This window comes from Nothobranchius furzeri, chromosome 6, assembly GCF_043380555.1.
Source record: "Nothobranchius furzeri strain GRZ-AD chromosome 6, NfurGRZ-RIMD1, whole genome shotgun sequence".
Classification (NCBI taxonomy): Eukaryota; Metazoa; Chordata; class Actinopteri; order Cyprinodontiformes; family Nothobranchiidae; genus Nothobranchius; species Nothobranchius furzeri.
Genome location: NC_091746.1, coordinates 26782072 through 26852285, shown reverse-complemented (window position 1 = coordinate 26852285; position 70214 = coordinate 26782072). Strand labels below are relative to the sequence as shown.

The 70214-nt window shown below is 43.3% G+C and overlaps 5 protein-coding genes across 9 annotated transcripts in view; 1 reads left to right on the top strand and 4 right to left on the bottom strand.

The window, feature by feature from the left end:
- Positions 1-2842: 2842 nt before the first annotated feature.
- LOC139070277 (cell division protein ZipA-like) lies at positions 2843-18522 on the bottom strand. The gene is made up of 4 exons (XM_070552079.1): positions 17250-18522; positions 3305-8039; positions 3024-3216; positions 2843-2937 (listed from the first exon to the last, which is right to left on the bottom strand). Exon 2 carries the CDS (start codon positions 6900-6902, stop codon positions 6432-6434), a length of 471 nt encoding a protein of 156 aa, XP_070408180.1. The 5' UTR covers positions 6903-8039; positions 17250-18522; the 3' UTR covers positions 2843-2937; positions 3024-3216; positions 3305-6431.
- On the bottom strand, positions 9070-28951 carry LOC107393648 (uncharacterized). Of its 4 annotated transcripts, none has more exons than XR_011520820.1 (5): positions 27637-28951; positions 27430-27551; positions 21780-21885; positions 20333-21570; positions 9070-11303 (listed from the first exon to the last, which is right to left on the bottom strand). XR_011520820.1 is itself a non-coding variant. In XM_015972175.3 (4 exons), exons 1-4 carry the CDS (start codon positions 27929-27931, stop codon positions 20414-20416), a joined length of 1680 nt encoding a protein of 559 aa, XP_015827661.3. In that variant the 5' UTR covers positions 27932-28951; the 3' UTR covers positions 18919-20413. The 4 variants fall into 4 exon arrangements, 1 of the variants encoding a protein (XP_015827661.3); XR_008563911.2 differs by having other exon boundaries at positions 11294-11429; XR_011520819.1 differs by lacking the exon at positions 9070-11303 and adding an exon at positions 16674-17325.
- Positions 28952-33532: 4581 nt separating this feature from the next.
- On the bottom strand, positions 33533-43349 carry si:ch73-109d9.2 (zinc finger protein 37 homolog). Its single transcript, XM_015972160.3, has 4 exons — positions 42669-43349; positions 42304-42434; positions 37758-37863; positions 33533-36071 (listed from the first exon to the last, which is right to left on the bottom strand). Exons 1-4 carry the CDS (start codon positions 42907-42909, stop codon positions 34930-34932), a joined length of 1620 nt encoding a protein of 539 aa, XP_015827646.1. The 5' UTR covers positions 42910-43349; the 3' UTR covers positions 33533-34929.
- An 867-nt stretch (positions 43350-44216) lies between these two features.
- LOC107393627 (uncharacterized) lies at positions 44217-64933 on the top strand. Of its 2 annotated transcripts, none has more exons than XM_015972139.3 (5): positions 44217-44839; positions 58960-59111; positions 59206-59296; positions 59382-62545; positions 62648-64933. In XM_015972139.3, the coding sequence occupies exons 1-5, from the start codon at positions 44569-44571 to the stop codon at positions 63563-63565; spliced, it is 4596 nt and encodes a 1531-aa protein (XP_015827625.3). In that variant the 5' UTR covers positions 44217-44568; the 3' UTR covers positions 63566-64933. The 2 variants fall into 2 exon arrangements, with proteins under 2 accessions (XP_015827625.3, XP_015827618.3); XM_015972132.3 differs by having other exon boundaries at positions 44218-44839; positions 58939-59111.
- A 4851-nt stretch (positions 64934-69784) lies between these two features.
- Positions 69785-70214, bottom strand: part of vwa11 (von Willebrand factor A domain containing 11) — a 14954-nt gene continuing 14524 nt past the window's right edge. Inside the window, exon 18 of the mRNA XM_015972121.3 lies at positions 69785-70214. This exon is cut by the window's right edge and continues 13 nt beyond it. Within this exon, the coding sequence (XP_015827607.3) occupies positions 69847-70214 (368 nt within the window). The 3' untranslated portion in view covers positions 69785-69846.

Here is a 70214-nt window from a genome sequence, read left to right as displayed (position 1 = left end):
GAAGGATTGGACTTCATCCCATTTAATAGAACAGTCTCCCAATTTGGAATAGTAGGAATAGCTTTTTAGAATATCACCTAATTAAATCTGTAGTCAAACAAAAATTTAAGCTCAATAAAATAGAATTACAAACACCACCAAGGGTATTAGACTTCTTTAATCACAAACCCCCCAAACTACTGTCTAAAGCATATAAGACACTGTCCAAAATAGACGATAGAATAGCAATCCCTATTGAAAAATGGGAGTTGGATCTATCAGTCAGCTTTGACCAGAACTTCTGGTCCCAAACTTGTTTAAAAACTTTTTAAATGATCAGACACTCCAATTTACAATTAATTCAGTACAAAATTCTACACAGAGTACACTATACAGGTCATCGGATGTTCAAGATGGGCTTTGTGTCGTCTGACACCTGTACACACTGCACACACAACATTCCTGACAATTTCATTCACGCACTGTGGTCCTGTCTACCTGTCCAGGAATTTTGGGGTAGAGTATGAGAAGACCTGTCAAAGTGTCTGAAATGTCATATCCCAACCGCCCCCTTTCTTTGTTTAATGGGAAACCCGGACGATGTCCCGATTGAAACATCTTTGGCTCATGTGGTTCTGACTGCCATATGCATCACTATGAAAACTATCCTCTTGAATTCAGCTGTGAAGTCCCTGGCGGTAAGGCGTTTCCTGTTTCTTGTTTTCAGTGTTGCACTACGTGTAGCTGTTTGGTGTTTGTGGCTTGCTAAAACTGATTTAATTTCTCTGTACTAGGATATCTGAGTTATTGTAGCACATAAGCACGCTAAAACACACATTTTCTGTTGTTCCACCTAGCTTTTAGGGAACCATTTGAGTTCGCACGCAGTTTATTTGGTGTTGAACAGTTTGCTCGTCCAGTTAGCTAAGCCTCAGCACGGCTATGGCTACTTCTTTCTCTGCTTCTCCGTCTCCTATCTCTTGCTCTCTGTGTCAAATGTTAAGTTACTCCTCTGCCTCCTTTAGTGATAATGGTACGTGTAATAAATGTAGCATTTTTGTAGATTTGGAGGCAAGGGTGTCAGAATTGGAGGCCCGGCTCCGCGCTGTTGAAAAGCCTGTAAACAGCCGTAGCTACTTAGCTAGTGCTGGGCTAACTAGCTCAGAACCACCCCGTAGCGATCCTCCAGCAGAACCCGAGTCCTGAAAACAACGTAGGCCACATTGATAATTGGAAAACCTTTTGGGGAAAACCTAGTCTGATGCGAAGAGACAGCATCCATCTCTTTTTGGATGGAGCAGCTCTTCTTTCTAGGAACATGGTCAGTTTTATTAGTCCTCCATGACAACCCAGGGTCCAGACCAGGAAGCAGAGTCGTAGTTTAACCCACCCCTCTGCAGCTTCTGTACTGTTACCCACCCACTACCCCATAGAGACAGTGTCCTGCCCACGGCCAAAATCACACAGATTAAATATCAGGCTTAATAAAGCAAACCATGGAAATCTCATAAATATTAGAACAAATTCAACTGAGCAGAAAACTATAAAAGTTAAATGTGGGTTGTTGAACATCAGATCTATTTTTTCTAAGACTTTGTTAGTTAATGACTTGATTTGTGATAATCAGATCTCTTTGCTCTCTCTCACAGAATCCTGGCTGCAGCAAGAGGACTATGTTAGTTTAAACGAGTCGACTCCTTCTAATTATTTAAATCATCATATTGCTCGAAGTACAGGGCGAGGAGGAGGAGTAGCAACCATTTTTCATTCTGACTTATTAATCAATCCCTTGCCAATTAATAGCTACAGTTCGTTCGAACATCTTATTCTTAGTTTTCCTAATCCAGATTGCAAAACTGTAAAACCACTCCTGTTTGTAGCTATATATCATCCACCAGGCCCTTACTCTGAGTTTTTGGATCAGATCTCTAATTTTTTATCTGATTTGGTGCTAAATACCGATAAGGTCATTGTAGTGGGGGATTTTAACATTCATGTGGACATTGAAAATGATAGCCTCAATGTAGTCTTTAGTAATATCTTACTCAATTGGTTTTACTCAAAGAATACATAGCTCCACCCACTCCTGCCATCATACATTTTACCTTGTGCTGACTTATGGCATAGAGTGTGTAAAAATAAGCTTCGACAAACTAGAACTGCTTATTTCTCAGCGTTAATTGAAGAGAAAAATAACCCTAAATTTCTTTTCAGTACAGTTGCCAAACTTACACAGAATCATAGCTCTGAGCCATCTATTCCCTTAGCCCTCAGCAGTAATGACTTTATGGGATTTTTCACAAGTAAAATTAATTCTACTAGAAACAAAATCTTTAGCATCCTCCCTAATGCAATTTCTTCTTCCTCAGTAAGTGAGGCAGCATCAGAGGTGACTGTAGAACCTCATCTGTGTTTGAATTGTTTTGATCCAGTTGAGCTTTCAGATTTATCAAAAATATTAGCTTCATCTAAACCTTCAATTTGTATTTTAGATCCAATCCCAACCAAATTATTTAAAGATGCATTTCCTTTGGTCACTGCCCCCAGTCTAGATATAATCAATCTATCCTTAGTAAATGGATATGTACCACAGGATTTTATGGTTGCTGTAATCAAACCTTCACTTAAGAAGCCTTCTCTGGATCCAGATGACCCAATGAATTATAGACCAATATCTAACCTTCCATTTTTATCCAAAGTCCTGGAGAAAATAGTGGCCATCCAAGTATGTGAGCATGTAAACACTGATGCTCTGTTTGAGGAATTTCAGTCTGGTTTTAGAGAGTATCACAGTACTGAAACTGTCATGTTGGGTGGCAGTTTCTTGACCCACGACATGCAGAATCACTTCACAGAAAACAGGTAAGTGTGTAAAAGGTTTTATTATTATTGAGGAGCTAAGGGAGAGACGGGAACCGAAGAAGTGCAGAACTGGCAGCAGGATTCCAGGAGGAGATTCTGAAGAGGGAGACAGAGTATAGGGTGGAAATAATGGACTTATCTGGAGACTAGGCTTACTGTTTCCTGGTAGTGGAGAAACGTACAGGGAGGGTTTGGTCTCCGGGTGAGCTTGAGGAGATCCAGAAGGTGAGGGAATTGATTTATCCAGAGGCGTATGAGCAGGAATGGATGATGGCAGGTGAGCGGCTGAGGGTGGGTGGCCAGGGGAGGAACCAGTGTGGTCTGGAATGCTGAGATCCGGGTTTGTTCTGGAGATGAGGAAAAATGAAGAGGAACCTGGAGGAGAACAGGGAAGGGCATTCAGGTATTTCAGGTGGCAGGTTAACTAGAATGAGATACAAATACAAAATCAGGCTAGAGCTACCCAAACAGAGTAATCATCCGGCGTGGTGAAGTGTCACACTGGTCCTTAAATCCCCTGGGCCCTGATGATGGAATCAGCTGCATCTGGAAGCTCTCAGACACGTCCACCTGTGAAACAATGCTCAGAGGGAAAAAGCAGGGTTACAGGTAGGCAGCTCACCACGGACCATGACAGAAACTGCATTAGTGAGTTACAAATGATATTCTCATGGCCTCAGATAAGAATCTTGTGTCTGTTCTTGTTAGATCTCAGTGCTGCTTTTGACACAGTAGATCACAATTGTCTTATAGAAAGACTTGAGCATGCTGTAGGGATCAAAGGAACAGAGCTAGGCTGGTTTAAATCCTACTTGTCTGATAGATTTCATTTTGTAAATGTACATGACAAATCGTCTTCATACTCCAGGGTTACTTGTGGAGTACCACAGGGTTCAGTGCTTGGACCAATTCTTTTTACTATATATATGATCCCAATTTGTAAAATCATTAGACAGCATGGGATAAACGTTCACTGTTATCTTGACGATATTCAGTTATATTTATCCATTAACCTGATGTTGTTGTCGCCAACATGCCCACAATGTTAGCCTAGATCTGGACAAGTGGGGGAGTAAAGGGAGGTGGAGTGTACAGTCGGTAAAGACGGCTCTCCCTTGCCCTGCCTCCAACATGCGTCCATCTAAAAAGGCTAGGTTATCCTGAGTTATCTCTGTAGTTATGCTGCTATAGGCTTAGACTGCTGGAGGATACACTGGCCACTTTTCACACTCTACTACCTTCTTCTACAATCTGCTCTTTAACTGTATTATTTCCTGCTATTTCAGCTGTTAACTTTATTTTTTCTCTAAGTGTGTTTCTACCCAGAACAAGCTACAATGATGTTCTGCTGAGCTGTGGTGGCCTCATGGAGGGGACCATCGACTAGCACACTGCTGCTAACCACTTAAACATTCTCCCTCTCCTGATAATAACTTTTTGCTTTCCTTGACGTTGGATGTGCTACTACTAGTTTACCCGTTTAATTATAGATTCACTAGGATAAATACACTAAAGTTTATCTCTCACCAAATAGAATATTTACTAAGAAATCACAATGTAACCATAGACACATTGCTTGTTGTGTGTTTGTGTGTGCGTGCGTGCGTGTGCGTGTGTGTGTGTGTGTGTGTGTGTGTGTGTGTGTGTGTGTGTGTGTGTGTGTGTGTGTGTGTGTGTGTGTGTGTGTGTGCGTGTGTGTGTGTGTGTGTGTGTGTGTGTGTGTGTGTGTGTGTGTGTGTGTGTGTGTGTGTGTGTGTGTGTGTGTGTGTCTGCTCTGTCTTCTCGATCCCCAGTGAGTCGTGGTGGATGACTGCTTATACTGAGCCAGGATCCTCTGGAGGTTTCTTCCTGTTAAAAGGGAGTTTTCCTCTCCACTGTCGCTATATGCTTGCTTAGTATGAGGATTGCTGATGAAATTTGCTGGGTTCCTTATATAGGAAACATTATTTCTGATTGGCTTAATGAACTGACCTGAATTGGAATGTTTATTGTGTGAAGTGCCTTGAGATGACTCTTGTCGTGATTTGGCACTACATAAATAAAATTGAATTGAACTGAATTGAAAAATAGAGATACTCTTTGCATCAACCAGTATAGAATATTTTGTTAGATCATATTACACTTGATATAGCCTCTGCTTCCACTTCAAATCAATCTCTCTGGGCTCCTTTGATCGGTTCCATCACATAGCGATGACGGGGGACCATTGATATTGTCCTGCGGGATGATGTGGTTGAGGGGGTGGAGGGTCTAAGTTTGGAGTATCTGGTAGTTCCCTGGAGGTGGGTTCACTGGGGGTGGTCATGAGTCACTGCCCGGCAGCTGCATTGCCCCTGGGCGGGTCTGGGTGGGGGCCTGGGGGCTCAGGGTGTGGGAGTGGCCGGCCCCATAGGGGGATCCGGGTGGGGCCTTGGGGTCGGGTCCTGACATGTATGCTGCCGGGGAGAAGGCAGGAACATGCAGCAGTGCCTGGCTCGGATTCATGGGCCTCAGGTAGACCTTGGCTCCTCTGCTGTCCCTTCACAGGGGAGGGGGAAGTCCAGGAGGGGGAGGACCCAACCTTACCTGGATGTCCTATGTCTTATATAATCTGGAAGTTGTGCAAATGCAGGGATGGGCGTAGATATTCTGCTGGGGTGGGGCTGGGTTGGTGCCCTCGGACTCCGTGAGGCTCTGTGATGCTGCCGCTTTGGGCCCAGGCAGGATGGGCTGGGGTCTCCATGCCCTGTGTGGCATTTTGACAACAGAGGTGCCTATTGGGGCCAGTGGGGGAGCTGGCTCCCTGGAGGGCTAAGCCCAACCAGCCATTCCTCCCCATCACCACACATGTCTCTCTTCCTGCTTCCTCACATCATCACACAAACATGCACATAGGACCTTGGGGGGTGGACAAGTAAGGGAGTGCGGGCATGGACCCCATTTCCACATTCCTGTGGCAACCTGCCCCCCAATTTTATTTGCACCTTAAACACTTCCACCAACGACATTCTGTGCAAACACACACTTAGGGCCTTGGGAGTGAGCACATTCAACAGCAGTTGGCAGGGGGATTTCTCAGCCTCATCCCAAGTGCCGGTGCCCACTTCCAATTTTAAACTGCACTTCGACACTGAGGGCTGTGGGTGCAAGTGGGACGGTGCGGTGGCATCCGCTGGCATAGGCCAGACGATGCCTGCACTGCTCGCTCACCACAGCCATAGAATACACCTCATCAACACTCACTAACACCATAGTGGAGCAGGCGGAGGGAGACTAGGGGTCTTAGCACACCTCTGTCGTCGCTTGGCTTCCTGGGGCTGGAGGCTAGGAGGGAGATCTGGCCGTCCGGTTAGGGTCTGGGGTGGTGGGTTGCTGTGCTCAGCATTGGGTGGGGGAGCCTGCTCATCAGCACCCCAGCAGAAAGGGTCGAACTCTGGGAACCGGTAATGCTTGTACCCCATGTGCAGCAGTACCGGGACCAGAGTGAATAGGGTGTGTATGGGGAGCATGAGTGGGTGTCCGGCATGCATTTTTGAAAGTCTTTGGTTGTATGTGTATGTGTAAGCATGAGGGAGGGAGTGTGTGACTGTGTTTGTGTATGACTGTATATGTCAGGTGGGGCCTTTGACTCCTCCCTTCTCCTGGGACTTCTTTTGATGATATAGATCTTCGTCTCCCCTCTCCCTGCCACACCTGGTGTGGAGTGCGGTGCCTTGGTCTGCCTGGGTCATTTCTCCCGGGTCAGGGGGTTTAAGATTTTTGGCATCTGCCTGACCAATCCCAGTAGCTGTCTGGTGGGGTCTGGGACCCTGGGCTCTGCTGGGTCCCCGGCGGGGTTGGTCGCCCCGGGGTCCCGGGTCGCTTGGTCCTGGGCTCGGCCGGCTAGGGGTTGGGAGGCTGCGGGTGGGCCTGTGGGCTTGCCGCCGATGTCTCCCGGGACTCTGCCGGCTGCTGGTTGTGGCCCCCCGGGGCGATCCTCTGCGCCTCTCGAGAGGGGCGGGGGCTTTTCTGGTCGCAGTCTCCCTGGGATTCCTGTGCTCTGGGGCAGCTCCTGGATCTCTGGGACTTGGAGCTCCCTCCATCTCCTGCACATCTTTAGGGGGCAGATCTGTGGCCCCTCACATTGTCTATTGGGTTTGCTTCACAAGAGCAAACAGAATTCTGTTTGCTTGGCAAGAGAGAGAATGGGTTAATGACTGGTTGTGTTGTGAAGCGCCTTGGGGGGTTGTAGAACCCTAAGAAGGCACTATACAAATACAGGCCTTTTACCACATATTTTCATCACAGTTTGGGACTTCAGAGCTAATAAGTGTCATAAATAGAATAAATATTTTCATTTCCTTAACATGGACACGGAGAGGTCGTATCGCAGTTAACAGCACAGTGAGAACCAAAGCAGTGGGCAACAGCCTACACCTAAACTGACTAATCAAAATGATCCTTTTAAATGTCCAGCTGTTGTTGGCAGTCATCTTTTGGCTGTAGGTGGATTAACATCAGAGGAGGTTCAAGAGGTGAGAGAAACGAGGACAGTGGGAGGTTCCATAAATCATATGCTGTGTATGAAGGATGGTCGCGGGGTAGCATCTCAAGCAGTTCATCCCAGACAGCCCTCGTCCCGGCCACTTCCACCAACTCCTCCAGCAGGACCCCAAGGCGATCCCAGGCCAGATTGGAGATCTACTTGCTCCTACGTGTCCTGGGTCGACCTGGGGGCTTCCTGCTGGCAGGAAATGCCCAAAACTCCACCCCAGGAAGGCGTCCAGGAGGCATCCTGACCAGATGCTCAAACCACCCCAGCTGGCTCCTGTCGATGCAGAGGAGCAGTGGCTCTACTCCGAGTTCCTCCGGAATGTCCGCGCTCCTCACTCTATCTCTACGGCTGAGCCCAGCCAGCCTCCAGAGGAAACTAATTTTGGCCACTTGTGTCCACAATCTTTTGGCCATTACCCAAAGCTTATGACCGTTAAGTGAGAGTCGGGACATAGATTGACCAGTAAAGCATGTCTATGTCAACAACAAAAAAAGAAAAGGAAAGACTTAAAGATCTAGTCACCCCATACCAATCTTACTCCATCCACACTTCCTTTTCATAAACAGGTAGAAAAATGACCCCGAAGAAGACTTTTCCTGGCAGACCGAGAGGACACCACTGCGGCAGTGACTGACAGCATCACCCACTCCCTCCTACCTGCCAGGATTTTTCTCCACGTCCATCACTAAAAGAAAGGAAGGAGAAAGACTTGGTGACTACCATGTCACATGGTACTGGCAATGTTACGTTGGCCCAATCCCAATTCTCGCACTTCCACACTTGTGCCCTTCAGTTGTGCGATCCCAGCCAAGGATGTGAGTGCACAGGGTGTCCAAGTTCTCAAGTGCGGAAGCTGATCCGACACTTGAACCACGCCACCCAAATGTGAATCGATGCGGACTTGGGCGAAGTGTATTATCCACAATCCATTGCTGCGGGAGAAAAACTTCAAGTGCCTTTTCTAATTGTTTGTATGAAAGTTGTTAATAAAGGCTTTTTGTTATTTTTTAGTTTTTTGAGCATAGCATCCAGCATCCCGGCAAGTGTTGCGGTCACTGACGCAATGCTCCCTGTCCTAATTCTGCATTTACACACTTGTTTACCACGCACTCGAAGCCTTACTACATACTTCCTCCAAGTGTGCTTCACAGAAGATCGAAGGGTGCAGTGCGAGTATTGGGATTGGGCCCTTGTCAAGCTCAGCCAACAGCATGGCTGACTGGAGTTCACCTGTAGTGCACACTTTTAACCTGAAGAGGGCGCTACACTGGAAATTTTAAGCTGAGTTATTACATTTTAAATATTAAAATAATGATAACATTATTACACTTTATTGGTAAATTGAAAAAAAAAGCTGATTTGGGGGTGACTTAATCTTTAAGTTTTATTGAATTTACAATCAGGCTATAAACTTGGTAAGAGATGCGATAGTTGAATCGACAAAAAGACGATTGATATTTGAACAAAGAATGTTTTAAAAATGAGAAAAATAAAGAAATAAACAGAAGTTTGACTTGATTTGTAGAATTTCATAATAATTTGATATGATGACTGAGATAGATGAGCAAACAGTGTTGTCTTTTCAAAAATGAGAAACCTTGTACAGAATCTAGTTACGAAACCTCAAAAGGAGCAAAACATTTAAAAATAAAACCTTTATTCATAATAATTTAAATAAAATATGTAATCATTGATTTTCAATCGTGAAAAGACATCTGAATGTATAACAGAGACGTTTAACCAAGAAAACATTCATCACAATTTCATAAAAACTGGAACAAATGACGAAGTTATAAATACGGTAAGCTAGCGCAGCAACAGGGACCTTTCTCTTCCTATTTTGAGTCAGTGCACACAAAAAAGAAATGTCAATTAAACTGTTAAAGTAGAGAAACAGCATCTGTCAATTGTTTTTATGTTTTTTTTTAGTAAATATGAGAACTTTATTTGAAGAAGATCCTCTAAATGAGTTCATGGTGTAAACTATCGTGCACGTGTCATTGCACACGTGGCACTTGGAACGTGGAGTGGATGAAGCCCAGCAACCATGGCAAAAAATCAAAAGAAAAGGTTCACTGCGTACCTTCATGCTCTCATCCTCCTACTCGGCTCATCTGTCAGTCTAGTGTGTGTGTGTGTGTGTGTGTGTGTGTGTGTGTGTGTGTGTGTGTGTGTGTGTGTGTGTGTGTGTGTGTGTGTGTGTGTGTGTGTGTGTGTGTGTGTGTGTTGCTCTTAGGCATTTTGCATGAGTCATAGAGCAAAACCCTCATCAGTGTTTTTGGGAATCATTGGCAAATATGTTGAATGCAGTCTTTTCACCGCCCTCACAACCAGCCCACCTCCACCTCCGACCAGCACTCCCAGTTGATGGGATTCTCATCACCAGTAGTGGATGTAACAGGTTTTTTTCAGGTGAGTGGAGGTTTTAGAGGGTTAGCAGAGCTCGAGGAGGGCTCATCTAAAATGTTCTGAAAGCCACGTTTAAAATCTCTAGGTTAGTTTCACTTTTACTCTTTTAAAAAACTTAATTAAGAAGTCAAAATGAGAATAATATGAAACAGTATGAGCTCTTTTTTGCTGAAGTTGTGTCGATTCGTTTGTTTTGATTTGGCTTTCTGCTCAGCTTTGGGTCACACCTGCTCCCAAACAGCATTCAGCTCACCTGTTCCTTGTCTGTAATCACCCACCTCAGTTTATTTAAGCCTTCCGTGGTCGTCACCACATGTCAAGTACCTGTTGAGGGTCAGGGGTATGGGTGATGCTTCTCCTGCTTCGGGCCTGTTGGGCCAGCAGTGGGAGTTTGGAGGGCGGGGTCGGTTTGGTGAGGGTGGATTTTCTGCCCGGTTGCGGGCAGAGCGGATGCCTTGGGCTTCCTAGGTTGGCCTGTCTGTTCGCGCCTGGTCTGGTCTGATGTTCCGCCCTGGCTTCTGCCTGTACCGGAGGTGGATTTTACCTTTTTGGGGCGATGCCGTAATGGTGGGGTGGCTGGTGCTTTTCAGGATTTAATGGGGTTGGAGTGGGGCTCTCGTTTGCAGCTGTAGACGGACGGCTCTAAGGATCCTGATAGTGGTCGGGTGGCGTTGGGTTTGGTGGTCCCGCACCTGTGCTTCAGCTTTGGTTATCGGCTCCGGGACCATTGTTCCATGTTCACGGCTGAGTTGGTGGCTATCTTATGTGCCTTGCGTTGGGTCAAGGAGCGTCGTGGAGCGTGCTGTTATCTGCTCTGTCTCAGCTGCTGTGTTGGAGGCTCTGTCAGGCTCTGGCTCTAGGCCAGACCTGGTGATTTCTGTCAGGGTGATGCTGCATGATCTGCGGGCTTGTGGCTGTGAAGTTTGTTTTGATTGGGTTCCTGCCCATGTGGGGATGGTGGGCAATGAGAGGGTGGACTCTGTGGCCAAGGCGGTGCTGAGGAGTACTGTTGTGGACCTGGAGGTTGCCATGGGCTCTCCTGAGTATTGTTCAGCGATAGGCAGGGAGGCCATGAGATTGTGGCAGGCATCGTGGGATGGTGGGGTTTTGGGTAGGGGCTTTTATGGGTTACATCGTTTGGTGGGTGGCTGTGGGTCGGTCCTTGATCTTCGGAGGAGAGACGCGGTGGTCCTCACTTGGTTGAGGTTGGGTCATTGTGGTCTTCGAAGCGGACTGTTTTTGGTGGGGAAACATGGACGGGAGGTGATTGTGGGGAGCCCGAGTCTGTGTGCCACGTTCTTCTGCAGTGTGGGCGATATGGTCGCGAGAGGGAGGCCTTTTTTCGGAGGTTGAGGGCTACGGGTCTGTCAGTGCTTTCTCTGCGGACCTTGCTGGGTGCGGAGGACCGGCGTAGGGTGTGGGCCCTTATGTGGTTTCTGCATGTGACGGGGGTTTATGAGAGGCTGTGACGCTCTTTGGCAGTGTGTTTGGGCGGCTGTGGCAGCAATACGCCTCATGGGCATCTAGCCTGCCTCCCTCACTGAAGAAGAAGAAGAAGAAGAAAACACCACATGTCAAAGTCTCCTGTTGTGTTTCACTCTTGCTCCTTCTGCCATCTCCAGTTCATGCCAGCCCACCTCTGTAGCATTTACCTGCACCTTGGGTCCTGCAACAACCAAATCATGACTGGGTCGGTCTTTGTGTCATTTCCTTTCGCGTTAATTAAAGCATTTCAGAGAAAACACAGAGCTGGCTTCAGTTTCATTTTTTACAAATGAATAAATGTGTTTGAGTCACCAGTTACAGATGTTCACAACCTTTTGTAATCTCACCATGAATCCAGTGCAACTGGTGTTCACGCTTACTCCCCTGATTGAATTAAGCTAAAAATCTAATTTACTCGAGTCTATATAATTGCCCGCACTGCACCGACCGGTTTGGTCAGACAGCACACACAAACATATTTATAAACTCCGTATCGCCACACGCTCAGCTGTGAGCAGACAGACTAGTTTCACAGCCGGCCTCCCACACCAAGAACCTTCTCGGACTGCAGCTTCAGCAGAGTCGGCATTTCCCTTTTCTTCATCACAGATAACTTCCTTTGTTATTGAGTTCAAACTTGAAAAAGACGAGATAACAGAAGCACGGCTTTAGTTCCATTTTCTTTTCTTTTTCAAACACACCTGCACACAGAGAGTTTTGCCTCCGCCTGCTGTTTCCTCTTTTTGAAAATAAGATTAAAATGTTATCGCTTGTACCACCTGCACAGAGCTGCTCTGACTCCTGCCACAGATAAACCAGTTTAATCCGGAGCATGAGCACCACACACCGGATTGTGCACGTAGATTGTCTAAAACAGCACACAGAGATGTTTGTTACCCTTTTGGGTTGTTGTTTTTAGAAGAGTTTCTCCGTTTTATTAATACACTAGAAGCTGAACTAGAAGATAAGCTATCAACTGGAAATCTCTGCTAAGCTCTGAACGTCTGAAACAAGCTGAAACGCTGACGTCAAGTGTTTGAACCCAGTGGTGGGTAAATAATAACTACCGGAGTAATTATGTGGGACAGCTGTGTCATGTGTTTCAGAACTTTATTTAAAACAGCTGGCGGTCCAATCTCAGTCGAGTTTAAATCAAATTAAGAATGTTATTACGTCTCCAGCACGTTCTACGTAGGAATGGAGGAGAAGTAATAAATAAAGAAGTGTTATATGATAAAACACAAGTCTTGTGAACCTTTTTAAAGGTATTTTATTTAGTCAGCCTTCAGAATACCATGTCTCCACGTGTCCCGACCGTGTATGTACAGTCTATGGTCCTGACGAAGACCAGGAGGCGGGAGCACATTTCGCTGGTTTTAGTGTCATTGCATTGGCTCCCTGTATGTTTCAGGATCAATTTCAAGGTTCTTCTAATGGTTTTTGTCTTAATGGTCTTGGGCCTTCTTATCTCTCAGAACTGCTTTTACCATATGAACCCTCATGGCCTCTGCGCTCCTCTGGCAGGCGTCTCCGGGTCATCCCTAAAGTCTATGGTGCGGTACGGGGGCTGAAATTAAGACTACTGCCCAGCAGCAGGAGGCTATATAGCAAACTACTGACCTGATTAATGATAAGCTGGCACCGGTAACTGAGAGGCTGGCGCTGCTTACTGAGGAATAGCACCTTTACCGGCGTTACTACTAGATACGCTTGGGACTAGCAGTCCTCTGCTGGTCATTGACTGGTTCACACACTCCCTCTGCTGTCTATTAGCATGGATAGGTTAGTGTTAGCCTGGACGGGCTGGTGTTAGCATTGGAGAGGCTAGCCATTAGCGTGCCTAGGCCGGCCATTAGCTGGATTTCCTACCCCTTGACGGACCATTAGCATGGATAGGCTGGCGTTAGCATTGGAGAGGCTAGCCATTAGCGTGCCTTGGCTGGCCACTAGCTGACTAGTGACTCTCCGAGACATGCTAATGGCTAGCCTCTCCGATGCTAATGCCAGCCTATCCATGCTAATGGTCCGTCAAGGGGGTAGGAAGTCAGGTCGGTAGTTTGCTTCGGGGCAGTAGTCTTAATTTTGGCCCGCATACCGCTCCATAAAAGTCAGGACACACATTCACGGCGAGGCGTCCTTACAGTATTACAGCCCTCGCCTCTGGAACGAGCTGCCAGGGGACCTCAGGGCCGCAGGACGTTCATGTTTTTAAGTCCAGGCTCAAGACCCACCTATTTAAGTTAGCTTTTATTTAATTATTTACTAGTGTTATTTCTCGTTTTACATGATTATATTTTATTACTGGCTTTGCATGTTTTCTATGATTATATTTTAGCATAGTTTCATTATTTAATATTATTATTTTACTGTCTATATGATTTTATTTATTTAGTTTGTTACTTTAGTCATTTACATTAGCTCTTTTATTTTCATATTCTTACTCATTTTAATCCAGTGTTTTATCTGTAGGGGCCCTCTGCCCCGGGGGCGGTGGTCGACTGTTGCTTCCTGGGCGCTCTACAGGTGGTTTAAGTGGCGGTGGGGATCTCAGTGTCAATGTCAAGTTTATTTATATAGCACATTTCCAACAATCAGAGACTGCACAAAATGCTGTACACAGACAAGCAGTAAAAAATTAAATGATAAAACACTGAGAAACATCCAGTAGACCCTAAAATTAATTAACAATAAAATCAGTTAAAAGCAAGGGTAAAAAGGTAGGTTTTTAAAAGAGACTTAAAAGCAGAAAGGCTGTTAGCAAACCTAATCTGTAGGCTGTTCCAGAGCTTGGGAGCGACCACAGAAAAAGCTCTGTCGCCTCTGGACTTCAGCCTAGACTTGGGAACAGATAATAGATGTAGAGAGGATTATCTGAGGCATGGATGTAATTTTCACTTTAGAAGTGTGTGTGTGTGTGTGGGGGGGGGGGGGGGGGGGGGCTGTATCTTTACAGTATGTTCTAATGGGAAACGGGCTTCAACATAAACGGTCGTTTTCCACTTGGTCCTAGAGCTCAACCAGTGTCAATTTAATATAGCGTAATATTGTTTGTGGATGGTAAAAGTGCAGGGATCAAAACTTGACTTTGGAACACACACACACAAAATTACGTCCATGATCTGAGGTTTCGTTTGGGGACGTGAGTGTTTAAAAATTCCAACAGATAAGGAGGGGCCAAATTGTGTAGTGCCTTAAAACAGATCAGTAGCATTTTAAATTGAATCCTGTAAGTGATCGGGAGCCAGTGACTGATGTTATGTGATCCCTGCGCCTCCTACCTGTCAGCAAGCGAGCTGCCCGCATTCTGAGCCACCTGCAAGCGGTGAATTGACGACTGCTCCAGTCCATGATATAGAGTTGCAGTAGTCGAGTCTCCTGTATGACCTTTTCAAAGTCTTTAAGTGGTAAATAGGGCTTGACTTTACTAAGAACACGCAAATGAAAGAACACACTCTGGACCACAGAACTTGTCTGTTTGTAGAGTTTAAAATGGCCATCAATGTAAAAACCCAGATTTCTTGCCTGAGACACGCAGGATTCTAAAGGGCCAAACACACTGTTTACCCCGTGCAACAGCCTATGGTGCCCAGAAACGACAATTTCAGTCTTTTTTTCATTTAAAGTGAGAAGGTTCCATTGTAGCGGGGCTCGAACCTGCAACCTTCCGATCACGGGGCGAGCGCTTAAATCCTGTGTCACCGTTGCTATACAAATAAAGCTGCCTTGCCATTAATAAACTATTAAAGTATTAACAACTGCTTAATATTGTTAATATTAAGTAATGCATTGCTAAGTAGACACCCTGCCACAGTTTGTCCTAATTTTAAGGACACTTAACAATTAATATCGGGAGGGTTAATAGCAGGATCCTTTGTTTTCTAATGCTTAATAAATAATTATTAATAAAGGGACCCTTGTTGTAAAGTGTTACCAATATATGAATAAAGTTGACCTTTAGAGAATTTCCAAAAGCAAAAGAACCAAGGACATCTAAAGTTCTGCAGGCCTCACCTGGTTCAGGTTAAGGTCAGAGGTCGTGATTCATCAGTCGAGGGCAGGTGAGGGACCTTCAGAACTAAAACCTTTGCAAACTAAGTGTGAGGGATTTATCTCCTCACTAATAGTTATGTCTCTTGTTTCTGTTTACTCCTGTATTTGAGTGTTTTAGGTCAAATAAGCTTGGTAATCTATAAATTACTTTAAGTTAAGTTGATCTATTGGTGTTCATCACTCCCTTCTTTCTGAGGTCATTTGTTTAAGTGTTGCCATGGAAGCGCGCCCATAGGCAGCCATGATCAGTTCCTGGTGTGCTTAATCAGCTCTACTGAGGGAGAAACTAACTGACTGAAGAGAAGGGGGGGAGAGGAGGTTATCTTGTGTTTGTTTAAGTGTAGTTGTTCTTGTTTTTGTTCTTTTGAGTTAAGGTAGAAAGTAAATATGTAAATAGATTGTTTGACATATTTTGTTGAGATGTACTTTATTGATTGCAGGATTTCAAGCTAATTGTTTTCCCTGCCCATGTCATAATGGCTGGTCCCAAGTTAGCTTTAAAAAGGGTGGATTCGGTACTGTTGTTGATTGTTAAGGGGAATCCATGCCCCAATGTCATGGATTGTTTGCAGTCAAAGAAAAGGGATAAAAAGTCAGAGCTCTGCAACATCCTGGACTCTTGCTTTTTCTTCTGTTGACAAACAGCTGGTAACATCCTGAGTGAGTGACAAGGCAGAGGCTCTGTCTGGGCCAAAACCTTACACTAAGAACCTCAGGGACTTCTGTGTAAATATTCGGTTGACTGACAAGAGCAGAACATTTTGTGCGTCCCATTCCATCAGGAGTCAAACTGAAACACCATCAGTCAAACATGGTGGTGGTAGTGTGATGGTCTGAAGCTGCTCTGCTGCTTTAAGACATGGACCACTATGAATTCTGCTCTTTCAGAAATTTGTGAATGTCAACATCTGACCTTTGACCCTAAAGATGTGGATCACTTGTTTAATTGACACATTTGCAGTGGTCTCTAGTAGAAATGCACTGGTACAGGTTGTACTCTAGGGAAGAAAAAACACTGGTGCACCTAGAGTTTCATCATCTATTTTCCATCAGAATCTAATGCAGGAGACCATTTTCATGTTCAGCCTGCATGAAACACTCGGGAGTGAGTGATTGTGAGAAATTAAAAAAAAAATGATAAGCAGGCCATGCATGCTGGAAACCCCTCCAACATGGACGCTTCTGGAAAGAAGAGTGGGACAAACTTCTCCAGTGAGACTCTTTACCAGTTCTCTGAAATAACGGATCCGGTCGCTGACTCTGAGGATGTTGCAACCCGTTATTGGGTTTTGGGAATTGATTACTTTTTCACACAGGACCAGGATGGTATAGATGGCTTTGTGTTCTTAATAAATAAAAATAAATGACGTCATCATCTGATAACCACATTTAATTTTTACTCTCGGGTACTTTTGTCTGACAATGACATTTATTTGATCTGAAAATAATTAAAAGACAAAAACAAAAAAACTAGAACTGCAAGCAGTTATCAACGGGTTCCAAGCCAACCAGCGCCAGTCCCCCACCCGCCCCCGCCTTCGCCATTCCTCACGTGGCCCCGCCCCAACAACAGTTCTCCTGCCGGCATCCCGTCAGCACCAGTCTATGGTCAGCACACATCAACCTGCGCAGTCAAACGAATACTCGGGGTAACTCACTGAACCTTTTGCGCAGCCTCTACCAATCTTTCACAGGCATGGCTGACTTCTCAATCCATAACAATCCAGTTCCATCATGAAAGTTTTAAAGATTGTGGAGATTTCGTCGCTTAAGTAATGTGTTGCATGGGACAGCAGTAGCTCGGGAGGTGGAGCAGGTTTTCCAGTAATCGAAAGGTTGCAGGTTTGATCCCGACTCTGACCAACGAATGCTGCCCAAGAGCAGCTGTGGCTACTTTGTATCTCATTCCCACCAGTGTGTGTTTGTGTGTATGAATGGGTGAAAGACTGACCACGTGCCCGCCCTCTCCATTCGTTGCAAAGCCCCAGAGACACGTTCTCCTGCCGGCGTCCTGTCAGCTCTCTAAACTGGCAGAATTAAATGAACACTCAGGAAATCGCCTTGAACCTTTTGCACAGCCTGTAGGAAAATCTTTCATAGGCATTGATAACATCTCAATTCCTATTTACAATCCAGTTCCATCGTTTAATTTTTAAAGGTCTTGGAGATTTAGTCAATTAAGTCATTTGCTGCACGAGACAACAGTAACTCATGAGTTGGAGCAGGTTTTCCAGTAATCGGAAGGTTGAAGGTTTGATCCAATCTCTGTCCAGAGAATACTGCCTTGCCTCTCAATGTGCCCCAGGGCAGCTGTGGCTACGTTGTAGCTCATTCCCACTAGTGTGTGACTGTGTGTGTGAATGGCAGAAAGACTGATTGTGTTAAGCTCCTTGGAGGGTTGTTGAACTCTACTACGGCGCTATACAAATACAGGCCATTTACCATTTCAATATTACTGACAATGTATAATAAATTAACAAAAAATGTTTTCTTTATAAAGAAATTTCCTGAATATTCTTGGATCATCATAAGGTCATGAGAAATCAGGTTTTGTCATTTTTTTGTTTCTAAATATATTGAGATTCATAAATAAAATAACCTAAACAAAAACTTTATTCTTAAATCCATATTTGATTTAAAAATTACCAAACAATTATCTATACATCAACAGTCTATTAGGCATAACATAAATACTTGATAATGTCCCTAGATTTAATAGATTTTCAACAAAAATTTTGAGTTTAATTTCGAGACTTACTGATCAAATGATTTTAAAAAATCCAAAAATCATCACAAAATTACCAAAATATTCTCAGATGGCAATGCTAACCTGTGGAATACAATGCTGTTGTTTTTAAATCAGTAGATTCAAAATTTTAAAAAAAAATTGGTAAATATAATTTTAAGGGCCCAAAATTCAAATTTTCATAAAAAATATTGCTACTTTATAAAATTAGTAGAAAAATGTCAGATCACCACAGGTACATGTAGAATGTTATAAATGGTTTATATTTACTGTATACCTAAAAAACTTTCTATCAAAATTATTTACTTTTTAATCCAACTATACAGAAAAAACTGGAGAGAGAGAGAGAGAGAGAGAGAGAGAGAGAGAGAGAGAGAGAGAGAGAGAGAGAGAGAGAGAGAGAGAGAGAGAGAGAGAGAGAGAGAGAGAGAGAGAGAGAGAGAGAGAGAGAGAGAGAGAGAGAGAGAGAGAGAGAGAGAGAGAGAGAGAGAGAGAGAGAGAGAGAGAGAGAGAGAGAGAGAGAGAGAGAGAGAGAGAGAGAGAGAGAGAGAGAGAGAGAGAGAGAGAGAGAGAGAGAGAGAGAGAGAGAGAGAGAGAGAGAGAGAGAGAGAGAGAGAGAGAGAGAGAGAGAGAGAGAGAGAGAGAGAGAGAGAGAGAGAGAGAGAGAGAGAGAGAGAGAGAGAGCTCAGGGGTCGGCAACCTTTTCCAATCAAGGAGCCATTACCTGTTTCCCACAGTAAACACTGGGAGCAACAGCAGCCGCGGCGTTGTGGGTGGGGCCTACAGGGCCTGAGCAGGTGATACTTTTTCACACGTCACACACGTCTCCTTTTAAAACATGTTTAAACAGTTCAGAATAATAATCCAGGCTGTGTCTGTTGGATTGTTGTAATTAAACTTTGTACAGAACAAAAGCTTTCATTAAACAATGTGTAAAAGGTAAGAAAAGGTTCCAATCGTTTTTTTTCCTCGTCTACAGTGATGGAGATGACGCAGTACACATGGGTCTGGTGTTAAACAAGTTTGTTTCTCTCTGCAACACTCTTCACAACAAGGCAAAACAGTTAAATGACAGGGTTCGCAGATATTTCCAGCATTTGACCGTTTATTTTGACGGAGAAACCTAAATCCTGCAGATGCGCTGACATTTTAATCATGGCACACATCGTGGAGGTTGCTAAATCAATCAAGAAAACATCTGAGCATTTTACTGGACGCTGTGTTCAGCACAGCTCGCTGTCAGCGCACAAGGTGGACAGTGAGCTGAAGATGTGGAGAGGGGCTTGGAGAGCGCCGGTCACCGGCGGCAGCAGAACCAGAGCGCATGCGGGAGGATTCCTCCCACTGAAGCAAGTGTTTTCCAAGCCGTCTCTCAGAGAGACTTGTCACTTAGAAAATGTTCCCTGGTTGTGAAACTTTGGCTGAATAGCGCTTGTTCCTTTCTCCAATTCAATTCGATTCAATTCAAAAATACTTTATTAATCCCAGAGGGAAATTCTATTTCAATGTGGCGATGCATCCATGAGCCTGTCTGAGGCTAAAGCTCAGAAGCACCTATAGTGACATTTGATTAGCCAACAAATGATAAATGACCCGCACTTGTATAGCGCCTCTAGTAAGGACTCCAAAGCGCTCTACGCTACAGTGTATCATTCATCCATTCATACACACATTCACACACTGGTGGTGATGAGCTACGATGTAGCCACAGCTGTCCTGGGGCGCACTGACAGAGGTGAGGCTGCCGGGCACAGGCGCCACCGGTCCCTCCGACCACCACCAGCAGGCGAGAAGGGTTAAGTGTCTTGCCCAAGGACACAACAGCAGACTTCTCTGTCCGGAGCCGGGATCGAACCTGCAACCTTCCGATTACTGGACATCCCGCTCGACCTGTTCAGCTACTGCTGTCCATGAGCAGGTGATCTGTCATTTCAGGTCTTCATCATTTTCGTTTGGATTTTAAAAGATGACAAGCTTTAGAACTGACATACAGAGAAAAAATGAATGCAGCAAAATAAAAATACATTTTAAATAAATATTCATTCATAATTTTACAAGCACAGAGAGCCGCATCAGAGGGATGAAAAAGCCGCGAGTCGCCGACCCCTGAACTAGGTCATTAGACACTGGTTTCAAATTAAAACAAGAATGTTGTAAATTATTAAATTTATTACAGCCCCTCCCCCCCATATGTGGATATGTCTGCAATGCACCTGGTATAAATAAATCTGAACATCGCAATAAAACATTAAACTTCACCTACAGCTGCTGCGACTTCAGAGTCTTACCGTAGAACACAAAGTGCTTGGATCTGCAGCGTAATGTCTGAAGCACCTTGACCCAGCGTACACACGTTAAACTACTGTTGATCATACGTCCAGATGGATCCTCTGGTGGCGTTTCAGATTACACTTCTGGGTGAAGCGTTTTCCGCAGGCCAAGCAGCAGTACGGTCTCTCCCCCGTGTGGACGCGGCGGTGGGCCTTCAGGTTGCTGAGCTTGGTGAAGCTGCGCCCGCAGAGCGGACAGCAGAACGGCCGCTCACCCGTGTGCGTCTGGAGGTGGGCCTTTAGGTTGCTGGGGTGGGGGAAACTCTTTCCACACTGGCTGCAGCACAGGAGGTGTCTGGCGCCGCTGTAAAGGTGAGAGTCCAGACGGGGGCAGGGGTTGGTATCGTGGCGGCTTGCTTGGTACTGATGGGGTTTGATGCTGACCCACGCGGCCCCGGTTTGGTTCAAAGTCTGTTTGTCTCCCAGGTGAGAGCGCTGCACCGATGGAGGGGGAGGAGCTACGGTTTTGGATGAGGAGGATGTTCTGTTGGAGTTATTTAGGTTTACCGCCTGAGAGTGAGCCACAGACAGTGCTGCAGCAGAGCTACTGGACAGTGGGTGGGGGGGCTTTTTCAGTGGTCTGTGCAGATGTTGCACAGCTGTCTGTAATCGGAATCCCATACCCTTGTGTGAGTGTTGCTTCAAAACATCCTGCACTGCGGCTTTGTGGTAAACGTGGTTGGGTTTATGTCCTGAACTCCCTCTGGGCTGCGGCGCTGAGCGGGAGAACGATCGTCTTCCAGAGGTTTTCAGCTTCGTTTCCGCGTGCCCAGTTTCCCTAAAACCATCGGAATCGAGCATTTCCTCCTTGACCGTTACACCCAACGAGCTGCTGGGCTGTCGTCTGGATCTTGAGGATTCTGAGGAGGAAACCTGATCCCCGCTCGAGGTAAACCGAACTTCCATTCTGATGGCGTCAGAACGCTCGTGGTCTCCGTGCTCGGCAGAACCTGCAGCCATGACTGGATCACACTCATGTTCCAGTCCAGCTGCCGCGGTGGGCAGCCCGGTCCAACCGGAGTCGAGTTCAAAAGCTGGACAGTTAGGCTGGTCTGCCGCCACGTGCGTTTCCTCCTGAAATGTGAATATCTGTGGGTCGTTTTTAATCACGTTCTTCAACAGCTCGTCGCTGTTTTCCTGAGTTGGTTGTGTATCGACCGTCTCACTTACGTCGCCCATCTCACAGCCAGATTCACCTGAAACAGGTAAAACAGGACTTAGTTATAGAGTCTGAATGCTCCGTGCTCTGAGACACCACAGACTCCAGCCAGATGTTCCCACGACTTCCTGGTGTTGGTCTGGCCTCCTTCTCAGCCACCAGGTGGTGATCACCGGTTCAATGTAAGCAAGGACAGAACGTTATCAATCCAACCTCCTCCTCTTTTAACTACAAACAGATACCAACCCTCTAGAGCGTTGCTCCAGCTGCTCAAGTGAAGAGAAGAACAGGACGGTTTCTGTCCTTCCTCCTCCTTCATGACCACGGCTGGCATCAGATCTTCTTCTGCGACCTGAACATGAAAAACAGCACACTGCCCAAGTTAGAAAGCACAGAGGACACACACTACAAATTCAGCAAAACTGGATCAGTTACGATGGTTTCACTGATTTCTTTCAAACGTGGATACTGGAAAACACCCTTGGCTGAATTAAATGTTGTCGTCTTCCTCCGCTTATCCGGGTCCGGGTTGCGGGGGCAGCATCCCAACTAGGGAGCTCCAGACCGTCCTCTCCCCGGCCTTCTCCACCAGCTCCTCCGGCAGGACCCCGAGGCGTTCCCGGACCAGATTGGAGATGTAACCTCTCCAACGTGTCCTGGGTCGACCCGGGGGCCTTCTGCCGGCAGGACATGCCCGAAACACCTCCCCAGGGAGGCGTCCAGGAGGCATCCTGACCAGATGCCCAAACCACCTCAACTGACTGATTTCGATCCGGAGGAGCAGCGGTTCTACTCCTAGTCCCTCCCGAATGTCCGAGCTCCTCACCCTATCTCTAAGGCTGAGCCCGGCCACCCTACGGAGGAAACTCATTTCGGCCGCTTGTATCCGCGATCTCGTTCTTTCGGTCATTACCCAAAGCTCATGACCATAGGTGAGGATTGGGACGTAGATCGACCGGTAAATCGAGAGCCTGGCTTTCTGGCTCAGCTCCCTCTTCACCACGACAGATCGGCTCAGCGTCCGCATCACTGCAGACGCCGAACCGATCCGCCTGTCGATCTCCCGATCCCTCCTACCTTCACTCGTGAACAAGACCCCGAGATACTTAAACTCCTCCACTTGAGGTTGGACCTCTCTCCCGACCCGGAGTTGGCAAGCCACCCTTTTCCGGTCGAGAACCATGGTCTCAGATTTGGAGGTGCTGATCCTCATCCCAGCCGCTTCACACTCGGCCGCGAACCTACCCAGCAAGAGCTGAAGGTCAGAGCTGGATGAAGCTAGGAGGACCACATCATCCGCAAAAAGCAGTGACGAGATTCTCCTGCCACCAAACTCGACACACTCCACACCACGGCTGCGTCTAGAAATTCTGTCCATAAAGGTAATGAACAGAACCGGTGACAAAGGGCAGCCCTGGCGGAGTCCAACCCTCACCGGGAACAGGTCCGACTTACTACCGGCTATGCGGACCAAACTCATGCTCCTCTGGTAAAGGGACTGAATGGCCCTTAACAGAAAGCCACCCACCCCATACTCCTGGAGCGTCCCCCATAGGCTGAATTAAATGATTGTTTTTAATTAATTAATGCTGAAGACCAGATAATCAGCGTTCTAAACTGGTATTTTCCAGATGCTATTTATGAAAGTTTTAGTATGTAGTGAGTAAAGTTGATTTATTTAGCACTTATCTGCAGTGATGGGAATAACACTGTTTAAAATAACGGCGTTACTCAAAAAAATTGTTTTTTCAGTAACGAGTAATCTAATTACCGTCTTCTTTTATCATAACGCCGTTTCCGTTACTGATAAGAAAATGCGTGTGTTACTAATTCAGCAGCGCGGTGTGTTGAAGCAGTCATCAGCTGATTGAGAACTAAAGAGGCAGATGTTTTCAGACAAGCTCATCGCAACCCGTGAAGAACGAGGAAGACAGGATGAAGTTACGGCTGCAGACCCGCAGACTCGCTGCTGCAGGCGTGAATCTGCAGCCGTGCCCTTCTTGGCGTGACAGCGGGACGTCCTGAAGGTCCGCTCACCTGTTCACCGCTCAGACGTCACGATCTTCTAGCTTCCTAGATCATCCAACTGTAACCTGTTTCTGATCATGTGTTTAGTCCCGCCGTAACACTGATGCATCAGCCTCAGACGTCATGGAGCTCAGTTGTGTGTTTACCACCCAGCTTCTGTGTTTGGGTCTGACCCAAGTTAGTACATTTAGGTCCCCCATCAGATTTGTGCCTCTTCTTCTGTCATTTTAAAGGATTTTATTTATTTATTTAACCGTTACTAGATTAGCAGCAACAGAAATGCTACTAAAAACACACAATTATGTGAAGCTGGAAAAATTAAACTACTGTACAAAACTACATTTATTTCAGTAATTTAACTAGTAGTGATGGGAATTTCGGTTCTTTTTAGAGACCTGGTTCTTTCGGCTCCCAAGTGGCTCCTCAGATTTTCTGTTGTGTAGAGTACATTTATAAACAAAATAATGCTAAACTATAAGTAAAATGATTTTATAATGTAAAAAATGCAATATATCAAATATTTATCATTTCTATGGATTTAATAACTGAACACTTTACGAAATCTCAACTTTCCGACTGCTGGCGCTCATTTTCTCACCGTCTTCGTCGCACTCTCCTCTCTCTCTGGCCTCTTTCCTCCTCCTCATTCCGTCTGGTCTCCCTCCACCTCTGCTGTGTGTCTGAGTCTGATCCTCCCTCCTCCCCGCCCCTACTGCTCTGTGTGTGGACAGTCTGGACACGCAGTTACACATGTTGACCAATCGCCTGTAGCTTTCACCAAAACAAGTAGGGTGGGGGGAGGGGAGGGGACAGCTCCCAATGACGAGCCGGCTCCCGTCGTTCACTTCAAAGAGCCGGCTCTTAAAGCCGGTTCGTTCGCGACCGACACATCACTATTAACTAGACTGAGAGACAATTTAAAGGCTCAGGAACCTTTACAGGTGTTTCTATTTGCAATTATAAATTTGAGCTGATTGGTGTCTTGTTAAATATCACACAGTGACATTTTAATAGTTCACATTAGTGTAATGTTCCTGTATGTAGTTCCTCCTGTTAAGTGCCCATTTATTTCAATTATTCAGTTTTATAGAAAAAATTGGGACATACATTTTATTATGTTCCACTAATTAGTCATTTATATTTCAGTTTTGTAGTAATTTATAGTAAATTAAGTAAGTTTAATTAAGAGAGGAACCAATTTTTCTTGAATCCTTTAATGAAAAAAGTAACAAAGTGGTTATTTTTGTTGGTAATTAGTTACTTTTATAATCTTCTAACTTGGTAAGCAACAAAGTTACTTTGTTGACAAAGTAATCAGTAACTATAACTAATTACTTTTTTAAAGTAACCTTCCCAACACTGCTTATCTGAAAGAAAAATCACAAAAATGACTTAAAAAAAGTTTCATATGACAAATGAGTCATCCAGACTGTCGATCCGACATAAAGATAAAGGAAGTTTATTTGAAAGTCAGCGTGCAACAGCCTGGAAGGAGCAATCCCCTCGATTGGTCTCTGGAACTTCTAGAAGGTTCTGGTTCTGTAATATATGGAGGGGCTTGACCATGTGGAGCCCTGAAAGTTATAGTACGGGTTCTAAATTGAACTCTAAACGGGTAACCAGTGAAGAGAGATCAGAGCAGGATTGATGTGTGCTCTTCTGGTTGCTCCAGTTAGGAGCCTCGCTGCTCATTCTGGACAAACTGAAGGCGGTCAAGGGCTTTTTTAGTAAAACATGTGGAGTGTGTTACAGTATTCTAGACGGGAGGAGATAAAAGCGTGGATGACCGGTTACAGTTCATGTTTGGACACCAACCTTTGAAGTTTGGAGATATTTCTTACGTGATAAAAATTGTTTCAGACCAGCGTTTTGGACTTGCCTTCAGAAGAAATAGGGAGCCTAAGTCTCGCCCATCTACTTCCGGATCACGGCCCCCTACTGCCCAAAATATGGAATTGGACTCTGCGGACCGATAAGATATTTTCTGATCCCATGGATTTAAAGCTGTTACCTGAGGGGAGGGGTCAGTGTTTTGAGGCCATGTTTGCGTTCAAAACTAGCATGATTGCAGATTTGCTGCATCTCCCCTGGATCCTTGTCCACCAGAACCAGAAATCTACATTGGCAGAGGAAACGAGAAACTGCTAAACACCAGTCGCTGGAGGGTTTTAGACAAATGCGAGAGAACTACTTTTCTCTGATTTCAGCTTGTTAGGGACCGGCTCAGATCAATATTAGATTGGACATCGAAGAAAATGCAGCTGTGGTCACTCACATGAACCTCTTCAAAACGTAAATGTTTGATGTAGGGCTGCAGCTATAGAATATTTTTGTAATCGAGTACTCTATCAAATCTTTTATCAATTAATCAAGTACTGTTATAAATTACTCTTTTGCGATTGTAAACCATTATATCAAATAGCATGTTATAAAATATGAAAGACCTCTTGAAATGAGCAAGCAATTGCCAGTTATTCTTCAAGTTTTATTCAAAATTAGTTTTCAAAACTTCAGCACTTCAACTTTACTTCACAGTAAACAAATGCGAGCGGCTGCGGCCCAAACAGAACCAGAACCGCTCACGGCGCATGCGCAAACATGTTTCGCCAGCTGTTTCCCAATTAACACACGTCCGTTTTAATTCCTACACTTTTTTTTTCTCACACTAACAAGGATTGTCGAGAAAGCATCTTTGCCGTGATTATGTCAAATTATACTGATCACAAAACATTTATTTACTTTCTTTCGTTTTCCTCCGCCACTCATAAATACCTGTGTCCTCCTGTAGCAATCCCAAGGGACAACAGACATCAATAACAACAAAATAAAAAATCTGACGTGTTGTAAAAACTGCTATTTTTAGCACATTTTAAGACCGACGTGTTGCTACCACACGTACGGTGTGAGCTGAAACTGAGTGCTACAAATGTAAAAGTCGCACAGTGTCCGCAGAATATATAGAAATACAGGCTAAAATATCTTGTAGAGGCTCCGAGTCCGCTTGCAGAAGTGACATTTACATGTGGATGTTTCCTGGTCAGGTGCTGCAGCATGGAGGATCGTGTGGTGTTGTGGTAGGCTAAATCCATTTTACAGTATTTACACTGGACTACGTTTACCGCCTTACGAGGTGAAAATTGGTCCCATACCTTTGACATTTTCTGTCTTTTTCGCACTCCACTGGGGTCCACGTCGTCCGCCATGGCTTAGAATAAGTTAAGAACTTACATTCGCTACTCGCGTGTGCTTTCAGTGTAGTGTGTATGCGCGTCACTTATTTCGGTCCGGGTGAAACATGACCCCGGGCGATTGCAAAACCATGAATTAATTAAACATGAATTAAACAAAGCCTCGAGGCAGAGAATTTGACTCGCGGATTTTTTTGTACTCGAATTATTCGAGGTACTCGAGGAATCGTTTCAGGCCTAGTTTGATGTTTAGTCCCTAAGAAAAAACAAGATCCAAGGTATGGTCCATTTGATTTGCGGGGCTTGGAATGTGCTGTCCAGTCACGAGACTCAGTAGTAGTAACAAACTCTATTACAGGGTAATGAGCACGTCAACGTGTAAGTTAGTCACCAAGAATTAAAGTGTTCCTAATTTGATTATTGATGATAGAAGTTATGCAAATTCAGAGAGGAAATACTCGCGTTTTTTTCCAATGAAAGCATTAAAATCTGAATCATCCTTTAAATTGCCACTTCTGCATTTAAGTAGAGCTATCATCACATGATTACACTGTGTTATCTTTGACAATGTTCGTTTGAGGTGGTATTTACCACAATTTGAGATGGAATCAGGCTTGATCAGCTCTAATAATCCCAAGTCATACTTGAGGGAGACGAGTTGTGTTCCGAGTCTGACTAACCTCAGGGCTCTGGGTAACTGCTGGGTGATCTGGTGATGGTGTTTTGCTTTCTTGGTCGCAGCTTGATAACCAGCATTCAACAGAATCACCCGGATTTTGCAAATCGCAGCTTCTCAACATGTCTAAAAAGAGAAGAGAAAAATTAACGCACTCCTTTTGAGTTGATGACATTTCAAGGCCTAGATTGAACCTCATATGTTTTATTACCATCCTGGAGGTCTTTGAGCTTTTCTTCCACACTTCCAGTGTTCTGATCCGAATCCGTCCTCACATCAGCAGCATTCCGTTTAGTTTTACCTCCATCGCCACAGAGTTTTCCTTCAGTCATTTGCACCACCTGCAGCCTCAGGGACTCCACCTCCTGCTTACTGCGCTTCACCTCCACCAGGACGACATCCTCCACCAGCCTGGTGACCTCAAACATCGCGGTCTTCACCACAGCCTCCATTACATCGGAGAGCTGGGTCTGAAACGTCACTATTAGGGTGTCCAGATTGGACATGTCTCCGCTTGAGTCCGTGTTCGCCGTTAGCTGCTCCGTTTGTTTGCGTCCGCTTTAAGAACTCACTTGTGGGAAAGCCGTGAACAACCTGATAGGAATTAGAAAACAGCATCTTTTCAGAAACTCGTTCATTTCGTCGGCCTCGTTTTTCCAGGTAGTTAGCGAGAAGCGTTTTAGTAAACAGTAAATATTCCGATTGATGCTTCTTGACATCAGAAGTCGGCTAAGCTAGCCGGCTAACGCGCAGCTTCTGCTAACTTTCATTTGCTAAAGAAACAACAAACAGCGTATCGAGTTGCGGATGTGCAGAAAGCTGGTCCAACGCGTTATTCTGTCCAACTCCGGGTTTGTAAATAAGCTAAAAAGTGTAACAAAACATGTCGTTAAACCAAGTCGGGAGACAAACATCCGCTTAGCCTTGTTTTTAGTCGTGACGTAATGAACGACGAAGTACGGTGGCCTGAGATGGAGTTTTTTTTTGTTTATTATCATTAAATGCTTATTACAATTTCTCGTGAGACAACAACACATAATGGAAACATACAAGGCATCCTTAGTAACAATAAAAGAAAAACAAATAAACTTAAAAAGAGGCACTTATATCAGAAAGTAAAAACATTGTTAGAAGATTAAACATTTTTCTGCAGCATGACAAATGGCTTTTGCAGTTGCATTTGAATTTTTTATACGAGTCAAAGTGGATAAGAACATATGGAATTCATTTGTGAAACAGTTCATGTTTGGCAGTTGTTTTTTTCCATTTGCTTTTGTGGATGTGGTATTTACCCATAATAATAATAATAATGTTTATTAACAATGAATTATTCCCATTTAATTTAGAATTGTAAATAAGAATATCTTCATTTGTAAATCGATCAAGTTCTCTTATTTTATTTCTTAACCAACAATGGACTTCTTCCCAAAACCTCTTACTCATATGACAGCTGAAAAATAAGTGTTCTGTTTCTTCAGGGCTTCCCTGACAGAATTCACAAGGGTCAACTTCAAAACCAAATATCTTCCTCAGTGTCTCGTAGTTGTTAAGAATTTTAAATTGCATTTCTTTTACTTTGGGCATTATAGGCCATTTTATAAATTTTAATTGTTTTTCTTCATTTATTGGATTTCCTAGTATTTTTATTTTAATCTTTCTATCATAATCATGATAGATATATTTTAAAGGCTCCATTTAAAAATTTATTATCACATTTTCTTTCTGTGATGTTCAATTCTCCTATTAATAAATTAGGAAGTTTTATTTGAACATTAGAGAAGAGAATCGTGTTTTCTATCATTTGTATCAAAGTCACTGGTATAGCCTTATACTTTCTCATATTCCTGAAGAGAACATTGAATGTTATTAAATTTGTATTTAAAATTCTGTAGCTGTAACATTTCACCATCTTTATCCATAATATCGTGTACAAAGATAATTCCTTGATCAAACCACTGTTGGTTAAACAAAGACTTTCTGTTTGAAACAATTACTCGATTATTCCACAAGGTGGCACAATGAGGAGTAAAATTATGGGTAAATACCATCTTCCAATAATGCAATACTTGTTTGTGAAATTCAGACAATTTAAAAGGCAATTTAGTGATTTCAAAGTCACATTTCAAAAGAAAGTTTAGCCCCCCAAACTTCTTGAAGACATTTTTTGGAATATGAAACAAAATTGTATCTGTCTTTATTAGAAATTCTTTCAGCCACTTTGTTTTAAATTTTCCCAGCATTGCTTCAAAATCCACAGATTTCATACCTCCATTTTTATGTTCTTTGACTAACTGGGATCTTTTTATATAATGGGTTTTATTTCTCCATATAAATTTGTATATAATAGCGTTAATATTTTTCACTGATTTTGGAGCAATATAAAGGGATTGACATGGATAGATCAATTGGGAAATACCGTCAGACTTGGACAATAAATTTCGCCCAAAAATAGAAAGATCTCTGCTAAGCCATTGGTTCAGAGTTTTTTGTATTTGATCAGTTTTGTCTTTCATATTGATTTCTTCTCTTTGTTTTTCGTCTGCAACTATCTTAACTCCCAGATATTTGATTTCTTTTTTAACAGGAATTGACATTATCTCATGATCTGTGCATTCATACAGTGAAAGTAACACATTTTATTTGTGTTCAGACGAAGACCTGATGCTTTGGAAAAAATTGAAATAATTTGCAATGCTTTGTTAACCATAGATTTATCCTTTAGAAAAAAAAACTGTGTCATCTGCAAACTGACTTAAACGAAATTCATAATCAAAAAAATTTATACCCTGAAAATTTGGATGATTTATTACTAGATATGCTAATAGTTGTGTACATAAGGTAAACAGTTTGGGGCTGATTGGACATCCTTGTCTTATTCCACAAGTTATATTTATTCTTTTTGTTAATCCTGGGTTTAAGCAAACATATACTGTTAATATCAGTATAGAACATTTTTATCACTGAACAGAATTTTTTTTCCAAAACCGAAATATTCTAGGGTGGAAAATAAAAAACTATGTTCTATAGAATCAAAAGCTTTGAAATAGTCTATAAATAAAATGAGGCTGTCCGTTTCCAAAATAGACCTATAATCCAGCATATCCAGTACTAATCTCACATTATTATGTATGCTTCTTCCTTTTATAAACGCAGACTGATTATCATCTACTATTTCATCAATTACCATTTTCAGTCTTTCTGCATATAATAGCACTAATAATTTATAATCATTGCACAACCGAGTAATTGGCCTCCAGTTGTCTAAGTCTGTTGTATCTTTATTATTATTTTTTTTTGTTTGGGAAGAAGGGTTATTATTCCAGTTTTCATTGTTGGGGTAAGACAATCCTTCATTTATACACTCATTAAATGTACTTAATAATTCGTGAACATATTCCCAAAAAAATTTAAGAAATTCCGAGGTCAATCCATCAATACCGGGCGATTTCCCATTTTTCATTTTTTTCAGGGAATTTTCTACTTCTTTAATATTCAAATCATCCTCCAGATTTTTTTTGTCTTCCTCTCCAATAGATTTAATATTGTTCTTTATCTGAGTGAAGAAGGATTTAGATTCCTCCTCACAGAAATTAGAACTACATAGGTCTGAGTAAAAACGTAGAACGTCTTCCTTTATTTGATTTTGGTCTACTATTACAGTGTCATTTTTTCTTTATTTGCATATTTTCTTTTTGGATTGTCTAGACTTTTCTAATCCATAAAAATATGTTGAGTTCTTTTCGCCTTCTTCAATCCACTCAGCCCTGGATCTTACAAAGGCTCCATTCGCTTTTTCTATATAAATTTCATAAAGCTGTTTTTGGAGCAAGTTTAGCTCTGTTAGTTCATCCTCCGTGTTATTACCTTTATCACAGAGTAGGCTGATTCTTTTTAGCAGTTCTTTCTGCTTTGATTTTCTCTCTTTTGTCATAATTTTCCCCATTTCAATTGCTAACCTCTTTGTTTCAAATTTAAACCATTCTCATTTTCCTTTATTTGACATATCCATCCTTTTTACTTTTTGACAAAGGGCTTTTATTTGTTTGCAAAACCCTTCATTTGATAAAAGGCTATTAGTTTCCATAAACTGTCTGAAGAGCATATTTGTTTTATTATTATTAAAGTTAAGCGTATTAAACAATGATCAGTAAGCGGAGAAGTAATAATCTCACATTTCTTTACATTGTTTCCTATGGAGTGTGAGATTAGCCAATAATCTATTCTTGACCGTTGGTTTCCATTAGAAGCACTGATCCATGTGTATTCTGATTTTGTAGGATTGTCAAGTCAAGTCAACTTTATTTATATAGCACTTTATAACAGCATAAAAGCTGACCAAAGTGCTTAACAAGACAAAATGAACAGAATTTCCTCAAAAATTCTAAAAACAAGATAAAAAGTTCATCACAAGGTAAAATCATGATAAAACAAACAAATCAAACTGACATAAAAGCTACTAAAAACAGATGCATTCTCAAACTGAATTAAAAGCAACTGAGAACAGATGAGTCTTTAAGAGGGATTTAAAACCTGACAGTGATGAAACCATCCTAATCTGAATTGGGAGTGCATTCCACAACCTTGTTGCTGCTACTGAGAAAGCTCCATCACCCCTGAGCTTTCTTTGTTCTCGGCACCTCCAGGCGAAACTGGTCGGCTGACCTCAGTGACCGAGATGGGGAGAAAGTTACTAAAAGCTCACACAGATACTGTGGAGCAAGGCCATGTACAGCTCTAAAAGCCAATAAAAGAACCTTGTACTGGACCCTATAAACCACAGGCAGCCAGTGCAGCGAAGCTAAACTTGGGGTAATGTGCTCCCTTCTTTCTCGAACCCGTCAATAGGCGTGCTGCTGCATTTTGCACCATTTGAAGACGGGAGAGGTGAGACTGAGGAAGACCAAGGTACAGTGTGTTGCAATAGTCAAGGCGTGATGTAATTAATGCGTGAATCACCGTCTCAAAGTCATGACTTGAGAGCAGATGCTTAACCTTGGCAATCCTCCTTAACTGATAAAAACTGGCTATTTAATCTCCAGTAATCAAAAGTATTAGTGATAGAACAGAATTCTTGTAAGATATCATTGTTTTCAGGTTGCTGACCTCTAGGTGGTAACCTATCTAACCAAGAGTTTGGTGCAATATTAAAATCTCCTCCCACAACCACCTTATCTGTCATATAAACATTTTGCCAATCTGTTATCATTCTGCCCAAGTTTTCTAACATCTCTCTGTTTTTAATTTTATTATATCCATAAATAGAAAGTATAATAAATTTCTGATCATATATTCTATAGCTGCTATTAACCAGTGGCCGTCTTTGTCTCCTCTATGATCAATTACTTTCCCTGTAAATTTGCTAAATAGTATCATAACCCCTGCCGAATAGCTGGTACCATGGCTATATAAAATATTATCCCCCCACTGTTGTCTCCAAAAATGTTCCTCCTCTATGCCTGAATGTGTTTCCTGTAACAAAATTAAGTTGGCTCTTAACAAAATTAAAAAAGTGCCTTGCGCTTTATGGTGTTTTTCAACCCTCTAACATTCAAAGAAGTAAACAAAACTGACATACCAAACAAAACAAATGGCTAGAATGCTACCTAGTTATGTGGTTTATTGATGCTGAAGTGAGTGGTTACCAGTTAACTCAGCTGGTAATTTCATGTGAAATTTAGTGAGAAGCATAAAAAGATTGTGATTTTTTTTAGATGTAGACATTGTTTTCATCCTGTACACAAAGTTTGACATTTTGTTGTTAAGCTGTTAGTTTATTGTTGATTTACATTTTTCTAAGTTCTGAGATTACTTTTTGTCGTTACCCATCTATCCGATGGGTTAGTAGTAGTTAGGCAGCCTGCTTCCTTGTACAGGTTGAGCTCACAATAAAAACGAAGTCATCATTACCATTAAAATCATATCAGTGCCAGTGACATCTCTGATGTTATAAAAGGTTTTCCATCATTTCCTATTAAATCTTTTTTTTTTTCAGAAGCATGCACCAGAGGCCACATTATAAACTTAGTAAATCAAGTAAACGATGGACTGTGAATAATCACAACCAGTGGGTTTTATTTTCAGTCTGTTAAAATAAGAGAACAGGAACATTGACAGCACAGCTTTTTTTATTTGTTGTATTTCAATAGCAAAAAATACAGAGGTAATTGGGTACAAAGAAGACAATAAATCAAGATTTAGGAACTTCTTTTTCTTTGTTTCTATGAATGTGAACCTGGGGACCTGTGGATGATGTAACCAGCCTAATGGTTGTGCAGCACCAGGTTAAAGACTAACCCCTCCTTTCCACCGGAGCCGTGACGGAGCCGGCAGCAGCACGTCATAGCTGCTGATAGGAACCGCTGTGGTCAACAGAACCTTTTCCACCGGAGCCGTCAGCGGCGCGAGTCGGCCGCGTCTCAGCAGCAGCATGCCGGTTCTATTTTCTACGCGCTACACCTCTGAAACGGGGAAGGAGAGACAGGAAATCGGATGCGGAAACGGAGCGAAGCTTCCCGAGATTTTCAGAATAAAGAAACGTACTGCCTTCCGGTTGCTTTAAAAAAAAGTTATCATCTAGCTAGCAGTCTCCTTTGTTTTTCCGTAATGGACGACGAAAGGTTGATTACTGAAGTGGAGAAGTACCCAATCCTGTTTAATCCCAGTCACAGTTTTTATAAAGACAACGTCAAGAAGGATAACGCATGGAGTGACGTATCTGCGGTTTTGAGGCAAGATGGTGAGTTTATGCTAATTATCAACGTGATTTCTTTTCCGTATGGACCTCTGTCAGTTAGGCTATCTAAAATATATGGGCCTTGTTGTGTTTACTGACGAAGTCACGCATGATTTTGCTAATGTCGTGTGACAGCTGCTCCCCTGCTGCTTCGCGTCTCGTGGGAAGGGCCAAGCAGCAGCTTACGTGAGCAAGACGTGCTGCTGCAGTAAGCTGCTGCTGACGGCTCCGGTGGAAAGGAGAGGTAAAGGTGGCAGATCATGTGCTGCTGTGGCCCCCACACACTGGAGCTCGCACCTCCTGAGATCAGTGGACTCAGTGGTCTCCTTTAAAAAGCAGCTGAAACTCACCTGTTCAGGCAGATTTTGGTGTGACCTTCATCACCACCTTCTTCTCATGCCGCTACCTCTACCAATTTCTGTCTTTCTCAGGATTCTTTATTACTGTTTATTTATTTTTGTCCCTTCTCGTTTTTCTGTCAATATTTATTTTTTCAAATTTTCACCTAATATTTTCCAAATCATTCTTATATTTGTTTAAATCTTTTTAGGTCCTTGTGAAGTGCCACGTGATTTTTATCTTGAGAGGCGTAATATAAAAAATAGATTTTTTTCTTCTACCTCTTGCCCAATCACCGCTGATCAGCACCAGCTCCCCTGATCCTTCACAGGTAGGTATAGAAGATGGCTGGACTTTAGCACAAAGAGTAGAAGTTTAAAAGACGTCTAACTCTATTGACATTGCAATAATCCTAACTGGCTCTCATCTATCTTACAGGGCCGTTACGTGTTTGCGTCGATGTGTTTTCAGATGATCCAGACGTTTGAAGCTCTGGCCACAAAGCGCGCAGCAGTATGGCCTTTCACCCGTGTGGATACGCTGGTGAACCTTCAGAATGTCCGCCCTCGTGAAGCTCTTGTCACACATGTTGCACCGATGAGGTTTTTCTTGGGTGTGAATTCTTTGGTGCAACTTTAGATTCCAGAGGCGGCTGAACTTGTTGCCACAAACGGCGCAGCAATAAGGTTTGTCAACCGTTTGGCAACATTTGTGTGTTTTTAGGTCCACAAAGGAAGAGAACCCTTTTCCACAGTGGTTACACAGGTGGAGCCCCGGTCCTGTGTGAGTCCTCTGGTGGACTTTTGGATGACAAGCTTGAGCAGTGGTCCTTGTATGTTGGTTGCAGGAGTACAGAGGCTCTAGTTCGGTGTCTCTGTGGGTCTGGTTGTTGGTCTTAAGTGAAACAGATTCAGGAAAAGAGGTAAAGCCTTGGTTATTAGAGCTGCTCCTTCCTCCACCTCCTACAGTTTGGTGATGCAGTCCGTGTTCCAGATTTAAGGTACCGGAGAAGGCATCCGAGGCCTCATACATATTAGTGCCATCTAGAGAGGGGTTGAATCGAACACCCTGACCATGAAAGTTTACTCTACCGCCTGACTCACCAGACACCTGATCAGCGTACCGAACATTTGGATCCTGCAGATATCCTTCCTCATCTATAAGGAAGCAGCTGAACTCTCCGCGTCCCTCGTTGGTCCTTAAAGGCGATGCTGCTGCTGCTGAACTCTCACTCTTTTTATTCTGTGTGGAGCCTGCTGGGAAACACTGGTGCTCCGATCCACTAGGTGCCTCCAGATCTTCATTATGATGGCCCGCGTAGTTAAGATCATCAGCCAGATGGGTTGGAGAATCTCGTAAACCACCAAAGTCGGCCATGTTTATGGCATTGTTGTCTCTGTGTCCGGTCTTGTCAAAGTCGTCTAACTCATTGATGCCGTACCGGTTCTGGAACAGGGGCTCAGGGGAACCACCTTGGCTTGACGGTCTCTGATCAAATCCAGTCTCCCAGTTCACTTGGCCCTTTGAACTCTGAAGACTGAAGGGTTTACTGGGTCCTGGCAGACTGGATGCATCTGTTTCACAGGCAGGAAGGGAAAAGCGTTTCAAGCAGGTCCAAATGACACAATTAACTTAGAAAAAAAGAAAATATTCATCTTGCTTAGGGCTGCACAATATATCGTAAACATCGATGACGATGTTACTTGCGATAAATAAAAACTTAACTCAGGAACAAAAATAATCAAAAACAAAAAAATTAAAAAATTCATAAAAATGAGAAAAGCAAAAGATGTGAGGAAAGGGAAAAATAAAATGAACAAGAAAAGGCGATCCGTGGATCCCGGGAAAAGCAGAATCAGCTAAAAGAGCTAACGAAGCTAACTCAGGTGTTCGCTAACCATCTAAATGAAGTGCCGTCCACCTCGGGGGCGGACATTTAACCTATGAGAACCCACCCGATTGGCCAAATGGGTGAAGAGCTCTATTTGATTTGTTAAAAAAAATCATTCTTCCGTTTGATGGACAGAATGCGTTATGTGTAGCAAACATTTGAGCTGACCACTCATTGCGATATTAATCTGTTCTTTGCGATATGCATATTGTGCATGCTGATATTGCGATAACGATATATTTGCGATATATTGTGCAGCCCTAACTCAAATGTTTGCTACACATAACGCATTCTGTCCATCAAACGGAAGCATGATGTTTTTTAACAAATCAAATAGAGCTCTTCGCCCTTTTGGCCAATCGGGTGGGTTCTCATAGGGTAGATGCCCGCCTCCAAGGTGGACGGCACTTCGTTTAGATCAGGGGTATCAAATATGCGGCCCGCGGGCCGGATCCTGCCCGCAAGTGGGTTAAATCCGGCCCGCGAGATGGTTGTGTAAACTTTATTTTCATACTTTACAATGTAGAGTGAAAATAAACTTAGTTTTCTCTGTAATGAGTATAAATAAAACAAAGCTGCGCTCAAGGCTCACACAAGAACTTGAATCACATCCTGAAGTTGGCCGCCACTCAGGATGTGACTTCTGATATTGATGTGCTGGTGAAAGCTAAAAGATGTAAAGTTAAATGAGTCAAATATACTTTAAGTGCTGCATGAAACTGATCTTGCAATGTGATCTGTAAGCTCTTTGAACCACTAAGGAATTTTTTTTTAATTTGTTGATTTTTTTTTTTTTTCAAATTTTCAAGTACACTTCAGGTGCTGTACTTGTACAATTTTGGATACACTGTCCTCAGGCTCCAGCTTTGTTTCATATTGATTGTATTAAAACAAAGAAAACAATCTGAAGTTGTTTTTTTTTATTTACCACTAGGGACTAGATTTCCCTCAATGTGGCCCCTGAGCTAAAATGAGTTTGACACCCCTGGTTTAGATGGTTAGCAAACATCTGAGATAGCTTTATTCTGCTCTTTTTGCTGATTCTGCTTTTCCCGGGATCCACGGTTCGCCTTTTCTTGTTCATTTTCTTTTCCCTTTTCTCATTTTGATGATTTTTTTTATTTCTTTGTTTTTGATCATTTTTGTTCCTGAGTTAAGTTTTTATTTATCACCAGTAATATCGCCATCGCAATATTTATCACTGTTCTCGAATATCGCAGGTTTTCCTAATATCATGCAGCCTTAATCTTGCTGCTTCTAATTGATTCAGTTAATTGGATTAATTGATTGTTTCATTAGGATTTGGCGGTACCCGAGTAAAAAAAAAATACTGAACAAAGTTCCGGAAAGTCTGTGGCTTAAAACTCACCACCTGTGCTGAGGCCCCACTCTCGTGACTCGCTAACTTCTGGCGTGTTCTGAAGAGCTTCTTCTTTGAAGATTTTATCCCTTTTCTCCACTTGCACACCCGATGTCTGTCAGATAAGTAGACAGAACACACACACTTAAGTCAGACTGTGGTAAATGTGGAATAGGTTCTAGTTAAAGTGACCATGTGCAATAGAGGTGCTGAAAAAATAGATTCAAGTCTGAATCGGGATTCTTATTCATAAAGATTCAGAATCGATTCCAAGAACTCAAATATTTGGCATGTTACAGGTCTGAGATGCACTTTTTTTATCTTTGTTAGGAGAGTCAGTACTCTGATTACTTTTGTGGTCCCATAAATTGAGGTGATTTATGTTTGAATCTGCTGATAAGAGGGCACTTGAATGTCATTTTTTCCATACTCAGAAATTTGAGATATTCTCATATTTATTTTCTAAGTTGATAAATGAGTACTCAGGATTACTCATGTAACTTGTTTCTTCACATACTTGAAAAGTATTTGACCGTATTACTTTCAAAGCTACTGTTAATAACTACAGATTTGTTATATTTTACAAGGTAAGCAAAAATAAATGTTGCCTTTTGGTCAAAAGATTGTTTCTGTTTACAGTTTTAGAATCACTTTATTTTACTTTGTAAATTTGCACTTTTGGAGCGTGACCAGTTTAAAGTCAAATAAAAATGTCCCATAGCTTTCACTAACTTGTACAACAAAGTAGTTCATCCTGGAGCTGACACTCTTTGTTAATACTGATTGTGAATCGATTTAAATTGAGAATCGATTCTGAATCGAATCGGCACCCCAAGAATCGGAATCGAATCAAATCGTGAGTTGCTCTGAGATCCACATCCCTAATGTGCAATGTGTGTGTGTGTGTTACAGAGGCTTCACATGGTGTAAAATTACACAGACTTGTAGTTTTTTTCACCTTTAGATAACAGAAAAATGTTGCTCCAAGGCTCACATCAGTTTTTAATTGTTTTAAAATGATTGGATTTTAAATGCACCACTGTTACTGCAGCATCCACCTGATTTATACTGGCTTGCATGGCACACGTGTGTGATAAGAATGTTTTAGTAACCTACAGAATAAAGTCTGTGACAGCTTTAGAATTGTAAAATCAAATGTTGTAATGGACCAGTTAATTTGAAGATCTTTAATAGATTTATTGTTTTAAACTGTTTTTCTTTCTCTGAATGCCTGACTACCCCCCCCCCCCCCCCCCCTTAGAGATAGGGTGAGGAGCTCGGACATTTGGGAGGGACTCGGAGTAGAACCGCTGCTCCTCCGGATCGAAAGGAGTCAGTTGAGGTGGTTTGGGCATCTGGTCAGGATGCCTCCTGGACGCCTCCCCGGGGAGGTGTTTCGGGCATGTCCTGCCGGCAGGAGGCCCCCGGGTCAACCCAGGACACGTTGGAGAGGTTACACCTCCAATCTGGTCCGGGAACGCCTCGGGGTCCTGCCGGAGGAGCTGGTGGAGGTGGCCGGGGAGAGGACGGTCTGGAGCTCCCTAGTTGAGATGCTGCCTCCGCGACCCGGACCCGGATAAGCGGAGGAAGACGACGACGATCTTCGTTCCTACCCTCACCTATGGTCACGAGCTTTGGGTAGTGACCAAAAGAATGAGATTGTGGATACAAGCAGCTAAAATTAGTTTCTCCGCAGGATGTCTGGGCTCTCTCTAGATGGGGTGAGAAGCTCGGTCATCCGGAAGGGGCTCAGAGTAGATCTTCTGCTCCTCCACATCAAGAGGAGCCAGTTGAAGTGGCTTAGGCATCTGGTCTAGATGCCTCCTGGACACCTCCCTGGTGAGGTTTTCTGGGCACGTCCAACCGGGAAAAAGACCCAAGGGGAGACCCAGGACAAGCTGGCGAGACTATGTCTCTTGTCACAGCTGCCAGCCTGGGGAGTGAAAAGCAGGAGCCAGGATCACCCAGGTCTAGTGATCAGCCGGACACCGCCCCTCCTCCTCCTCCCTTCCAGGATGCTGAGGAGCACAGCTGAGCTGAATCCTGCTGATGAGCCACACCTAGGATAAAAAGGCTGTGCCTTCAGCAGTCTGGGAGACAGCAGTGCAGGGGTTCTGCTGTTCTCCATTCTTCGTTTTGTTTTAACCCCTTCGTTCGTTCGATCCTTCGTTTTGATGAGTTTAACTTTTATAGTTAAACTCTTGAGCGATCCTGTGGGATCTTATGTTCGTTGGTTTTTAAGGTTAACTTCGTTTGTTGCAATTTTATTGACTTCGTTTTTAAAACACCTTCTGTTCCGGTAAAACTTTTAACATAAGTTTTAACCAGGTGTTTATAATGTTGGTAACTGCTCTTTTAATGTTAACCTTTTTGAGAGTATTTTTGTTTAGCATTATCTTAATAATGCTCGCCATCTGTTTGCTTGTGTTTTTAATACCTTTTGTACGAATAAACCCATTTTAAACTCTGCCGCCAGTTCTTATGTTACCCCCATCCTTCACAATTTTACTATCTCATGTCGGGGACGTAACATAAATGGGGGCTCGTCCGGGATTTTTAACAACAGACTGTGAAGGAATGTACAAATCCCCTGGTGGTGGTAATTTTAATGGTGTTTTGTTTGTTTTAAAAGGTTTTAAGCAACAGATGACTTGTGGATGACTGGCGGGTGCTTCTGGAGGCCCCGCCCCTGCCGGAGGATCCACTGCTGGATGGGCTCTCAAGAGTCCACAAGCCTGATCCAGCCAAGCATGATGAGTGGAGAAAGGAAAAACAATGGATCCAGAGATGACCCCCACAGGCAGGCTCAGGTGTTGCACCAAGCGGGTTAGCGTTGGTGGTTTACTCCACCATCTCGGGAGCACCCCAGGAAGGGCAGTGGCTAACCCCCTCCCTTTGCTGGTCAGAATGTGCAACAGCACATGTGCTTAATCTGCCCGCCTGCGATGTGCATGAAGACTAGGGATTTTAGATAGCCTGTTTTATCGGGGGTCTCTCTTGTTTTGATGTGATCCTCGCTTTTAAAGAAAAAGTTTTAAAAGTTACTATTGTGTCCTGTGCTAACTTTTATCCTTTTTCTTTCGTTTATGTGTGGGGGTGTCACAGCTGCCAGCCTGGGGAGTGAAAAGCAGGAGCCAGGATCACCCAGGTCTAGTGATCAGCCGGACACTGCCCCTCCTCCTCCTCTCTTCCAGGCTGCTGAGGAGCACAGCTGAGCTGAATCCTGCTGATGAGCCACACCTAGGATAAAAAGGCTGTGCCTTCAGCAGTCTGGGAGACAGCAGTGCAGGGGTTCTGCTGTTCTCCATTCTTCGTTTTGTTTTAACCCCTTCGTTCGTTCGATCCTTCGTTTTGATGAGTTTAACTTTTATAGTTAAACTCTTGAGCGATCCTGTGGGATCTTATGTTCGTTGGTTTTTAAGGTTAACTTCATTTGCTGCAATTTTATTGACTTCGTTTTTAAAACACCTTCTGTTCCGGTAAAACTTTTAATAAGTTTTAACCAGGTGTTTTTAATGTTGGTAACTGCTCTTTTAATGTTAACCTTTTTGAGAGTATTTTTGTTTAGCATTATCTTAATAATGCTCGCCATCTGTTTGCTTGTGTTTTAATACCTTTTGTACGAATAAACCCATTTTAAACTCTGCCGCCAGTTCTTATGTTACCCCCATTGTTCACATTTTTACTATCTCATGTCGGGGACTTAACACTCTCAGTTGGGCAGGGAACGCCTTGGGATTACCCGGGAAGAGCTGGCCAAAGTGGCTGGGGAGAGGGAAGTCTAGGCCTCTTGGCTCAAGCCTGATTCATGCTTCTCATTCAGCGCCGCAAGGGACAGACACGCACAGACTGACAGAAACGTTTTGCCCTCATTCTTCTCCGTCTCCTGGGGAGTGTTGCAAAGCAATTCCCCGCCAGGACACCAGAGGGCGTAGTGCTGTTTTGTGGTATCCTGTCATGTATCTGGTCCAAGATGGTGTGTTTTTATTGTGTTTTTTTTTATACAAGAGACTTTTGTCTCTCATTCTCCTCCACCTCTTCATGCGCTCGCCACCTCTAAACCCACATTTCCTGTCATTTCCGTCCACAAATAAAACGCTTGCGGCGTATCTTTTCACTCCTCCAGTCACGGGGGAATTAAACGTTCATATTTTAGAGTTTTTTCGCGAGGTATTCTTCAAGCTTCTCCGTGTCTGCTGCTAGTTATTCTCTGCTCTCTTTATGTTTTTAAGGGTGCAATGGCGGCGTTGTAGACGGTGCCCTGACCAATCACAAGCTTGCGTTCTCAGTCTCGTTCGACGGATGTTTAGAAAAGTGGGCTCGACTCCGTACGTACTTGCGTGCCTGCCGGGGCCCTACGCAAGGACGGATAATGGCGTTGCGTGTCTCCGCACTGACGCAGACGGAGAAGCATGAATCAGCCTTTAGGCTGCTTCCCCTGCGACCCGACTCAAGATAAGCAGAAGAAAATGGATGGATAATTGTGTGTTTTAATAACTTGAATTTCTTAAGTATGAAGAACCTGAAAATGTCTCTGTGTGTAAACCCATCCCACCTGAGTTGTCTTCATGGAGCCGTGGACCTCCGGATTTGCCTCCTCGATCTCCTCACTTCTGGTTTCTGCCGTAGTTTTCAGGGAACCTGGAGCCACTTCGTGTAGAACACTCTCCTGTTTCAGGACTTTTTCTGAAAATAGAGACATTATAAATAAAGACAACATCTGAAATTTAAATGAACACTATGTTCTTCAGGGACCTCTTAAAGATCTTTAGATCAGCATTTTAGGAAAATTTGTTAAGTTGCTGCTGCGCTGTGTTAACACAACAGAGACAGAAGGTGGATGGTGTACAAGGATCATATTAACTTTATTCCAGCTCCTATAAAACGTGATTTTCCTGGGAAAAGCCTGCTGTCACTGACCTGTCTCGGTGGGTTTGTTTTCATCGGGTAAACCGACCCTCCCACAGTCAGCACACCTCTCTTTCCGCTCTTCTTGCCTTTTCAGTCGCTTCTTTAGGACCTGAACCTGTGACCGGTACCGCGTCACCTCCTCCACAAAGCTGTCCTCCACCAGACGGGTGATTTCATACAAGGCTGCTTTGAAAACGGTTTCCATCACTCCAGAAAGTTGGGACTGAAACGTTAGCAACGTCTCGGCCATTGTTCCCAACAATGAGATAAAGAATTCCTGGATTCCTTTTTGGGAAACGAACTATTCTTTTAAACGACACGCTAAGCCTACAGAAGCAGGTTTGCCAGTGTTTGGCAGGTTTTTGCTCGTGTAAGTCGTTTATTGAGGAGTTTTTATCATCGAATGGGTCCTGCTTGTTTAGCGGTAGTAGTTTTAATCGAGCCAACCGTTAAACGAACTCTAGCAGCTTTTAGCGCGTTACCGTAATCGTAACTCTCCCGTCACACGCTCCATCATTGCTTACATTCTGCCTTTTCAGCACGGGTAGCTCTCCAGCTCGTCTAGCTAGCGCTAAAAGATGCTTTTGCATCAATTGTTGTTCCGTAAACACTTCCGGATATTAAAGTACGGGTCGCGAGAAGGGACATTGGCGGTCCATCAAACAAATCCAAGATGGCGTTGGTCAGAATGCTCTTGTTAAAGCTTCTGCGTATTATTTCCATTTTATATTAAGTGTATTGTTTCTAATTGGAAATTTGAATTGATTCCACTTTGGATCGTTGATCCACAGCACCACTCGGGCCATTTGTGTCCCCTGATCTTTTTAAACCAAAATACACACCGGTTCTTGAAATCTGGTCCTTCACACAATTTTATTTCTGCCTGCAATGACAACAAATTATTTTAGGTCATAAATCGATTGTTCCTTTAGTTTAGTGTTTTGTGCTATTTAAAATAAAAAACTTTATTTGATCAAGTTTTGAGTTTACTTGAGCTTTCCAGTGTTTCCACCACTAATAAAATTATGATAAGATTTTGATCTTTTTTTTAAATGTTAATGTTTCATTTGTTTTTCCCATGACTTTATAAACACAATACCAAAATATTGCTACATTTTATGTAATGCAGCTGTTGCTTTAAAATAAATAGAATTTCATTGTCCCCGGATTGGCTTTTAAGTCAGTTAAAATATTTAAAACCGAACAATATAACCGTATAAAATAAATGTTTTAATCAGTAATGACTTTTCAGAGTAAGTAGCCTAAAGTGAAAGGGAATAATAATGGAAGCTGAGGATACATAAAGGACATGTTTTTACCAAGTGTCTGCCATTTTGGAGAATAAATATATACATTTTTTTGTCTGTTTACTGTCTAAAAACTAAAATAACTACTTCCCCTTGTAGCTCCTGGATTTTGTTCATTGTGTTGGCCAAGCAGCTGTCAATATTCATCCGTAAACTGTATAAATAAGGTTTCGTTCTGCGGTCCCACACTCCAGGCCAGAGGGTGGCGGTAACGAGACGCTGACTTCCACCAATGAACCAAAAAAAGGAAAAGAAAGAAGAGTTGCGAGGCACAGGGAGAGGGAAGAAGAAGGCGAAAACAATGGCACTTTTTCTGTTTTCCTTCCCGTTATAAAACCCGTTCTAATTCGACTTCGGGTACTTACGGCTAAACTCGAACATTTGTTTAGCTTAGTTTATATTAAGAATGCAGTTTCAAGCCAGCCAGTAACCGGATATTAGCTCAGCTCCAACCGTCAGAAGCTTTGCGTCACTCTCTGAAAGCGCAGTTCTTGTCCACGTGAAGCAGCCATGTTTGGTCGGCTGTTAATATCCCGTTTTTAAAAACGACACCCTAAATACCTCAGTACCGACAACCGAAGGACTTTTAAAACGATTTAAAGATGTCAGCGGATGATTTTCAGACGAAGTATGCCTTCGTGATGGAGGGCATGCTGAAGAGCGCTATCGCCGAAACCACGAAACTTTTTGAAAACATGGTGGACGAGTTGAAGGCAGAAATATCGCAGATCAAGAAGGAAAACGAGGATCTGAAGAAGAAATGCTTCCAATACGAAACGGCGAGAAGGAAGCCGGTCAAGGCCGCCGCAGAAAGTAGTCCGGCCCAGGAACGAAGTGACGTTTCGGAGAAATGTGACATCGCTGTACAATGTGGTGAGTAATACTGCCTGGTACACGACGTAAAGTTGACAATAATATTCAGTATGGTCGACCCGCACTGTTGGGTGGCGTTTTTGTCCTTCTACTTAGTACATTTTGTTATTTTGAACATGGCTTATGTCCGGTTACGTCACCTTTACGTCGGCTAGTCTTATCAAGGTGGAGGGAAACCATACTGTGGTGATCTGGTGTAGAGTAGGAAAGGGAGAGAAAGTCATCTCAATTCTGAGACAGTACAGATTAATACCATGACAGTGCATTTCTATTCAAACATGATTTTTGCTCTCAATTGCGCTACGTTTAATTTATAATCATTATTATAGTAAATTGCCTATGTTTTTAAAGCGCCTTCTTAGGGTTCTAAAACCCCCCAAGGTGCTTTACAACACAATCTGTCAACCATACGTTCACACGCTGGTGGTGATGAGCTGCAATGTAGCCACAGAAGAAGAAAAAAATATCATTTCTATAGCGCCTCTCAAGGTAAAAATCACAAGGTGCTTCACAAAAACTAAAAATATAAAAAAGAATCTAGAAAAGGGTTAAAATATATATTTTAAATGAGCAAAAAATAGACAGTTGTGATTTTAAAAAAATACAGCTGCCTTAGGGCGCACTAATGGAGGCGAGACTGCCGAGCACTGGCGCCACCAAGACAGAGTGGTTATGTGTTTTGCCCAAGGACACAACAGTAGCATTCTCTGGCGGGAGCTGGGATCAAACCTACAGCCTTACGATTACTGGATAACCTGCTCCACCTCCTGAGCTACTGCTATGTAAAGAATATTATGGCCAGTTAAAGCAGTGTCTGTCACATAGAATAGACTAGTATAGACTTTATTGATCTCACCGTGGGGAAATTCACTTGTTTCAGCAGCACAAAAACTTAATAATTTGGTGAAAAATAATAACGGTACATGTGTATATGTACACATTGGCAGTAAGCTAATATTGTAACCATGGACCACTAAAAACCACGAATAAAGACAAAAAACGTGGGTTCCAGAACTATGCAGCATACTGTAAGAAACATACTATATAAATCTGGTATTGCACAAGTATTGAACTAGGGCTGCAACTAAAGATTATTTTCATAATCGATTAATCTCGATTATTTTTTTCGATTAATCGGTTTGTTATTGTTTAGCTATTTAACCTATACAAGTGATGAATGCATTTCAGTTAAGAAAACAAAAACATAAGAGAATTGTGCAGTTGACTGCAATCTATTTTATCGCACATGAACACAGTCAGCGGTATAAAATGAGCTAAACGGTGCAAAATATCAGTCCAGAATAATTTTTTAGCATTAGCTGGAAGCCTGTTCCTTCCACCATGGATAGTGGCCTCATGTCTTTTACCAGCATGTTTAGAATAGAGTTTGTAAGTGGTATGCATTGCTGGGGGGTGAGTGTCTTGTTCCCCATGTAGTTGTCCATCGTTGCTTGTTTTTTTCTGCATAAGAAACACAAATAGAATGAAATAAGTACACATATAAAATAAAGCAACACACACACTACAACACTAAATCAGTATTATATTATTTGAATTAATTAACAATATACAGTGATCATTTATTTTGAGGGTTACGTTAGGGCTGCTCGATTATGGCAAAAATAATAATCACGATTTTTGTGACTGAAATTGAGATCACGATTATTTAGGACGATTTTTCAATTTATGATGATTTTATTTGTTTTTATTCAGTCATAAAATTGCTCAGGGCACAATTAGGACAAAAATAAGAAACAAGATGATCACTAAAATAACTCCTGATTCCCAGTATAAAAAGACCAATATACTTATAGCTCATAGTCTATGACCCAAGGGCTATAGACCTTGGTTTAACTCATTTAAGTCTAACCAGTACAGACCCAAATACCAATATCTTGCAAATACTGACAGCAAGAATTATACAGTGGCATTTATAACAAATAAATGCAAATAAATTGATGTTCACAAAATGTTGCATAACATTTATTGAGTCCTGTCAAGGTGCTGTAGGAGCACCGTGTCCTCAGAGAGGTTAGTCATTAGTTATCAGCGTGAGGAACTTATTTCTACCTTATTTATAAACTATTTATTTACAGGCCCATCAGTTAATGTAATAATTGTCCCAACCACAGCTGCACCCCCCACCCCCCAACCCGGTCTCACAGCAATCGGGCAAGCTGCACGTGTGTTTAGCACGCTGCACGCGCACATTTAGCTGTTTTTAGCTGCTCATGAGTCCGCAGGTACGGTGTGTGTGTCACTCACTCTGGTTAATCCAACAGGGAGCCGGCTCCGAGAGCTGTCTTTAGCGACCGACACATCACTGCATCATTCCCTTTCCTAATGTTGTGAAGAACGGTCCGGAGTGCAGGCGGAGTGTTTAGCTAACCTGCAGGAAATGTCGACGACCGTTATCCAGAAAGTAGCTAAGGGTTACCAGAGATGTTTCTGAGATGTTCGCTAGGTACTTTTAGGATTAAAAAGTCAAGAAGGGGGTCTGAAAAGCTGCTAGAAATAGCGTCAAAGTCGCTAAGTTGGCAACACTGTGGAGGAGCGCTTCATTTGCAACTCAGGGCAGCGCAAGCGGGAGGAGCAAATAATCGGCTTGTTTTGTTTTTTATAATCGTTCAAAACTCAGATCGTAATCGTGATTAAAATTCGATTAATTGAGCAGCCCTAGGTTACGTTCTACAAAATAGCCCGCAACAGGAGATATTCAGAAAAAAAGTCAATTTTTTTTTACTATTAAAAAGCTCTAAGTAAGAAGCTCATGAGGTTTATACTTTGAGTCGGGAGTGTTTAAATTAGCTAGAGAAATGTGAAAAATGTTCATTTTGTGTAATACTGTTTAAGAAACATGATAAAAATGTGTTGTGAGGTGTTTTACAGCGTTGGATAGTAAAACTGCCTTTTATTAGTAAAAAAAAATACTTTTTCTGAATTTCTCCTGTATTTAAAAATTGAAAGCGTACAACTATGCAGCGTTATATTCACCTGGACACAGCTCGTCTGTATATTTTTCACCGCGGAGTTGTCCTTTTATGAATGAAGAACATAGTTATGGGTTTGTGCCGTTTTTCTCTTAACGAGAACATTCTTATAAACAGACGTGCTAAATTTGGCAAGCGCATGATACACAACACGGAGGAGATTCACAATTGCATTTAGTCAATCAGAAGTAGAACACCGTAGACTGACGCGGCAAAAAAACATGTTTAACATCCACTATAATGAACTCCGCTAAAACACTAAGTCCCAAATTTGATCTGCGTGTAGTGACGGACCACTATATTTGGCTAGTTTATTTTCTGTCACTTACCGGGCTGGCTCTTCCTCTGCTGCATCAGCCCCCACATGTTTTCGTCTCAAATGTTCACTTAGGGATGTCGTGCTTCCGTGCCATGCTAGATGGTTTTTGTATATTTTGCAGGTCACCTGTCTTTTCATGGAATCTAGAGTGAAGTGCTCCCATACTCGTGAGGTTTTTGTCCGGGGTTTCTCTTCAGTTTTGTCGCTTCTATTTTTCTTCCATATTTCTTCTTGTTCCGCCATCTCTCACAGCAAGATGCTCGTCAGTAACGTGTTACGTCGTGAAAACCGAGGGCACTTATTGGCTCGTTTCTTCTTCTATGGCTCCACTGGTAGATCAGTGGCTCATTACTGCCACACACTGGCGGCAAATTTACCAGCTTGTAACCGATGTCAGATTGTGGTAAAAATAGACTTTATGCGGTAAAATGTGATTATTAAACAACTATTCGATGACTAAAAAAGTTAACTATTTTAATAATCGATTATAATCGATTAAATTGATTAGTCGTTTCAGCTCTATATTGAACACATCCTGAGTATTGCATTGATGTTAGCAGGGTTTCCCCCGGAAAATGATTTAAGCCTGGCGGATTCGACTGGGGGGGGGGTTGCGTGCTCCGTCCCGCAGCGCTCCTCCGTCAGAGCAGGGCTGGGGGGGGTTGCACACATTCCGCTGCTGTTTCTCACCAGTATCAGCTGATGGAGGGCTCTAGTTTCGTTGCGCCGTTCGTGTCAGCGGACACGGTCGGGGAGGGGGGGCGGGGCATGACGCTTAGCCTGGCCGGTGGCCAAGCAAAGCCTGGCGGGCCGCCAGGCTCATAAGGCGCTGGGGGAAACCCTATGTTAGTGTGTAACAGTACAACTTAACTCATTCACAGCCAGAGTTTTTCAGCGTTTTCACAGTTTTTTAAGAGTCACAAAACGTTGCGCTCAATGATGATGTCAACACCAAAACAAAGAGTAGAGCCACCTCTTAAATCTGGAATAATCTGCGCATTTCAAGCATTATCCATTCTTTCATAATCCATTGCCGAATTGTGACCGGCAGAAGCTTTTCCAGTTCGCGCCTCACTTTTTTACAACAGCGGCCCAAAACGATGTCCTACCACATGGATTTTCTGCTTCCTGATCACGTGGCGGATGAAGATCAGCTTTAGAGCTGGGTTGTTTTTTTCTCACGGTGCAGGGGCTCGTTCCGACACCTGCACAGTAAAAAAAATGCAAAAAAATTAGAAACTGCATGGGCAGTGAACGGTCTGATTTATTGGCAGTGAGTGAGTTAAACTAAGTAGTTATACATGTTTAAGTAGGAATATCACTAGCGCTGTGCAATATGGCAAAAAAATCTAATCCTTATATAGCTCATTTATATCCTGAAAACAATCATATAACATTATTTTATTCTATTCACAGTCCGTATCTTGGCTCGAGTGTTTGCACCAGCTCACAAAGCCCACGTTTCTCGACTGCGTAGATTGGAGCCATACTTTTGTAGATCTGCTAGGCAACTGCAGTAGTGGTCTCCTTCCATCTGCAGGAGCAACCGTTTTCTGGTCCACATAAGCCTTCCTGTATCCAAACCATATCCGTGCCTCCTTCTTTTAGATACAAGCTCCTCCGTTTGGGTCGGCAGGTCATCCTGTTGAAAATTACCCTAGTCTGACCCGCGTCTGCTACAGTATTCCTCCATGTTTGTTAATGCATAGGTAGCATGCATGGGCAAGCCATAGGGTGCAACTTGATGTGAAATACCGCCGTAAAACACCTAACCGTGGTGCAAACAATCAATCAAAGCTTCATTTTTTTTATAATGCACCTTCTGCGACCCTGTCAGGGAGCACAAGGCGCTGAATACCGTACATAAGAAATGTAAATCACAATGATTAAGTAGATCATTAAAGCTATTAAATAATGCAAAGAGGTTAAAACATTAAAGTAGAAACAAATGGATTAAACAAGGGATCAAGTGACTAATAAAAACAGGGAATAAAATCAACATCAAAGAAGGCAGACCTCAAACTCATTCAGGGAACGCCATGTGGAAGAAGTGGGTTTTCAAGCGACTCTTAAAAACCGGCAGCTATGGGGACAGTCTAACTGAAGGTGGCAACTGGTTCCAGAGTGACGGAGCTAGGGTTGTCATGGTAACCGGTGTAGCGGTAAACCCCGGTAAAAAAGTTGACAATAATAATAACCGTCTTGTTTTTAAAAACTATATTATCTCGGTGGATTACCGTGGCTGCGGTGTAGGCGCGGTGACCCTTACCAGCCACCGTATCATCTGCTGTAGTTGCCGGCAGAAAATGCGCACTTTATTGTTTACAACCAAAACTCTCTTGAAGCTAAAGCTGAAATAATGGCCAAAGGAGGAGACGACAGCGCTCAGGACATTTATTATCCCTCAAAGAAGACAAAGTGGGAAGTACGGGCGTTTTTTTTTTATATTTGAAGTTTGCCGAGGGACAGTTGATAGAAGACGACTATCCTGTTTGCAGCACGAGCAGAAAAAGTGTCTGTGAAAGGCAGCAACGCTTCAAATCTCATGACACATCTGCGTGACCATCACCCACAACTCTACAGTCAACGCAAGGCAAGCTAGCATTAGCGTTTTAGCTAAAATGCGTGATCCGAGGATTTGGGTTGAGGGAGAACGCAACGAGTCGCTATATAAAGCAGCCGCAGCGCCGCTACCTGCATATAAACCGTGTCGCGGACACTGCCATGTTGGAATGACGCTATGCATTACGGGGCTCCCAGGGGCAGATAAGAGTTGGTCTCTCTCCGAGAATAATTATGAATTTAACAATGATTATTGCCTGATGACATTTTCCCACATCTGCAAAGCTCACTGGAACACAAACCGAGGACAATATTCTCCTGATATAGGGTTTATTACTCAAGTAAGGGTAAAAAAGTATCTGATTAGAAGGCTGCTTGAGTACTGAGTATCATCTCAGGGCCTGAAATTCACTGCGGGATTGCGGGTATTGCGCGTTATATAGTTGCTTCTCGCAAATCCAGTTTTATAATGCGGGAAAGTCCCGCACAGCCTGCAGCGAATGTGGACGTTTGTATCGGAGCCATTAAAATCCCACAACATCGAACCCGTTCTTCATCTTGGTGATTGGCGGCGCGCTGGATTTTTTTTTCTCTCCACTTATCAAAATACGAGCTCAGTCCCTTGCTAGCAGCAAAGCAGTGCTTCGGTTGGCGGATTTAACGCCTGCATGCAGACATGGACCGCTGGTTAAAACGGAAATCTAACAACGAAGGGGAACCTGCTCCCAAAAAAACTGTACAAGAAATCCCCAGCACGGAAGGCAGCGAGGGAGGAGGCGTTGGAGGCAGGGCGGGTGGCAGCGCCGATTCCAGCGATGCTGTGAATGAGACGGATCCTCCGGACTTTCAAAAAGGTAGTGCCACTGAACGTAACGTTAGCAAGCAGCCTAAAGATAAGTTTCAGGCTAACTGGCTCAGACTGTATCCCTGGCTTGAAAATAACAATGGTGAAATGAACTGCTCCATTTGTAAAATGTACGGCGCTGTGCCTTTTGCAAGTCGATGCTACAAAACATCAACTTTACGTCGTCACGCTGATGGTGTGTCTCACACTGCAGCAATAAAAAGAAAACGTGAGGCGGATTCAGCTAAAAGTGTAATGACCAAAGCTATCGAAGATGCACATTTACAGTCTGCTGCAGAAATGAAGGGGCTCCTGAAAACTGCATATTTTATTGCAAAAAATGAAATGGCAAAAGCTAAATTTTGCCATGTGGTTAAATTCCTGAAAGAAATGGAGTGTCCTGCTTTCAAAAAACTTACAGAAACATCAAGCTATGGTAGCTACATCAATGAAAAAGGACTGTCAGAAATGCAGCAAGCTATTGCAAGCACACTTGTGGAAGATATTGACAAAGCTGTTGAAAGAAGTCCCGTGTTTTCATTAATATTGGATGAATCTACTGACATTAGTAACACCAAACGACTGATTATCTATGTCAGGTTCATAGATGACAACAACGTCAAAACAAAACTGATAAGGAATTCTGAAATTGCTGATGGAAGAGCAGACACTATTGTTGAAGATGTAAAACAGCTATTGACAGAAAAAAAACTGGATGGAAAAAAACTTGCTGCAGTTTGCACTGATGGAGCTGCTGTAATGACAGGATGCAGACAAGGAGTTATTAAAAAGCTCAGAGAGCTATACAATCCAGACCTGGTAGGAATCCACTGTACGGCTCATCGTCTCGCACTTGCTGCCAGTGATGCAGCCAACTCTGTGCCACAGGTGAAACGGTTTCAGCAGGATTTGAGATCAATTTTTATTTTTTTCAGTAATTCTGCTGTCAGAAGCAACAAGCTGCATGAATTGCAGAAACAGCTGGATGAACCCCAACTGAAGTTCACCCAGCCGCATGCAGTAAGGTGGCTGTCAATTCACAATGCAGTGTCGGTAGTGTGTAGATCACTGAAATCCCTGAGAGATGTCCTGGAGCACATGGCTTCCTCTAATGCACAAGATGCTGACAAAGCTAAAGGTCTGCTACTAGCTGTGAGACAGTTTAACTTTGTGGCTCTTTGTCACATGATGAAGGACGTACTGATGCATGTAGTCCTTCTCTCAAAACATTTTCAAAGAGAAGATCTGGACTTCTCCACAGCACAGCCAATGGTTGAAAGTACCAAAGAAGCCCTGAAGGAAATAATCGTCCACCCTGGCCCTGCAGAAACTGAATTCTTCAGCTCTCTTGATGGAAACAAGTTTAAAGGAGACAAAATTTTTGACTGCCACACCCAAAAACCAGCCTTTGATGACATGAAGAGCAGGTACGTGGGATCTTTAATAACAGAGATTGAGAGAAGATTCCCCTGTGAGACACTGGATGTTCTGTCATGGTTTACGATTTTGGAGCCAAAAAAAGCCATTATGGCAAAAAAGTCCGATAACTTTTCTCATTATGGCCTTGAAAAACTCGACAACCTTCTTGCACACTTCTCAAACTATGTAAGTGCAGTGGATGGACGCTCGGAGTTTGCCTTGCTGAAGCAAACTATGGTTTCCAGTGACTCGTACGCCTCATTGACCTTCCAGCAGTTTGCAGAGGCTGTTTTGAGTGACCATCGGGGTGTGTTCACTGAAATGGAGAAGCTCATTAAGATCGCTTTAGTCATCCCAATTGCCAGTGTGTCATGTGAACGCGGATTCAGCACACAAAACAGGATAAAAACAAGATTCAGAAATTCTCTGAATAACGCAAACCTCACCAATCTGATGCTGATTTCAGAGCTTGGCCCTCCGCAAGAGCAGTTTGATTTCAACAGAGCTTTCATCAAATGGAAAGAGATGAAGCAGAGGAGACAGAAGACAGAGAGGACAGAGGACCAAGCGGAGCGTGGGAGAACCCCGCTCCAAAACTAATTAGTACTGTGAGCTAACAGATACATTAATGTACATAGTTGCAATCGTGTTTGATGCCACATCAACGAAACTGTTTGTGTTAAAAGTTAAGTTAATGAAAATTCATCAGTTTGAGATAGAGGAATTCAGAGAAAGAAATCAGAGTAAGAAGCGAAGATGGAGACAACAGATAAAGAAGCACAAACAAGAGCAAAGATGCAGCCCAGAGAGTTGGACAACAAACTTCAGCAATGAAAATTGTTAAGATAATTTCTAATACCAGTGCAGCAAAAAGGAGCATTTTTATTTGATTTTTATACTTCAAAGTTATTACAATGGAGAAAGATGCAGTGTTAGAGGCCAAGAAAAAGACAACATTCGGACAAAAGAAAAGAAGGCCACAGATGCAGCTATGAGGACCACTAAGCAAGATTAAAAAAAGTTAATAAATGCATCAATCTGAGGTAAGAATACAACAATGTTAAGGCCTGTTGTTAATCCCACAATTAGTTCCTGGAAAGTTTATATTTATTTTTTTAACTTCTGTGTGAGGAAAGAAATCAGGCAGAGGAGATGAAACAAAGAAAGGGACAAGAGCAACGAAGATGAGAATGCTGCAGGAGTCCAATGAAAGCTGCTTATAAACGTGATGTAAGGTATGATTAGTACAACATAAGACTGCACATTTGGTAATCACCCCCCCCCCCCCATATATATAAATTCCCCCTGTACAGACATATGTGAAGGGGGAATTCCCCCCTGTTTTTAGAAGTGAATTTCAGGCCCTGCATCTGATCTAATATTTTTAAAATGATGACATCAAACAGACAAAAATAAGAAGTTATGGGCAAATATTGGTATTTTAAAGACTAAAGGGGAAAAAAGTAAACAAATAAACAACATAATTACAAAATAACACATTTTAGGCAAAATTTAGACACAAACTGAGGACAAAATTTTCCTGATATACAGGGTTTATTTAGTTGTCTGAAAATGTAACACGTTTAAAAAAATACCGCAATAATTCAGAAAACTGATAATTTTGGTCACAATAACTGTGAGGTTAAATTTTCACACCGTGACAACCCTAGACGGAGCTAGGACTGAGAAAGCTGCATGGTGGCACAGTGGTTAGCACTGTTGCCTTGCAGCACGAAGGTTGCAGGTTCGAAGCTTGCCTGCGGCCTTTCTGCGTGGAGTTGCGTGTTCTCCCCATGCTTGCATGGGTTTCCTCTGGGTACTCCGGTTTCCCCCACAGATCACAACATGCCCTATAGGTTATAAATTGTAAGTCGCTTTGGATAAAAGCGTCTGCCATATAAATTAACATAAGAAAGCCCGGTCCCTACGAGTCCGACACCTAGAACGAGGGACAGCGAGCAGGCCTCGGTCTGAGGATCGCAGAGCGTGTGATGAAGATTGTCTGTTCAGGATCGTGGCTAGATAAGGGGGAGGGGCACCACCCTGGAAGAAATTAAAAACAAAAACCAGGAGTTTAAAACGAGAACGATAGCAGACCGGAAGCCAGTGCAGGGAGGCCAGAAAAATCCAAATGTTGTGTGTAGGGCTGCAACAACGAATCGATAAATTCGATGAAAATCGATTACTAAAAGCGTTGGCAACGAATTGCGTCATCGATTCGTTGTGTCGCACAACTCTTCCAAAAGCGCCCCCCCCCCCCCTTCCTGCCCGCCGTTGCGCGCAGACCAGAGCAAGTCAGATCAGCGCGAGGGAGAGCCGGCAGATCAGCGCGAGGGAGAGCCGCAGATCAGCGCGAGGGAGAGCCGGCAGACTTGCGCTGCTGCGAACCGGTTCCGCATTGTCGCGCAGCGATCCAGGCAGCTGCTTCCAGCGCACGGTCCATTCTCAAAGTGGCGCAACCAAAAAACTATAATTAGCACACGATCGTTCATGTCCGCACATATTCTCTATTTTCTGTCTTATTTGTGCCTGAAGCTCGCTACTGCGGAGCTCATCACCTGTGCTGTGGTGATGTCACCTCAAGCAGCATCGAAAACGCGCTCTGCGCTTTTCGGTCAGGAGATCCCTTTGATCTGCTCAAAAGTAACTGATGAGGTGAAAAGGTAAGAATCCAGGCAACAGATTTTCTGGAGAATTAAGAGGAGATGCAGGAAGATGAGAGGCAGGACAGGAAAATAGTTAAATAAAAACAAGAAAACAAAACAAAGTGTTGAAAAGTCAAATGTAGGTAGATTTATCTCCACGACACGTTTTTACCAGTAAAAAACAATAAGTTATACACATGTCATATTTATACATCTGATACAATTCAGATCACCTTCAAAACTCAGTCACACAGGGCCGTTTCAAGACATTTTGGGGGCCAAGGCAAAATCCCCCCCCCCCCCCCCCCCCATAACTGGGCTCCCCAGAAGCCTCTGTGTAATTCATGCCCTCTCCAGGAGTGTTAGTTATATGGTGTTTATAAAAGCCCCTCAGACATTACTGACATGTTCTAATATTATCAGATGAAAAACTAAATTATCAGACATGCTGTCTCATCTGCTGCTTTTATAAACCTGCTAAAAGTAACAAAACCATTTGAAAGCCACTATTTGTGGATTCTCTGAAAGTTTCCATGGAGTGTGTGACAACTTATTTTTTCATTGACCCTATCGTCTAATCTCACAGCTGAAACAAGCATCCTTAATCATCTGTGCACAGGAAGCTTACCGATGCTGTAGTAAAACAAAAGGTATAATAATTTATTATTAATAAAACCTTGTTGCAGCACTAAAGCAGAAAAATTAGATTTTGCATTAAATATTCAAAATATTTACATATGAATTATTTTAGAGCCCTTTAATTGGCAGAATCTGATATTAATTTAGTTCTTACAAAAAATGGGTCCCAACATGGTTTGTGTGGCGTTGCCATAGTGTGATGTCATAGGCACAGATCCCCTGTCCTCTTGTTTGGAAATGGAAATATGGTCACCCTATTAAACAAACTGTCCACCCGGGCTTTTGCGCTGCACAGAGACGCTTCGCTGCCTACGACTTTGAATGTCAGTTGAGAGTCAGTCTCATGCAGACTGACCAATGAAGAGAGGGCCTCAAGTTAAGACCCTCTCCTCATTGGTCATTCCACACGAGGTGGGTCAAAGGTTACTCTGGGCGGGTTACGTGTTGTCAGGCATTCAAGTATTGAGTATATTTACTGCATATCACAGTAAAATATTCTGTATGTGACCACATTATGGTGATCCTTGGGTCGTGATGATGGAGCCCTTGAATATTGTTGCCCAGGGTACAACAAAGTGTTAATCTGGCCCTGGTTCCGCCGTCACATTCCCGCAGAAACTGGTTGATCACACCGGGGCCAGACTACTAGCATGTGGTTTTACAACCACAATGTCCTCGGAAGCAAAAACGCTTTTCAAAGGGAGGGAGGAGTCCTAACTGTTGCTGCAGGCGTGTTGTGTGAGAGTGCAGTTATATTCTGGTTAATATATTTTTGGGTTCAGTTGCTTTCATGTGGCCTAATGTGAGTCTATTTGGGATCATTGGAATGATCAGCAGCATTTCTTGATGTGACTTTATGGCAGTTGCCCAGGGCATCATCGCAAGGAGGATGGCATTCATTTACTTTAGTTTTATTTGGTATTTTTTCAGTCAGTTTTGGAAATAGTGATCAATTTTGATTAATTCACAGCCTATGTTTAATTACATTTAAAATAAATGTTAACAGATGAGATCAAACAAAACAGATGAGAATTGCCCTTAAGCTGTTTAACTTGGACCAAGCATTTTAGATCACAGATAGATGTAGCTTAGGGTCTCTGTCTATACACCTTATAAGACAATTTAGATGATGGCATGTTGTTTTTCTGCTATTGAACTGTTTTCTAATAATGTTGTGTTAAATAAAGTGAAGGAAGGAGAGAAATAACGTTTCCCTAGCAGTTTTTAAAAATTTCCCCATGTAATCCGATTAATCGATTAATCGTGTCGAGACCCCATCCGATTAATCGATTATCCAAATAATCGTTTGTTGCAGCCCTAGTTGTGTGCTGCGTTCAGAAATAATGGCACAGATGGGTGATAGACGGATCTACAATCTCTGAGCTAATTAATATCCCTAACAACCTTATATCGTCAAATCACACGGCCCTAGGTGGAGTCGCTAATGCTAATGGTTAGCTTCAACTAGCTGAGACGTTCCCTGCTGTTTCCTGGATGCTAAACCAACAGCCTCCCCCGTCGTGAGTCCAGATGGGTGAGTCCATGAAGGTTAAAGAGCTAGTCACCCCCTACCAGTGTCTTACTCCACTCCCACTTCGTGTTTGAAAAATGCAACATGCTGTTGCCTAGCAGACTGAGAGGGCAGAGGCGCTAACAAATTCACACACACACAGGCTCACAACGACATTGTGACATCATATGGTACCAACTAACATTCTAGAGTACCTCTTAGCCAATAGGGATGGCATTTAAATTCAAATGCAGTGCAGAGTTTTTACCTGACAACGGCACAACACAAACAGTTTTAGGCAGAAAATAAAAATTTTAACTAAAAGGTGAAGGCCGTGGAACCGTATCCAGGACTCAATGTGCTCTCTTAACCCATTATCTCCCTCCCCTTTCCAAACGGAGGTGATTAGCGCTGCTCTTGCGGCTGCACGCTCTGAAGTGAGGAGAGTCTCAACCCTACCCCCACCCACCCACCTAGTGAACACTTATGTTGTGTATTGTCTGAAGTCGGTGTGCATATCTGTCTGAGGTGGGGTTTTTTTGTGGGGGTTTTTTTGCGTAGCAAAGCTACCCTCTCTGTTGGGGGTAACTCTGAAGTGCCTTTTTTCTCTCCCCCCACTCTATCCTCATATAAACTCTCTTGATCTATAACGGTAGCGCGACTGGCGTTGCGAATGGTCACAGTCACCAATTCTTGTCATGTGTCTATGTATGTCTGATCTTAGAATTGTGTGTACTGAAACAACGGCATTTCCCTCCGGGATTGATAAAGTATTATTGAATTTGAATTGAAAATGCACTAAAGTGAAAAACTGTTGACTACACATGTCTGCAGCACGATTAGACACACATTTATTTAGTTTGTCAGGGGAAAAAAGTTGATTTGGGCGTGACTTGCTCTTTAAGTGACAGTGTGACGTAGATCTGTCAGGATTTTCTAATCCTAGAGTTTCACCGTCTGTTTTCTATCAGAAGCTAATGCAGGAGATAGGTGTAGGAGACTATTTTATTGTTCAGGCTGCATGAAAAACTCAGTGACCTGTTATAATCAGGAATATAAATTAAAATTGTTTTTTCAGTGTTCCACACCTTTAAGAAAAAGACATTTTTAAATGAACGTAATAAGTACCTTTTTGTAAAAGATAACAATTTTTTTATGCTTTCTAATGCAGACATTGTTCCTTACTGCACAGTTCTGGTGGAGGAATGTCAGTCTTTGATGGGATCTACTCAGCAAAGCCAAGGTCACCAATGTGCCCTGGACTCCATGGGTCAGACTTTCCAGGACCACAATTACTTCAAGAGTAGAAACCCTGAGATGTCTGTAGTACTGGTCAAACAAGAGGTACGTGTAAACCTGGACAGCCAAAGTATGAATTTAGAAAACGACTGCCTCTACACACGTCCAGTTTTAAATCAAATGTATTACTTTCACGCAGGAGCTGGACAACGTTTCTTTTGAGTTTGCCTTGAAGCAAGAGAAAGCTGACCACGATGTGGTTTCAGGTCAAATGTTGACCAATAAATCAAGTGAGTTTGGAACAAGAACATTCCTCAGTCATTTTCAGCATAAGTATTGTATTACTTTCATGTATTTTTTTGTGGCTATTTTCAGTAAGAACATCTACCGGAGCTCAGCATGAGAAGACTAGAATTAGCCAAGAATTTTCAGCAGAGCCAATTTCATCACCCAGAAAAAATGAGACTGGATTGGACTTTCAACTCCCTTGTTCAGGAACTGACGGCAGTTCTCAGGGAGTGCACAGCCAGTCACCTAGCATAAACCATTCAATTGTTATTTCACTCAAAGATGCTCTCAGGGATGATATTAAAGTAGAGTCTGAAGTTTTTCAAATAGAGACACAATTTGGTGATCCAGGAGAACTTGCAACATCTGGAAAACGATCATCGAGGCCTCAAGAAAATCCCCTGGACAGTATATTGTCTATCAATGAACAGACTAGAGCTGTTGTGCAACAACACTTTGGTATTCACACAGTAAGTGAACTATTTCCAGAGTCTACACCAGTCAACAAAGAAATGGCTCCTAATGGATCAGAACACCAAGCCAACACTAAACCTGCACCCCGCAGGAAAGGGCGGAAAGTAGAGTCTGAAGTTTTTCAAATAGAGACACAATTTGGTGATCCAGGAGAACTTGCAACATCTGGAAAACTATCGAGGCCTCAAGAAAATGCCCTGGACAGTATATTGTCTATTAATGAACAGACTATAGCTGTTGTGCAACAACACTTTGGTATTCACACAGTAAGTGAACCATTTCCAGAGTCTACACCAGTCAACAAAGAAATGGCTCCTAATGGTTCAGAACACCAAGCCAACACTAAACCTGCACCCCGCAGGACAGGGCGGCCGCCCAAAAAAAGACCAAAGAAAAGTCTTCCTCCACCAGTGGCTGGGGCTTCAGGAGTCTTGGACAACTCAGACATCTCAGTAACAAGACAGACAGATATTGTGCCGTCCCTTCCAGTAGTTAAAGGGAAGGTTTCTTTATTGAAGTCTTCAAAAGCATCTTCAAGTGAGTTTATAAGGACTTTATGTGTTGTTTCTCCAGTTGTCCAAGATGGTGCAAACATCTTATTGAAAGAACAGAAAGGAAAAAAGAATCCACTGCCTGCTTTGGTTGAACCACTGAGTTGCAGCTTTTCGTGTAAAGGACAACCCACTGTTAATTCTTTGCAGAATTCAACAGAAGTAGAAGTAGACAGAGCTGATTCGCAGTCCTTTGACTATTCATTACAAAGAAAAATGCCATTCGCTCCACATGCTGAGTTACCACAAGCATCTTCGGCCATGCAAAGACAATGCTGCACCCCTGTAAGCCTTCAGGATGCATTGCTGTTTGTCGATGCCATGAATCAGTCAAGCATTGAACATACAGTCACCCCATCACAGATCACACCTCAACCTCAGGTGTACTCTGCTTCCCCTGTAAGTCCCTCAGAGACCTCAGCCGCACAACAAACAGCTCCTGTTGAAGCTCAGCCAACAGTGAAGACACTCGATACCTCCGCACATAGTACAGTTGAGAGTTTGGATCAACATTTGGTTTTAACACCAAAACAACCACAGCAGACACAGTCTCTTAACACTGCTACATTGCCAGTATCATCATCTGTACCATTAGTTTCTGCAACTGAAACTGTTGCACAGCCACGTCCTCTACCTCGGATAAATATGGCGGCAATTAGTGATATACCTCGTAAAATCATTATTGTGAAAAAACCTTTGTCAAAGGCATCCAAATCTTCAGGAATGTTACAAACCTCGCCTTCCAAAGCTGGCCCGACAAATCTGGAAATGAGTCCGCCTTCCAAAGCTGGCCCGACAAATCTGGAAATGAGTCCGCCTTCCAAAGCTGGCCCGACCAATCTGGAAATGAGTCCGCCTTCCAAAGCTGGCCCGACAAATCTGGAAATGAGTCCGCCTTCCAAAGCTGGCCCGACAAATCTGGAAATGAGTCCGCCTTCCAAAGCTGGCCCGACAAATCTGGAAATGAGTCCGCCTTCCAAAGCTGACTCGACAAATCTGGACATGAGTCCGCCTTCCAAAGCTGGCCCGACAAATCTGGACATGAGTCCGCCTTCCAAAGCTGACTCGACAAATCTGGAAATGAGTCCGCCTTCCAAAGCTGGCCCGAAAAATCTGGAAATGAGTCCGCCTTCCAAAGCTGGCCCGAAAAATCTGGAAATGAGTCCGCCTTCCAAAGCTGGCCCGACAAATCTGGAAATGAGTCCGCCTTCCAAAGCTGGCCCGACAAATCTGGAAATGAGTCCGCCTTCCAAAGCTGGCCCGAAAAATCTGGAAATGAGTCCGCCTTCCAAAGCTGGCCCGAAAAATCTGGAAATGAGTCCGCCTTCCAAAGCTGGCCCGAAAAATCTGGAAATGAGTCCGCCTTCCAAAGCTGGCCCGACAAATCTGGAAATGAGTCCGCCTTCCAAAGCTGGCCCGACAAATCTGGAAATGAGTCCGCCTTCCAAAGCTGGCCCGACAAATCTGGAAATGAGTCCGCCTTCCAAAGCTGGCCCGACAAATCTGGAAATGAGTCCGCCTTCCAAAGCTGGCCCCACAGATCTTCTGGAAATGAATCCATCTCTATCACCTTGTGGAAAACTTGTAATTCCGGCTCCTCAACAATCCACCAAGGTTACCGTTTGGGAACTAGACCCCATTCTCCCTTTACAGTCCACTACCACTGCAGCACGTAAAGTTTCTCCATGTCCCAACATTACTGTTAATCCAATACAGGTGCCAATAGCTGAATCCAGCAAGCCAGTTCTTGCAGAAAAGCAGAACACCACTGTACCAGCAACTTCTGTTTCCCCACCATTGTCACAGTTGAGCTCCACATTAGATGATTCAAGATTATCTACTGCAGATGACTCATTATTAGCTGAAGAAAATACTAGTAAAACTCACACTCTGGATTCTTCTAACCAAACTACCTTTCCTTGCACAACAATCGTTTCTCCTACAGAATCAAATTTGAGTTCAGAAACCGTTGAGCCGGTACAGACATTGGTGTCTGCTGACCTACCAGCTGTTGAGCAGAAACTCTGTGCAGTTGTCAGATTAGTTCGGCTCCCACCTTCAGTATCAAACCAAAAATCTGTCTCCATCTCAAGACTGCAAGAAGACCGAGCTTGGCGCCGTTTCAAGAAAATGTCTGCAATGCCCACGGACAAATCAGATCCCCAGTTACAAAAGACCAAAGCTCGGTTCGGAGAACAGCCGTCTACATCGTCAATACAGAATGAGGTAATCTACTTTTAAGGAATTGAAACAAGTCCCAATAATGATTTCTGCACTTGCATTGTTCTCACAGCTTACTGATTTTGTCTTCTTTACATCTTGTTACAGGTCAGCTCCAAAAAACTTCCAGATGCCAACAAGACAGAGACTGGTACCAAAAGCGCCAAGAGACCGCGGTTAAAGAGTCGCAGACGGCATGTTAAAAACAAAACACAAACTGAAAGTAAAAGTAAAATTTTGAAAATGTGCAAAGCCGAAGTGTGGTACCCTCCTACACTACCGCCTAATGAAGTGCCCATCGTAGACAAAATACCTGAACCGCGCCTGAAGGTAGAGTTCAGAAATCCAGTTATACCGCCCCATCCAATCCCTACGATATCACCCTTTCAGCCATTGGCTGTAATTGGAAGGCATCTATTGAGAAATCAGTGTGGCGAATGTGGTCGTGTTTTTGAGAACAGCACTGCTTTGGAGAGTCACGTCAGTCTTCATAACATTTACCGACCATTTACATGCAAGCTCTGTGGGAAATATTTCCCAGACTCCAAGACTTTCAAACGCCACGACCGCGTGCATCGAAACGGTAGGATTCATTTGTGCCCACTGTGTGGAAAAGGATTTGTCTACCGGTACTCTGTCACAAAACACATCCAGATGGTTCACAGAAAACTGAAACCTTTTGTATGTCAGATATGCAACAAAGAATTCCACAATAAACTGGACGTGGAAGGCCACATACGCAGCCACACTGGGGAGAGGCCCTACAAGTGCGACCTATGTGATCGACGATTCATAAGGAGAATAGAACTTAATTTGCACTTAAGGTGGCACAAAGGAGAAAAGAGGCATTGGTGTTCCTACTGTGGGAAAGGATTTTTAGATGGCAACAATCTAAAAAGACATTTATTAACTCACACGGGGGAGAAACCGCACGCCTGCCCACACTGTCACAAGAGATTCAAACAGACCGGCCATGTGAAAAAGCACGTTTTAACTGTACATAGAGATTTAACTTTAGGAAATTAGGAAATTAGCTTTCAACCTGAAACATTGGTGATCTGCACAGTAGAAGATTAAAAATGCAAGGTGTGTGTTTACAAAAAAAAATCATGTATAAAATAAAGTGCATGTTTTTAAAGTTTATTGGCATCAGTTTAGATTATTGTAGAAATGTATTTTGTGCTGTTGGTTTAAAAATCTCATTTTGTGTCTCAGATGGACGTTTTGGACACACCTGGTGTCGCTTTTATGTGTAAACATTTGGCTTTCCACATTCTTGTGGACGTCAAAGCAGCTAGATCAGGGTATCCGCGGGTCCTTAAAAAGTCTTAAAACGTCTTAAATTTGCTTTTCCAAATTTAAGGCCTTAAAAATCCTTAAAAATGACAAATAATCCTTAAATACAGTTTCCAAAGGTCTTAGATTACCAAAGACCCAATAAACAAAATCGTTTAGTTTCTATTAAATTTTGTGAATTTCTAGTTAGTATTCAGCATTTTTTGTGTGTGATGTTGGCGTAAGCAGAACCGTACACATTCAGTTGGTTGTGAAAGGGGACTATTTTTAGATGAGCACATTAGCTGGTTAAGCTAGTGAGAGCTTGCGCCATGGGGACGTGCAAGTTTGATGGTAACTGGATGGTTAATCCCACTTTTGCGCGGTTCCAGGCAATAGCTAGAAATTATAGCTTAAATTTAATTTAAAAAGTAGCTTAAATTTGGTCAAAGTGGCCTTAAAAAAGGTCTTAAAAAGTCTTAAATTTGGCTCCCTTAAACCTGCAGATACCCTGTAGATGCAACTTGTCTAACCAGGCCTTTGACTCTTGATCTTCTATTATGCCAGGAAGGGTCAAAGGTTAATTTGTTATAGTGTTTATAAGTAATGGAATACTTTTGACATAGGATTAAAGGAACTTGATTAGGAATGATTACAAAATTGATCTAGTTGTATGCAAATGTAAGTTATGATTATTTATTTGTTTATGAAATGCATCAATGTGCTAACGTTATTAGTTATTTCGTGTTGCACCATGAATGGTAGAGCTATTATCCATGTTTTATCACTAAAGTATTTGAGGCGCCTCTGATGGGAGTTGAACGACACACATTTTTTTTGGAAATGAACATCTAAATAATATAATTTTTATAGTGCTGTGTAAAGAATTTCAGTGTTTGCCCTTTTAATTTGCATTTTATTCATTAATTGTTTTACGTTTGTTCTTTGCTTTAGCGGGTTATTGTTTTACGGCTGTTTTAATTTTACTCAGTGATGTGTCTGATGCTCAAATTTAGGTTCAAAACTAAACATTCTTGAAGCGAATTTATTTATATTGTAAATTATGCTGAATCCTATTTGAGACGATGGAAAATAAATGAGACATTTCCAAAAGTACAAGAGTTTGGTTACTGAAACTTGAATGTGGGCAAAGTGAACTGACATTGAATTTATACTAATGACTAATGCAGTTTATAAACACAAATTGTTTAAATCAGTGTCTTAACTTACTCTGGATCCTTGCAGAATAATCCTAATCCTGACAATCTAAAGGGATTCACCAGGCTGTCCAGTGAAGAAGAAATAAGTAAAATATTTAACCCGTGTAGAAAAATACCGTAAAATAGACTATTTACAGGGAGCGAGGTCATGACGAAAACAATAAATTAGGTGAGTGCGTTCATGTAAACAACTGGAAATGGTGAAAAGCTGCAGGTGTGCAAACATCTTTCACTGGGTTTGATGGGAGCAGAGCCTAAGTCTCTATTTAAGAGAACGGGGCAATAAAAGCCGTTTCCTTTGGGGGGGCATTAGGGTGGCCACGGCCCCCAGCTTGGACATCCCTTGGGGGCGCCACTACTTCAGGCTCATGTTAGACATGTGTTACTCAGGTTATTTGCATGGTAGCCTAGAGCTGATGTATCATAATGGTGTGTACTTAAATTGTTTTCACACAATTCCAGACCTCCCCCCATTTCAGCTTTTGTTCCATGTTTTCCTTTGCCTTCTCTCAGAAGACGTTTCAACTCCTCTGCGTCTTTAAATGCATACGGTGCAACTTTTCATATTTTCAAATAATTTTCTTGAGACAGTTTGTGCTAAAATGACCCTTTACAGGATTTTTTAAATGTCACTCAGACCCCTACCGCCCTTTATGGCCAGAATACCACTTTTGCAACAAATGGGCCATTCCCATCTGTACCGGGTCAGCCCGGGCCGGGTAGCGTAGGTTGTTTACATATCTGGGTGGCCTGGTATTCTTTCGAGCCAACCAAGGCTCATTCTCAGCCCTCTTCTCGAGGGGGTCTGCTTCAGGCCGACCAGGGCCAACACACCCACTGCTGACAGCAAATTTACACCTTCCATTAGAGCAAGCCTCTGATTGGTGGGTAGAATCAGCCCACATGGGCTTAAGGCAACGATGCGTGGAATCAACCGGGCCAGGCTGGGGCCGACTGGGGCTACCCGGCCCGGGCCGACCCGGTACAGATGGGAATGGCCTATTAGAGTGCCGGGCCACAACCTGTTGGACTTAAAAAAATTTGAGCTGACAAACCTTAGCCTGGCAAGCCAAACTAAATAAATGTATTATTTAGTCTGGCCACGCTCCATTGACGGCTCTTGGTTGTGGGGCGGGTTCTACCGTTGTCTTTCAAATGATCTCCGCATTCCACTGGACAATGAATGTGACATACTCTTGTTTCACTCTGTTGCATCATCCCACCCACCAGGCATATAGAGTGCCCTGATTGGCCCACAACGCGGCTAAAGCTCTGTGATTTGTTCACTAAGCAGATAGAGCACTATGATTGGCCCACCATTATGGACCAATCACAGCTCTTTATGTGTTTGAAACCTCTCTAGAGAGTTGTGATTGGCTAGCCAGAGTCCTGGTAGGAGCTGCTGAGGTTCCAATGGAGCGTGCCTAGACCAAACTTTGCAAAGCAAGAATTTGGTTTAGTTCACTAGGCTAGACAAACCTGGCACTGCAGTCTGCTACCAGCACGTTTCCCGCATGTTTGCATGATCACAATTGATTTGTTTCACTTAGCGATTAATCACTTTTGTAGACATTAATGAAGGCTGGGGAGACATTTCAGCTGTTAAGAACACAAACACACAGCAGGAAGATAATAATGGACACTGGGGGGGCAAAACTGACAAGTGTGCCTTTCATCTCGTCCCAACAGAAATAAACACATGAAACATAAATACATTTTTATAGATTTAAACATGGAATTTGTAGGGAACAGTTAAATTTAGAAACATCATTCACAAAATGATCATTTTCTATTGTAAATGTTATTTTGTGCTAACAAAATGTGAATGTCTATTATCAGTCAATCATGATGGAAGCAAAGACAAACATGTATACATCAAATTATGACATTTTAATTTATGTATTGTGGCAATTAAAACACTTTAATGCCTGACTCAGAAAACGATAACTTTAAATATGCTGAACTGTTTGGGTGAGTCGGAAAAGGGTGGAAGACCTTCTCCGTCCGGGTCAGGGATCAGGTTCTGCTTCAAGTGGAGGAGTTTAAGTATTTCTGGGGTTTGTTCAGGAGTGAGGGATAGATGGAGCGTGAGGTCGATAGGTGGATTGGTGCAGCGTCTGCAGTGATGCGGGCGTTGTACCGATCTGTCGCGGTGAAGAGAGCTGAGCCGAAAGGCAAAGTTCTTAATTTATCGGTTGATCTACGTTCCTACCCTTACCTAGGGTCACGAGCTTTGGGTAGTGACTGACGAGATCGCGGATACAAGTGGCTGAAATGAGTTTTCTCTGCAGGGTGGCTGGGCTCTCCCTTAGAGATGGGGTGAGAAGCTCGGTTATCCAGGAGGGGTTTGGAGTTGACCTGCTGCTCCTCCACGTCGAGAGGAGCCAGTTGACGTGGCTCGGGCTTCTGATCAGGATGCCTCCCTGGTGAGGTTTTTCGGGCACGTCCAACCGGGAGGAGACCTAAAGGTAGACCCAGGACACGTTGGAGGGACTTTGTCTCTCACCTGGCCAGGGAACACCTTGGGATTCCCCCGGAGGAGCTGGCCCAAGTGGCTGGGGAGAGGGAAGTCTGACGTAGAAAATAGAACCGGCGTGTAAAGGCCGCAACATGCTGCTCCTGAGACGCGGCCGACTCGCGCTGCTGACGGCTCCGGTGGAAAAGGTTCTGTTCTGTTGACCACAGCGGTTCCTATCAGCAGCTATGACGTGCTGCTGCAGTAACGTGCTGCTGACGGCTCCCGTGGAAAGCCGGTTTGAGCCTCTCGACTTACGCCGGGGACACACCGGCCGCGGAAGCGCCGAGAAGCGAATCGCTCACGAAATTCGGCCGCTGCTTGCCGCTCCTCAGTTCAGATCAGATGCGCCCCAGTCGAGGCGCGCCTCGGCTCAGCTGTAGTTTTTCTTTTAAACACTTGGTGTCCTCCATTTCCTCTCTGCCTTTTCTCAGCTCTTTTCCTCTACGTTTGAGTGTTTGTACGCGTGCGTGTGTGTGTGTGCGTGCGTGTGTGTGTGTGTGTGTGTGTGTGCGCGCGTGTGTGTGTGTGTGCGTGTGTGTGTGTGTGTGTGTGTGTGTGTGTGTGAACTTGTGGTATGAGTTGTTTCTGCCAGTTGAATCTCTTGGAACCCGCTCCAATTCTGCAGCTGTATCCTAGCAGTTTCTTCCGACATGGGTACGTAAATAATCATGTTTTTCGGGGGTCGTACAGCTCCTTGTGTTTCTCATCTTCCATAATTAATTTAAAGTCATCCATCCTAACTGCTTGCCTCTGACTTTCTGCCTCTGTCCTGTTTGCTCCGGTGAAAAGACACCCAAAACCACTCCCCCCTTCACGTGGTCACACACGCACACAAGTTCAATGTGTGTGCGTGTTCGTGTGGTTTTTCTGCAGTGTCTGTTTATGAACACATTTGACTATTGCGGAATTTTATTTTGAAATGCTTTATTTTGTTAACTTTACCGGCCTGCCTCTTATGTCTAGGTTTGACTTCCTGCCAGAATTGACGCGATTCACCCGCGGCTCCCGAAAAAAATAGAGCCAACGCCGAAATGATCGCTGCACGGCGCGGGTTGGAGCGCCGGCGCGAGGCGATTTGCGGCGCTTCGGCGGCCCATGTGGTCTATAGAATAGCTTAACAAGGGCGCCGAATGAAGGCGGTCCTATTTTCGCGGCGCTTCCGCGGCCAGTGTGTCCCCGGCGTTATACTGCCCCCGCGATTCGACACTGGATAAGCAGAAGATGGATGGATGGATGGATATTTGAGTAATGGCTGCACAGTGGTGCAGTGGTTACCACTGTTGCCTTGCAGCAAGAAAGTTGTGGGTTGAGATCCCAAGCTGGGATCTTTCTGCACGGAGTTTGCAAGTTCTCCCTGTGCATGCGCGGGTTCTCTCCAGGTACTCCGGCTTCGTCCCACAGTCCAAAAACATGACTGTTAGGTTGGTCTGTCTAAATTGTCCTTAGGTGTGTGTCAGTGGACTGGGAATCCGTCCAGAGTGTACCCCGCCTGCTTGCCCATTGACTGCTGGAGATAAACCCCCCCCCCCCCCCCCCCAACCCGACAAGTGGTTTCAGATAATGGATTGATGGATGTTGGGTAATGCTAATAATGGTAATATTAATTTAAGTTTCAATAAAATTGATTGTGAAAAAACTTAAATCCTACATTATAAAGTGAAAACAATCGTCACTTGACACATGCGGACTTATTTGATACAGCGGGTTTTTTAGGAAGTTCTAATCCTATTAACCCTTCCACTGTCCTAATGGGTGTGACCCCACCAGGAAAGTTGACCATTAAGCAGGATTGATGGTTTATCCCTTGGGTCCACGTGGCAGGGGTGAGGAGTGAGCACCATCTCACTCCTCACCCCTGCCACGTGGACCTCAAGGGATAAACCATCAGTCCTGCTCAATGGTCAACATTCCTCGCGGGGTCACCCATAAAGACAGTGGGAGGGCTCAAGAAATATTCGTCAGATAAATGTAGAAATCAGTGTACTAAATATTACAGTATGTGTAAAATAACCAACAGTCCAGATTTATGTATGTCTTAGCGTCCGCCCAGCAAGAGTTAATGTTTTACAACAAAACAGTGAAGCTCGTCAGAAGACCAAGTGTTCTAGAAATTAAAAACATTGAGAAAACAAAGACGAACATCAAAAACGATACAGAAAACAATTCCTAAGTTTTTCCAGCTCTAAACCAAAGAAAGTGAAACTCATCACAGATAAACAATTCACAGTGAAGAACCTTTTCCCAATTTATTTTACCTTCTTAAAAACAAATGAGAGTCAGCAAATGAAACCGCTTCAAGGCCGTGCGACAAAGATGGACACCAGGAGGCAAAGCCACAGTGGCAGAGACAGCGTTACCGCAGGAGAGGCGTCTGAATCCTCTATCGAGTGATAACATTTACCCACGTTACCAACTTTATCCACAGCTACAAACTCAACAATCTGCGAGCAGCAGGAGGCGTTATAGTGTGCCTCGATGTTGGGAGCAGTCAGTGACGAATGTGAAAGGATTCCAGCGCCCTGACGCAGGGAGATCCTCTCTATCCCGGTGCCGTTTCCATCCGTAAGGTTAGCCGACAGCTCCCACTGGAAATGTCCACACTGGGACTGATCTTCAGGACAATCGTCAGCGAAGACATTCACCACTTCACACTGTGGCTGCA

Bases quoted from the DNA above. Each gene is read 5' to 3' on its own strand.
- LOC139070277 (XM_070552079.1), bottom strand. From the start codon at position 6,902: ATGGAGGGAGCTCCAAGTCCCAGAGATCCAGGAGCTGCCCCAGAGCAC.
- LOC107393648 (XM_015972175.3), bottom strand. From the start codon at position 27,931: ATGTCCAATCTGGACACCCTAATAGTGACGTTTCAGACCCAGCTCTCC. The intron at 21,886-27,429 runs GTTAGTCAGACT...TTTCATGTTCAG, and splicing joins CAGTTACCCAGAGCCCTGAG to GTCGCAGAAGAAGATCTGAT. The intron at 21,571-21,779 runs GTTGGTATCTGT...TACCTGTTTCAG, and splicing joins CTGGAGCAACGCTCTAGAGG to GTGAATCTGGCTGTGAGATG.
- si:ch73-109d9.2 (XM_015972160.3), bottom strand. From the start codon at position 42,909: ATGGCCGAGACGTTGCTAACGTTTCAGTCCCAACTTTCTGGAGTGATG. The intron at 42,435-42,668 runs GTCAGTGACAGC...CTCTATTTTCAG, and splicing joins AAACAAACCCACCGAGACAG to AAAAAGTCCTGAAACAGGAG. The intron at 36,072-37,757 runs GTGAGTTTTAAG...CCTGTGAAACAG, and splicing joins GTGGGGCCTCAGCACAGGTG to ATGCATCCAGTCTGCCAGGA.
- LOC107393627 (XM_015972132.3), top strand. From the start codon at position 44,569: ATGTCAGCGGATGATTTTCAGACGAAGTATGCCTTCGTGATGGAGGGC. The intron at 44,840-58,938 runs GTGAGTAATACT...TTTCTAATGCAG, and splicing joins TGACATCGCTGTACAATGTG to ACATTGTTCCTTACTGCACA. The intron at 59,297-59,381 runs GTGAGTTTGGAA...GGCTATTTTCAG, and splicing joins AATGTTGACCAATAAATCAA to TAAGAACATCTACCGGAGCT.